Source organism: Hippopotamus amphibius, chromosome 12, assembly GCF_030028045.1.
Source record: "Hippopotamus amphibius kiboko isolate mHipAmp2 chromosome 12, mHipAmp2.hap2, whole genome shotgun sequence".
Lineage (NCBI taxonomy): Eukaryota > Metazoa > Chordata > Mammalia > Artiodactyla > Hippopotamidae > Hippopotamus > Hippopotamus amphibius.
The window spans coordinates 49,866,303-49,938,391 of record NC_080197.1 but is presented as its reverse complement, the minus strand read 5'-3'; the positions used below and the strand labels follow the sequence as shown (position 1 = coordinate 49,938,391).

At 42.6% G+C, this 72,089-nt stretch overlaps 2 protein-coding genes across 3 annotated transcripts; both read left to right on the top strand.

The window, feature by feature from the left end:
• The first annotated feature begins 27,064 nt into the window (after positions 1 to 27,064).
• PRNP (prion protein) lies at positions 27,065 to 39,031 on the top strand. Of its 2 annotated transcripts, none has more exons than XM_057702093.1 (3): positions 27,065 to 27,179; positions 29,767 to 29,865; positions 36,285 to 39,031. In XM_057702093.1, the coding sequence occupies exon 3, from the start codon at positions 36,295 to 36,297 to the stop codon at positions 37,063 to 37,065; it is 771 nt and encodes a 256-aa protein (XP_057558076.1). In that variant the 5' UTR covers positions 27,065 to 27,179; positions 29,767 to 29,865; positions 36,285 to 36,294; the 3' UTR covers positions 37,066 to 39,031. The 2 variants fall into 2 exon arrangements, with proteins under 2 accessions (XP_057558076.1, XP_057558077.1); XM_057702094.1 differs by having other exon boundaries at positions 27,122 to 27,175.
• Positions 39,032 to 51,179: 12,148 nt separating this feature from the next.
• On the top strand, positions 51,180 to 51,716 carry PRND (prion like protein doppel). The gene has a single exon (XM_057702423.1). It carries the CDS (start codon positions 51,180 to 51,182, stop codon positions 51,714 to 51,716), a length of 537 nt encoding a protein of 178 aa, XP_057558406.1.
• Positions 51,717 to 72,089: the final 20,373 nt, after the last annotated feature.

Here is a 72,089-nt window from a genome sequence, read left to right as displayed (position 1 = left end):
ACTAAATCTGAACCCACTATTATCTGTGGAGTTCAGGTATTCAGTGGATGACAATAAACTGAAGTGACTATAATCACTTGCATGAAAACATTCCCTAATTTCCCCCAAAACCACAATCTGCAGATGAAACTGACTCAAGTGGGGAGAGAAATAAGAAATAAAAGGAAATAGTTACAAGCCTTGGAAAGGTGTTCAAAAAGTTTTTGAGCTCATCCCACAACCATCTCTGTGTACTTTGTCTCCTTTCTGTAGTATTTAAACATAATTTTGAGGTCTGCCAGATGAAATTACCCACTTTACCAATTTATGCCCTCAAGTTTAAATGCTATATTTATCCTTAATAAGCATAACTATCAGCCTGTTTTTGCTTAATAGTTATAAAGTTTTGTACCTTTTAATAATCCTCCTATGGGTGTTGTTGCAGAAAACCAATCCCAAGCACCACACTCAGAGAGTTGGAGAACTCAGGTTTATTGAGCTGGCAGACCCAGATGAGCTACCACTCCAAAATTCTAGGCCCCCGCTTCAGGGGAGTCTTTTCCTTATATAGGTTAAAACATACAGCTATAATAAGTACAAACTGGTTACAAAATTACTACAGGTTACAGGCAGTTACAGAGCAAGGGAGTTGCTATGGGTTACATGCGGGGGGGGGGGGGGGGGGGATGGGGAGGGGCTTTCCAAACAGAAACTTGTAGGAGCAGGACATTCCATACTTATCAGGACTAAGGTCACAATTGGCATTCTCATATTGGTTGCAGGTTGAAGTTAATGATCACATAACAAGACTATGTGCAAAGGGTCTCAAACAAAGGTTTGGGGTGGGTGCCTAAGAACAAGGCATTCTTCCCTTATCTGATCACTCTAGTAACTCATTTTACTGTTTAACTAAGAGTGGCAAGCAGGCCTTTGCAAGATAGAGTAAGCAATTACAAGTATGGAAGTTTCAATTTCCTCATCAGTGAAACATCATTTTTTTCAGAGAGCTGACATTCTGCTCTGCATAAAATGTCAAACCAAAGCAGACATCTTGTTTTTGTTTGCCAGAACAACATGAGCTTGAAAATGTGGGGTTGGAAGAAAAATCACATGCAAAAAATATTCTCTCAAGAAAACTGGCAAATCAAGAAAATCCTACACAGATTTCGCAAGAACAAAGCTTGTCTCCTAGAACACTGCTTCTCTAGATTTAAGCTTGTATAAAATGGATCCTCTTTTAAAAAAAAAAAAAAGCTGTGTTGGTCTTCATTGCTGTGCACAGGCTTTCTTGAGTTGTGGTGAGTGGGGGCTACTCTTCATTGAGGTGTACAGGCTTCTCAGTGCTGTGGCTTCTCTTGTTGCAGAGCACAGGCTGTAGGCATGTGGGCATCAGCAGTTGCAGCATGTGGGATCTTCCTAGACCAGGGCTCAAACCCATGTCCCCTGCATTGGCAGGCAGGTTCCTAACCACTGATCCACAGGGAAGTTCCAAAAATGGACCGTCTTTTTATTCTGCATGCTTTATAATCTTTCCCAGCAATACTTAGGGTCATGTTTTGGAGTTGACACCCTTTTCTGTTTGGCTTGCAATGTTGCACATTTCATATCACATTCTTGTGTCTCTCCGCCCTGGGTTGTTGTTGCTATTGATTCCATTCATGTAGATGCCTTATTTTCAATTAGACTTTGGGTTCTGGAACTTCTTCCTGTGATTGGATATTCATATTGACTCCCTTACACCTGAGTGGAATTTGGTGTTTCACTTTTATTTTCTTTCATATTTATATGGGGTCAAGAAAAGAATCTGTATATAGTAAGGAGAGACCTTATACAACACACTTATTGTAAAGGAAGGAAAGGGACTATTGCAGTAGGGATTAACTTCGATCATAAACTCTGCAAGTGTCCCAGGGTTTAGGCAAAAAGGAGTTTTCTTTTACAGGGAGGAGTAAACAAGCTAGAAAGAACCATGGGGGGAATAAAGGGTGAAGGGGAGTGACAACACTGTAGATTAGAGAATATTTTACTCTTATGCCAGCCTATTCTCAGGAGAGGCTGTTGAGGATGGGCTGTATGCTAGCTCAAGCTGAGGGTGGACCAAAGTCCAAGGACCTAAGGAAAGGAGAGAATCTTAAACCAAAGTTTGGTAAACAAGACTTTTGTTCCAATTAATCAGTGGGAGCAAGCAGTTCAGCTAATTATGAGGCAAAGAATTGGAAAATTGAAGGGGTCTGTGTCTGGCCTTTAGGTAAACAGGGTGGAAGGGAGGTGTCTGTGAGTCCTGTCTAAATCTTACAGGGAAGGGTGCTTCTTTGCAGTAAGCACATTTTGTTTCCCAAACACAAATAGGTGGGAGGATTTCTTAACTATCATTGTTTTCCAGGAGCACAGAACTTGGTAAAATTCATCATTGTCAATGGCCACAATTAAGGTCAGAATTTAAGAGGCCTGAGCAAGCCATGTTATGCTTTGCTGATCCAGAAGCAGAAAGGAGCATCTGTGTTGTCAGAACAAGTGGGAAGAGTTGTCCCATCTGGGACGTCATCAGCTTTACTGTGCCCTCATCTGCCTCCTCCCCTGTTCCATCCCCTTTGGGAGCAGGTATGAGCTCCCTGTGAGCTGGAAAACACTGAAAACCTGGAGGATTCTTTCATTTCAGTGGCCTACTTTCTGTATCCTTATGAGTTCCAAACACAATGATCTCATTTTAGAATTTCAGCTATCTCCTGTTAGTCCCTCCTTTCAGAAAATAACACTTTTGCTGGCTGTTAAAATACTGTATGTTCATCATTGAAAATGTGGAGAATATGCCAATTAAAAAAGAATCACTCCACATTCTACAAACCAGGAGGTAACCATAGTTAATATTTAGTTGTATTTCCTTTCAGGACTTTAAAAAATGCATAAACCTCTGTATGTATGCTTTTTCCCTTGTATTTTCCTTACTGGTTATTGGAGGATATGGGAAGGTTTACGGTTGCTGAAGCTGTTACTGTTGTTATTGTTGTATATGTGTTTTTTTTTTAATAGTCACCTGCCAATGTCCACCAGCTAAAGACCTCCAGGAACACACATGTAGTTGAACAAATTGGGTTTATTGCTCATTAATACAAGGGAAAATGCACAGCAAAGGGAACCATGGGTATCTCAGTGGGAGGATGTTATGAAAGACTGAGAGGATTGGGGCTTATATGAGGTAATCTCAGGGAAGGCTTGGAAGATTTTTCTCTAGATTGGGTACTGTCAGGAAACAGGCAATACTGCAATTGGATATCTGAATTGTTCTTGTCTAGAAGGCAAGAGGCATGAAGTGAGGTAAGAAGCGGGGTCACGTCTCTTTGCCTAGATGGGGGCTGTTGGTCATTTTTGTGTTTTAGACAATGTTCATGCTTTTGTCTGGGTTCACACATGATTGTGGAGAGATTTAGGTTTGGCTTGATCCATCAGGGTTACAGAGTGACCTTGTCTGAATGAAATAATCTGTTTCTGTTCAACAGGAAAACACCATGGCCTGGCTGCAATGCCAGTACTTGGCTGTCAGGGGCCAGCTTACCTTTCTCATGCCTTACTGAATGTGCACATCAGGGGTTCCCAGAGAACCAGAATCAATAGAGTATATAGAGATATATAAAAGAGGAGATTTAATAATAGGAATTGGCTAACACAGTTATGGAGGCCAAGCATTCCCACAGTCTGCTGTGTATAAGCTAGAGAAAAAAGAAAGCCAATAGTATAATTCAGCTCTAGTTGCAAGTCTGGAGATCTAGTCTGATGTTAAGTCCCAGGGTTCAAAGACCCAAGAACCAGAAGCTCTGATGGCAAGAGAGGTTGGAATTCCCAGCTCAACAGAGAAAGAATTCACTCTTTCTTTGCCTTTCTGTCTTGCTGAGACCCTCAACAGATTAGAAAATGCCCCCCACATTGATGAGGGCAGATCTCTTTACTCAGTCTACTGAATCAAATGCTAGTCTCTTCCAGAAACACCCTCACAGACACACCCAGAATTAATGTTTTACCAGCAACCTGGGCATCCCTTAGGCCAGTCAAACTGACACACAAAATTAACTAACACCCTTGCCTCCATGTCTCATTACTTGAGTTAGAGGGTTCCATCTGGGTGTCATCCACTTACAAGGAGGGAGATCAGAGAGCTTACCCTTAATCTTGTCTTCAATGTTTTCCTATATATACTACACATAGTACACATTCCTTGAAATATCTATCCCCTTACTTCTGGGATTACTTTTCCCTACTTTTCATAGTCAATTAGTTAAAGAGCTGCCATGGATTGTAAGGTGATGAGGGGGGAGTCACATGGTGAAGGGAATTATATTGCAAGGGAATAAATGGAATAGATCTAAGACAAGATTTAACCCAACTTAAAATGTAATATTTGTTGGAGGAGGAAAGTCATTGGAAAACCACACAATTATTTTTAGTTTTTTCCCAATTTATCATTTCCCTATACCTGCCTTCTCCTCTTCATTGAAATATGAAGTGAGCCACCTCCAATCCCATCTCTAGCCTTTCTTAGGTTCTAGCTCTAAGTGTGGTTTCACCATAGATACCAGAGTTACCAACAATAGAAAATACAGTGTACATGACAAGAAAGCACAAGGCAGTGGCTGATTTTAACCATTTAGTTATAAGCTTGTTTTCCCTCTTTTCCTTAAAGTCTTACTGCTTTATACTGAGAGCAGGCACACTGCTACACAAATGGGAAAATATCTATGCTGTCTGCTGGAAATGGTGAGACAAGTATATTTTTGTGACAGATGCTGTGTGAACAGTTCAGAGGAGAGGGGAAAACTTCCTGCTAAAGAAATCAAAAAGGCTTCTTGGAGTCCTCATTTGAACTCAGGATGGCATGTGAGTTTTACTGGGGGAGGCCACACAGGTAGGCATTCCAGGGAGACTATCACCAGCATGCTGTGGTGTTACTGAGCACAAGTCCATGTGCCCAATGCACAGTGAGGCCAAACAATACCAAAATATCAGAGTTTGAAACAGAGAAAGGTTTATCACAAGACCACGCAAGAGATGGGTGGTTCATGCCTTAAAAATGCCAAACTCCCTGAAAGCTTTTAGGAAAGCCCTTTTATAGGAAAGGTGAGGGAAGGGCATGTTTAGTTGTTAGAAACTTCTTGGTGTCAAATCCCCTGTTCTTGATCTCAGGTAATGATCAGGTAAGGATGTTCCTGTAAATCTCCACCAAACAAATGTTATTCTCTGTTCTGACAAGAAAGGGCAAGGCCCCAAGATTCAACTTTCACCCTTTGAGGTCCAGGCCCTGACTAAGAGTGGGGAGCTCCCTGTGCTGACCAGTCATCCTGCCTGGGAGCATTCATCCAGCACCCAATCTGGTTCCTCCCACCATTGCCCAGGCCCAGTCAAAGAGGTAGATCTCAAGGCCAGGACTCCAGACCCTGCCCAGCCATCATCACTGAGGAAACAAGGTGCCCAGGAGACAACTGACCCTCAGGCTCCTCAGGCCACCCAAATGGTGGAGGCCAGGTCCCTCAGGCTATGTCCCATTCAGGTTGCCAATGCTATTAGGTCACAGAGGTGGGGATGGGGGAGAGGTTCACTGCACCTCAAGGCCTGGGCCCAGCCAGTGGGTAGCCTTGGTGAGGGCTCTGGAGCCCTGTAGGACACAGCCCCCAGCCTGTCCACTGGGCCCCCTCAGATCACCTGCCAGACCAAGGCCAGAGGGCCTAGAGGGCCCTGGGGAGAAGGCCAGGATCTGCCTCTTACCTCACTCTCTGCCAGACAACCACCACCCACCTTATGTTTGGCCAAATGGAACTTCTAACTTCAGGCTAAAGGTCTCGCTTTAACAGTCTCTGGGTAACGGTTGCCTGGTAACAGTAGTCATAATGGCTACCTGACAGAGGCTGCACACCTGCCCCATCCCCATTACAAAGGTGCAGAGGAAGAAGAAAGGGAAAGCAAGTTCAAGGAATAATGATGGACATGCACTAGATTTGTTCAGGGAAGTGGGGGAGATAAAACCAAAAAAAATGGCTTATCACATTGTGGAGACTTTTGAATGGTCAGCTGAAGAGTCTAAACTCATTTCCAAATCAATTCTCCTTCAGTTACATGTCTACTTCCCCTGGATGACACAAGTGTCTTTTTTTGTGCCACATCAACTAACACAGTGCTCTGTCTAGTGAAGGTCCCAAAATAGTTGCTCATTTCTATTGAAATTAATAAATAGAGAAGTCATTAATAGTTTCTGAGCAGAGAAATAACTACATAAGTGAAACCAGGACCTACAACAGGTTCTATTGCTTTTTCACCAACTCTCACACCTCTATTTACCAAGCATGGATTTTGTGATTCACCATTATACTCATTACCTTGCACACACCTTCAACTTTCTGCCCCTCTCTTACTTGGCAAAACCCCAACCCTGGTTTAATGCAACTCTCACCTTACATGAGAGAAGGAAGAAAATAGAATCCATGGCTGAACAAACTGGGCTCAGGGCTTGGATTTTAGCTCACACTCACTGGGGTTTCAGTCTGAGAAGCATACACACAAAATTCTCCAGCCTTATAGTTAGCAATTAGTTCCCATTCAAACAACTTTAAGGAAAAAACAAACACCAAGCTCCAAACTGTAAAGAGCCTAGAAGTCATCAAACCCATCTGTACAGGAAAAAGCTGGACAAAGGGAAGATAATTGACTCTTCTTGGAACCATCAGAGAACTGAGGTCACGTTGCAAGCCATTATCCTGAACTCTGGAGAGAGAGATTCATCCCAAGATTTGCTTTCCGGCAGTAGAAGCCAATAGAATCAATGAGCTGGTAGAAGAACTTAAATCATCAGTTTGATGAACTAGAGTAATCTGAGTACAGACTTGTGAGACAATCTGGTTGACACCTGCAGCCATGGGCAGGGGAAGGGTGGACCGTGATTATATGGGCTGTCACTCCAGGAACCCCACCAGGTTTCCACAGGGATAATCTGAGAAAGATCCTTTTCTAGACTGGATAGCATAAGAGAAGAACAGACATCTTCAAATCCATCCAGACTCTTACTATCCCTGACAATAGCATAGTCTCCAGGGGAAAGGAACACCTCACTATAGAACAAAGATTAGAGCAGACTTCTCATCAGAAACCATACAACAAAAAGAAATTAGACTGAAACCTTCAAAGTGTTGAAAGAAATTGCCAATATATAACTTTATATTCAGAGAAATTATCCTTCAAAAGTGAAGGAGAAATAAATATTTCCTCAGAGATACAAAAACTGAGGGAATTTGGGAAAGCAGCCAAGATGGTGGAGGTGAAATACCCTGAGTTCACCTCCTCTCACAAGTACACCAAAATCACAACTATTTGCAGAACAACCATTGATGAAAATGACTAGAACCTATCAGAAAAGATCTTCTGCAAATAAAGATATAAAGAAGGAATGAGACAAAGAGACATGTAGGAGGGGCAGAATTGTGATGAAATCTAATCACATATTCCCCCAGAGTGGGTGACCCACAAACTGGAGAATAATTATATTGCAGAGGTCCTCCCACAGGGTGAGAGTTTTTAGCCCCATGTCAGGCTCCCCAGCCTAGGGGTCCAGCAACATGAAGACAAGCCCCCAAAGCATTTGGCTTTGAAGGCCAGTGAGGTTAAACTGCAGGAGCCCCAAAGGACTGAGGAAAATAGAGACTTTATTCTTAAAGGCTCAAAACCCCATGCACAACAGTACCCAGGTCAAAAGGAGTAATCTGATAGCAGCCTGGGCCAGAACTATCTGCTGGTCTTGGAGAGTCTCCAGGTGAGCCAGGGGGCAACTGTGGCTTACCCTCGGGACATAGACACTGGTGTCAGACATATTAGAGAACATCCAAATCTCTGAACGCTGCTGCTGATGGCTGCCACCTTGTCTCATTAGCATGAAGACCTGGCCCTACCCAATGCCTGTAGGCACCCTGTTGGGGACATATCCCCACCCATCAAGCAGACAGGCTACCTAAAGACTTCCTGATCCCACAGCTACCTGAAGACACACTCTTAAACATGACACTGCCCACCAGAGGGCCAAGACCCTGCTCTACCTACCAGTGGCACACACCAGTGCTTCCTGCCAAGAAATCTAACACTAGCCTCTAGACCAGCCTCACCCACCAGGGACCAGAAAACTACAAAAGCAGAAAACTACAATCTCACAGCCTGTGGTCCAAGCCCACAAACAGCAAGCCAGACCCTACCCTGGGATCAGCTGGGTGCTGGCCCTGACAACCAGCAGGCCAACACGACTTTTAGGAGGACATCCTGGGATTCATACCCAACTGTGTCAGGAACTAGCCCTCCTGAAATGATCTGAAATGAGCTCTGAGATCCTAGGTCCTGCAGCCAGTCTTCAGGAATCAGCTCTGCTTGCCAGTAGGCTGGCACTAACCCCAAGACCTGGCTTCACCTGCCAGTGAGTGGGCACTGCCCACCAGTGAGCTAGCATTAGCCCTGGGATCCCCCTAGGGTTCTGCAACCTGTGGCATTGTGACCAGGCCTCACTAAATAACAGCCAGCAGTATCCATACAAGGCAGGGCCTGGCAACCAACTGGACTAGAGGCCAACCAAACCTACAAGACCACTCACATAGTCAGCCCAATGCAACAGAAGGACCCACACAGTCCTCTTGGGGAGACCCCTAGAACATATAGCTTGGGTGACAAGAGGGGAGTGCACTGCTGGGATGCATAGGACATCTACAAAAGGTCACTTCTAGAAAGTCAACAAATGTAACTAACCTATCACATACATAAAAATACAAATAGTAACTTAGACAAAATGAGGTGGTAGGGACACAGGAACAAGATAAAACCCCAGAAGAAGAACTAAGAGAAGTGGAAATAAACATTCTATCCAACAAAGAGTTCAGAGTAATGGTCCTAAAGATAATCAAAGAATTCAGGAGGAGAATGGATGCATAGAGCAAGAAGTTAGAAGTTTTTAACAAAGAGTTAGAAAATATAAAGAACAACCAAACAGAGATGAAGAATACAATAACTGAAATGAAAAATACACTAGAAGGAATCAATAGTAGGCTAAATGATACAGAAGAATAGATCAATAAGCTGAAAGGCAGAACAGTGGAAATCACTGCTGTTGAACAGAAAAAAAAAAAAAAATGAAAAGAAATGAGAACAGTTTAAGAGACCTCTGAGACAAAGGGTATCAGAAGGAGAAGAGAGAGAGAAAGGGTACAAGAAAATATTTGAAGAGATAATGGCTGAAAACTTCCCTAATATGGGAAAGGAAACAGTCACTCAAGTCCAGAAAGCACAGAGTCCCATACAGGATTAACCCGAAGAGGAACACACCAAGACACACGGTAACCAAAATGACAAAAATTAAATATAAAGAGAGATTAATAAAAGCAACATAGAAAAAGCAACAAATAACTTACAAGGGAATTCTCTTAAGATTATCAGGAGAAAGTCTGAAGGCCAGAAGGGAGTGGCATGATATATTTAAAGTGTTGAAAATGAAAAACTTACAGCCAAAAATACTCTATCCAGCAAGGCTCAGCTCTTATTCAGATTTGACAGAGAAATTAAAAGCTTTACAGACAAGCAAAAGCTAAAAGAATTCAGCACCACCAAACCAGCTTTACAACAAAAGCTAAAGGAACTTCTCTAGGTGGAAAAGAAAAGACCACAGCTAGAAACAAGAAAATTATGAATGGGAAAGCTCATCAGTAAAGAGACCCAGTTCTGATCTAGTGACACATAAAGACAGTGAGGGAATGAAAAAAAAAAAAAAAGTTATTCCATGCAAATGGAAATCAAAAGAGACCTGGAGTAGCAATACTCATGTGAGACAAAAATGGACTTTAAAATAAAGACTGTTAGACACCCTGGTGGCTCAGTGATTAAGAATCTGCCTGATAAATAAATAAATAAAATTTTAAAAAATAAAAAAAAAATTACAAGGGGCAATCCATCTGAGGATATTATATCAGTGTCTGACACATAGTAAATACTCAATAAACACTATATTTTGCTTGAAAAAAAAAAAAGAATCTGCCTGCCAATGCAGGAGATGTGGGTTAAGCCCTGGGCTGGGAAGATCCCATATGCTATGGTGCAACTAAGCCCATGCACAACAACTACTGAGCCTGTGCTCTAGAGCCCACAAGCCACAACTACTGAGCCTGTGTGCCACAACTACTGAAGCCTGTGCACCTAGAGCCAGTGCTCCACAATAAAAGAAGCCACCACCTAAGAAGCCCGTGCACTACAACAAAGAGTAGCCTCTGCTCTCTGCAACTAGAGAAAGCCCACATGCAGCAGTGAAGACCCAACACAGCCAATGAATAAATACAATTAATAAATTAATTTATAAAAAATAAAATAAAATAAAAAAATAAAGACTGTTACAAGAGACAAAGAAGGACACTACATAATGATCAAGGGATCAATCCAAGAAGAAGATATAACAATTGTAGATATATATATGCATCTGACATAGGAGCACCACAATATATAAGGCAAATGCTAACAGCCACAAAAGGAAAAATCAACAGTAACACAATAATAGTGGGGGACTTTAACACCCCACTTACATCAATGGACTGATCATCCAGACAGAAAATCAATAAGGAAACACAGGTCTTAAATGACACATTAGACCAGATGGACTTAATTGATATCTAGGATATTCCATCCAAAAGCAGCGGAATACACATTTTTTTCAAGTGCAAGGAACACTTTCCAGAATAGATCACATGCTAGGCCATAAAGCAAGCCTCAGAAAATTTAAGGAAATTGAAATCACATCACGTATGTTTTCTGACCATGATGCTATAAGATTAGTAATCAACTATAAGGGGAAAAAAACTGTTACAAACACAAATACATGAAGGCTAAACAACATGCTACTAAACAACCAATGGGTCACTGAAGAAATCAAAGAAGAAATCAAAAAATACCTAGAGACAAATGAAAGTAAAAACACTGCAATCAAAAATCTATGGGACAAGACTTCATAGGTGGTGCAGTGGTAAAGAATCCGCCTGCCAATGCAGGGGACATGGGTTCGAGCCCTGCTCCAGGAGGATACCACATGCCACAGAGCAACTAAGCCCATGTGCATGCTCTTGGAGAAAGAGACATCTCTCTTCCTTTTTATAAAGGCATTAATCACATCATGAAGGGTCCATCCTCATGACCTCATCTAAAACTAATTACCTTCCAAAAGCCCCACCTCTAAACACCATCACATTGGGGGTTATGGCTTCAACATATGGATTTGGGGGGACATAAACAGTCATTGCATAGCAGATACATTCTTAAAAGACTGAATTTATCATTTGATGAATTGATCCTTCATGAATTAATTGGCTTTCAACAAATTGGTTGCTTCCTGTTCATCTTAGGCTGTTGTGCTCAGGAAAAATCATGAAAAGTAACAAACAGATGATATTAGAAATCAAAAAAGAACACAATTATGGTAGTTAAAAAATATAAAAAAGAGAAAGAACTTCCAGAAAGATGGCAGAAAGAATATATATCTACTTCTCCTCCCAAGAAACCCAAGAAAATGTATGGAGAGAACAAAAAGTAAAGAAGGAAACTCCATTTAAAGGGAAACCAGACTAGGCATAACTGCACCCCAAGGGCCACACAGAATATGTGTGTACAATGATCAAAAGGCCTAGAGTCCAGGTTCCCTCTTCAGTTCTTCCCAGTATGTGAGCCTATTGGAAGGGGAGAGAAAAATCCTGAGGGTATATTCATCTGAAAGATGACTGCTAAATGTCCCTATGCTTTTCAGACACTCACTGACATAAGGAGATCATTTCAGAGAGAGTAGATGGTGGTAGAGCTGGCTTTCCCACTTTCTTTTTCTTTCTAACATGTGCCACAACTACTGAGCCTGCTCAACATAGTTTTGGAAATCCTAGCCACAGCAATCAGAGAAGCAAAAGAAATAAAAGGAATCCAAATTGGAAAGTAAGAAGTAAAACTGTCACTTTTTGCAGATAACATGATACTATACATAGAAAATCCTAAAGATGCTGCCAGAAAACTACTAGAGCTCATCAATGAATTTGGTAAGGTTATAGGATTCAAAATTAATACACAGAAATCTCTTGCATTTCTATGCACTAACAACAAAAGATCAGAAAGAAAAATTAAGGAAACAATCTCATTTACCACCACATCAAAAGGAAAAAAATACCTAGGAATAAATCTACTTAAGGAGGCAAAAGACCCATACTCCGAAAACTATAAGACACTGTTGAAAGAAACTGAAGATGACACAAAACAAATGCAAAGATATACCATGTTCTTGGATTGGAAAAATCAATATTGTTAAAATGACCATACTACTGAAGGTAATCTACAGATTCAATACAATCTTTATCAAATTACCAATGGCATTTTTTGCAGAACTAGAACAAATTGTTTTTTTTTAATTTGTATGGAAACACAAAAGACCCTGAATAGCCAAAGTAAACTTGAGAAAGAAGAATGGAGCTAGAGGGAATCAGGGTCCCTGACTTCAGACTACACTACAAAACCAGTCATCAAAACAGTATGGTATTGACACAAAAACAGACATACAGATGAATGGAACAGGATAGAAATTCTGGAAATAAACCCACTCACCTATGGTCAATTAATCTATGACAAAGGAGGCAAGAATATACAGTGGAAAAATAGACAGTCTCTTCAATGAGTGGTAGGAAAACTGTAGAGCTACATGGAAAAGAATGAAATTAGAACACTCTCTAGCACATATATACAATGGAATATTACTCAGCCATAAAAAGGAATGAAATTAAGCTATTTGTAGTGAGGTAGATAGACCTAGAGTCTGTCATAGAGAGTCTGTCATAGAGAGTGAAGTAAGTCAGAAAGAGAAAAACAAATACCATATGCTAATGCATATATATGGAATCTAGAAAAAATGGTACTGATGAACCTAGTGGCAGGGTAGGGATAGAGATGCAGACATAGAGAATGGACTTGAGGACACCAGAGGGTGAGGGGAGGCTGGGACATAGTGAGAGTAGCACTGACATATACGCACTGCCAAGTGTAGGATGGATGGCTAGTAGGAAGCTACTGCAGAGCGCAGGGAGATGAGTTTGATGCTTGGTGAAGACCTGGAGGGGAGGGATGGGGAGGTTAGGAGGGGGGCTCAAGAAAGAGAGGATATGGGGATATGTGTGTACATATAGCTGATTCACTTTGTTGTATAGCAGAGACTAACACAATACTATAGAGCAATTATACTCCGATAAGGTTAAAAAAATTAAATTTAATTTAATTAAATTTAAATTTAAATAAAAAAATTATCTAACACCATATATAAAATGGATTAAAGACCTAAATGTAAGACCAGATACTATAAAAAACTCTTATAGGAGGGATTTCCCTGGTGGTCCAGTGGTAAAGAATCTGCCTTCCAATGCAGGGGACATGGGTTCAATCCCTGATCAGGGAACTAAGATCCCACATGCCATGGGGCAACTAAGCCTGCACCATAACTACTGACCCCATGCACTTCAACTTGAGAGCCCATGTGCCACAAACTACAAAGCCCACACACTCTGGAGACCACGCACCACAACTAGAGAGAAAAAACCTGCACACCACAGCTAGAGAGAAGCCCACTTGCTGCAACAAAAGATCCTACATGCCATAATGAAGATCCTGCATACTGCAACTAAGATCCAACACAGCCAAAAGTTAATAAACAAACAAACAAACAAACAAAAAAACTCAGAAGAAAACATAGGCAGAACACTCTTGGACATAAATTGCAGCAATAACTTTTTGGCTCTGTCTCCTAGAGTAATGGAATTAAAAGCAAAAATTAAACAAATGGGACCCAATTTAACTTAAAAGCTTTTGCACAGCAAAGGAAACCATAAACAAAATGAAAAGACAATCTACAGAATGGGAGAAAATATTTTCAAATGATGCTACCACAAGAGATTAATTTCCAAAATATAAGCACAGCTCAATATCAAAAAAACAAACAACCCAATCAAAAAATGGGCAGAAAGCTAAATAGACATTTCCCCAAAGAAGACATATAGATGGCCAACAGGCATATGAAAAGAGGCTCAATATCACTAACTTTTAGAGAAATGAAAAATCAAAAATGCAATGAGGTATCAACTCACATTTGTCAGAATGGCCATCATCAAAAAGTCTACAAAAAATAAAGGCTGGAGAGGGTGTGAGGAAAAGGGAACTCTCCTACACTGTTGGTGGGAATGTAAACTGGTACAACTAAGAAACCATATGATCCAGTGGTCCCACTCCTGGGCATATATCCAGAGAAAATTATAATTCAGAAAGATATATGCACCCCAAAGTTCATTGCAGCACTTTTTATGATAGCCAAGACATGGAAGCAACCTAAATATCCATCCACAGATGAATGGATAAGGATATGGTACATATACACAAAGGAATATTATTCAGCCGTAAAAAAAAAATGAAATAATGCCATTTACAGCAACATGGATGCAACTAGAGATTATCATACTAAGTAATGTAAGTCAGACAAAGACAAATATCATCTACTACCACTTATATGTGGAATCTAAAATGACAATACAAATGAACTTATCTACAAAACAGAACTAGGCTCACAGACATAGAAAACAAACTTTTGGTTACCAAAAGGGGAAGGGGAGAGAGAGATAAATTAGGAGTTTGGTATTAAAATATACATACTACTATATATAAAATAGATAGCCAATAAGGACCTACTGTAAAGCACAGGAAACTATATACAATATCTTATGATAACCTATAATGGAAAAGAATCTAAAAATGAAAAGATATGTATATACGTATAACTGAATCACTGTGATATACAAGTGAAACAAACACAATATTGTAAATCAAACGTATTTCAATAATTTTCTTTTTTTAAAAAAGAGTAAACATATGAGAAGAGCCAAGGAAATTCCTGGAAGAAAGATGGGCAGAAGGGCAGTATAAGTGGGTAGACCTACCAGATATTAAAATATACTGCAAAGCTACAATAATTATTATTTAAAAGAAAATGGCATAGAGTTGGCAGACAGATAAATGGAATAAAAAGTACAGAAATAAATTCAAGTACCTATAAGAATTCAGTACATTATTTAAAGGTGGTATTTCAAAGCAATGAGGAAAATCTTTTATATGAGAAAACATGCAGGGATAATCTAACCATTTGGAGAAAACAAACTGGATTTTTAACTCTTTTAATTGAAACTTATTTTACATGAAGCAAAAATTTAGATATTTTTCATACAAGCAAAAGTACTGTTTTCATGGGTGCACTTTTCTTTTTACAAGCTAGGAACAGAGAAAGCGTTCCTAAATGTGAATGTGAAATCTAGAAGCCACTAAGGACATGATAAATAAATATAACTACATAACAATTTTACATTTCTAAGCAATAAATATGGGGCTTCCCTGGTGGCACAGTGGTTAAGAACCCACCTGCCCATGCAGGGCATACAGGTTCGATCCCTGGTCCGGGAAGACACCACATGCCACAGAGCAACTAAGCCCCTGTGCCACAACTACTGACCCTATGCTCTAGAGCCCATGAGCCACAACTACTGAGCCCACGCACTGCAATTACTGAAGCCCATGTGCCTAGAGCCTGTGCTCTGCAACAAGAGAAGCTATCGCAATGAGAAACCCCCCACACCACAAGGAAAAAGTAGCCCTTGCTTGCCACAACTAGAGAAAGCCCGTGCACAGCAACGAAGATGGAACACAGCCAAAAATTTAAATAAATAAATAAATAAATAATAAATCTTTAAAAAATAATAAAAAATAGACAATAAAGCTTTGCCTGTATACAAAATGCAAAGAAAATATCTGTGATACATATAAGAGATCAAAATTAACTTCCTAATATACAAAAAGTTGATACAAATCAATAGTGGAAAAACATCTCATTGAAAAAATTAGAAAAGTATATGAACAGATGAATTATAGAAAAAAAAGCACAAATGACCACTAAATATGAAAAGAAGTTCAATCTTCAACAATGTAAATTTAAATTACTACTGCATATAATTTTTGTGTGTTTCCAAGCACCAAAATGTAAAAGACTGATAATAAGTAATGTTGTCAAGAAGGTGAGAATAGGTATTCACAACACTGTTAGGAGGAGTAAAAATGGGTGTACTTTTTTTTTGGGAAATTCAGCAATATCTACTAAAAATTTAAATGTGCCCACTTCTAAGAATTTATCCAAGAGAAAGACTAGCACAAGTAGGCAAAGATACATGAAGGAGAAGAGCTAAAGTGTAAAAACTTGGTGTTGGAAAAGAAACTGAAGGGCACCTGGTCCAAACTTTGAGGTCCACCCCAATACAGGGGTGTCCAGCACCACATTCCTGACTCTTGGCTTGAATGTCCTTTATATCGCTATGGTCAGCTATCTAGTAACACATAGACCCTTCCATATCATGACTGGAATATCTTTAAGAACTTATGATAAATATCAAGCACCCACTCTCCTCTGAGCATGCAACAGCACTTCATTTGGAATACTTAAGACAGCATTTCTCAAACTTCAACATGTACACAAATCATCTGAGGATCTTGCTGAAATGCAAATGCTGATTTCATCTGAAATACACCTGACATTCTGTATTTCTAACCAGTTCCCAGATGATGCCAAGGCAGCTGGTCCCTGGACCACAGTTTGAGTAGCAAGGCCATAAGGCACACTCTACTTTTTACCTTTGGTCTTGTTTCTTATAGAAATGGCTTCTCCACTGAACCTGTAGGCATCACTCCCTTGATTCTCATTTCCTACAGAAAGGCCCCATGGCTTTGTCATGCATTTAGCATTGACTTCATATATCCTTGCATAGGATTTCACTGTTTTCACCATCTGCTCTCCCACAGTGCAGGCTAGTAGAATGTGACTACTGCTGCTATGTGAATGTGTTCCCCTCTAACGTCTCAGCCCAAACTGTAGAAACTTGGTGCTTTGGTGTCAGAGAGGATCTCAGGCTGCAGTTGAGGTTTGACAAACATCTTTTATCATATAGAGATCTGAAGTCTCTGACCCTGTCTAATTAGGCTATGTAAAATTATCTCTTAATTTCCAAGGAAATTTCTCTTCCATTATCCCTCTCCCACTTCCCTTTGAGCTCACCATCAACACCTTGGTCACTCACAATAAGCCTGTGGTTTAAAGTGTTCCTTCGGCAAAAGTGAAAATGATTCTAAAAGAAGTCAAACTAGGTAGCTTCTGTTGGGTTTGAATTTCAAGTATGTAAGCTTGGATTCTGAATTATTTCCTTTCTGGCAGATGGTTTTGCTACTTAGGAACCAAGAATAAAAGGTGGAAGTGAAAGATTGTATGAAAGGGCTAGAGAGGAGGAGGAGGAAGCCCATGAGGGCCCCTGAGATGATGTGCAAACCCCACATTCCCCTGGGATTCAAGGGTAGAAAGAGGGATCAGTGGGAGGGGCCCTCTTGGAACTCAGAAACAGCCAGGGTCCACAGAGACACACTTTGTGCAGTTTCTCTTCTCAACTGGGAATCATATAATGTGAAATAAACAACGGGCCAGAGGCTCTCCCCAGGTATTGTAATATCATCCAAAGTGGGGCCTGCATCCCCATGTCTCCAGCACTCTGGCAGCTCTTTTTTTTTTTTTTTTTTTTTCTTTCTTCTTTTCTTTTTTTTTTTTCTGTCAGGTCTTAATCAGAGATTGAGTCATGAGGAAGTGAAGGAAGAAGGCTCCAGCACTGAGTTTTTTTAAAACCTTCCTCTTGCACAATAATTTTATGAGAATTCACATATGGCGGTGGGGGGGGGGGGATGTTGCTTTTAAACCCCTCTTGTGACCCCCTCTGTGCCCACTTCAGTAGTGTCCACAAGTGGAGGCTCCCCTCTGCAGCAAGTCTGTGAACACAACCCTGCATTGTCCAGAGAGGAAATGGCATCCTCAGATAAAAAGAGTAGTTCTTTGAAGAAAGGTGAGACTGCCACTGCTACACCCCTTCACAGAGCCCCTGCACTTCATCATCACAGGCCCTAGTCCCTGTTGAAATTAATGCTTCAATACATCTAAGACACCATCATTGCTTCTCCAACTCCTATCACCAAAAAGGAAGTGTAACTTTTACAAAATATGTACTTCAAATCCACACCTAATTCTGTGACACAATTGCAGCTCTCTAACAATGGATTTTATAAATTTTCTGTCTCATCACAAAGGATGTCAAAGAAGTTCTGGCTTAGAAATGTGTGTGGTGTCAGTGTGTCAGATATATAGCAAATCTCTACAGCTGGGATATGTAGGAGGTTCACAGCTAATGCAATCCTATTATAACTATTGTTGCCAAAATCTTGGCTCCCTGTGCACCAATGCCAAACAGAAATATGGAGACAGAGTTATGAAGGAGAAAGAATGAGTGGCTTTATTTCTTTGCCAGGCAAAGAGGGAACACAGTAGGCTAGTGCCTCAAGAACTGTGTGCCCCTCACTGGGGAATAGGGAGAGGTTATATAATCAGAGGTAGTGGTCAGAGGTATGTGATAAGGATCAAGGCAGTAACAGTTCTGCATTCTTCTTTCTTCTACAAAGTTTCAAAAGTGTGGGATTTCTGACAAGATTATGGTGTGTGCAGGGTCCTAGGTGGTTGTCTTCTAATCTTGATGAGCTTCTCTGGTCCCTTTAATCTTGCCTCAGGAGGTTTCATGGATGCTCCTCCCTTGATTAGCAACTATTCTATCTGCCCTTTGGAACTCAGGGAAGGTCATGGAGACTGGAGTCTTGCCTACAAGAAATGGGGGACCAAAAGGTCTCCTTTCCCAGGAGCCCCACAGGCCCCTGCTCAGCATCGCTATTAACATAGGAACTTAAGCACAGTGTTTGCCACTTCATCCTCTCTCCACACAGCATCAGAGCAGTCACCTAGAAACATAGGCTAGACCATATGTCCTCCCTGCTTAAGGCCACTCCTGCTGCAGCCCAATACACAAAGCAATGCCACCTCCAGCAGTAGCATCTGATGCCCCTGTTGCTGGAACACAACTTTTCCCATGAGTCTTGCCTCTCATTTCCTTCCAGCATATATTCAAATGGGAAGAAGTCATGGCTAGAGATGTAAATTTAGGTGTCACAGCAAATAGATATTGCTTAAATCCATGAGTCTGAATGAGATAACTTGGAGAGAGTAAACAAAGGCCTTGGCATGTGTCCATGCACAGCAGAGAGGAGGAGGCAGCAAGAGAGGTAGAGGAACCAGAGAGAGATGAGGGGACCAGGTTCTCCAGAAGCCAACAGAAGAGCACAGCTGAAGGAGGAAGAAATGATCAGCATACCCAGGTGAAAACAGCAGCTTGAAAGCACAAATGGGCCATCAGAGGGAGGATGGGAGGGGAGACCACAGCAACAACATTTTGGAAACTAGAAAGAAGATGGGTGAGAAGCAAATGATGTCTCTGATCCAATGAAGTCAAATCCTGAGCTGGCAGTGGGGAAAACAGCTTTCTGTTGAATCCCCAAAAGGCTGGTGACACCTGGGCCCTCTGTAACTGGAGATGCAGGAAAAGAGGACTGGTTGAGATACTGTTTTAAGATGTGATGAGATCCTCAATCTCCACAACTCTGTTCAGCCAGGTCACTGACCTTCTGCTCTCCCCTGCAGAAGGCTAGACATTTATTTCCTGAAGAGGGTGTCAACTATAAATTGGCACTTGGCATGGGCACTTGCCTTCCACCTCTACTACAATGATTAAATCACAAGTGCTGCTGCAGCTGCTGACCTTCAACATCCCCTGAGGGCAACTCAGGGTGGAGACCAGGAATGAGGCCCTCTGTGCTTTGGAAAATGGGTGGAACAGGTCTTCAGATAGTTAGATGTTTTCAGGAGCTGATTTTATGAGCCCAATCCTTGCATCTCCTCATATCCAGAGAAGCACTAAATCCCTACATGGTGACATCTGCTCCTCGTAACTAGCAGAAACCCCTTACAAAAAATGTTTTTGATTGCATGTACTCCTCCTTTACCAAGAATACATAGATACTAATCTTCTCCCCTGCCTCTTTGGAATAGTTTCTCAGAGCTACCTGGGATGCTGTCTCCCAGGTTGCAGTCCTAATTTTGCCCCAAATAAAGTCAACTCGCAACTCGCATGTTGTGCATTATTTTTAAGTCGACACACCCAACACTAGATATTTGTTTTTCACTCACATCTGCAGGTCAGCTGGAATTGGGTTGAGACTGGGTTTAGCAGGTTTGGATCTTAACTGAAGGTTAGGTCCAGGAGTGTTCCATCTTCTTTGGACCAAGAGCTACATGAAGCAGGATATTCTCCTGATGGAGAGTGGAAGAGCAAGAGGAAAACACATTTCAAGGCACTGGACACATTGTGTCCACTCACAGCCATTGGCCAAAGTAATTTACATGGACATCAGTGGGTTGGAGGAAGCACATTCCTCCCTCATTGGAGTTTTGCTGAACATTATTCCTAAACAATAATCTAAACTCACAAGAATGTTTGGGCAATAACATTAATACATGTAACTTCTGGAGACTTTCTGTTTGCATTTCTCCCACAAACAAGAGTAAAATTTAATTAACCAGAATGAGCTACATGCAGCTATTAAGCACTTGAAGGTCAGGTCATCCAGCACCAGAAAGGGGCAGCTGAAGCATTGATCCACCAACTCACACCTCCCATTGGTGAGAATTGCCCCAAGAGCCCTGGTTCCCCACACTTTGGGGGTGCTCCTGTTGGGGACATAGCAAGCTGAGATGATGCCAGAGAAAGGACTTAGGCAGTGAAGACAGATGCAGGCCTTGAGGTGGGAAGGTGTCAGTGTTCTGGAAGCCTGTTACAGGTGAACTCAGGTGGGATGTAGGATGAGACATTAATAGCATCTGCTATGAGTCTATTGAGAGGTACAGAAAACAACCTGAGTAAGCAGATTTATATTATTTTCCTGGATGTGTGAACAATGTATTTTTACATAATGTATTAGCTCAGCCTGCTATGACAAAGTACCACAGACTGAGTGGCTTAAACAACAGAAATTTATTACTCACAATTCTGGAGGCTGGGAAGAATAAGATCAAGGCACTGGTCAACCCAGGTCCTGGTGAGGACTCTCTTCATGGTTTGCAGACAGCTGCCTTCTTGCTATGTCCTCATATGACTGAGAGAGCAATCATCTCCTATGTCTCTTCTCATAATGACACTAAACCCATTCATGAGAGCTCCACTCTCATGACCTAATCACCCCCAAAGGTCCCACCTCCAAATACCATCATTTTGGGGATTAGGGTTCAATGTGTAAGTTTGAGGGGACACAAATATGCGGTCCATAGTACATAAAGATGTCAATCCTGCACACACATTCATAAATACAATGTCATTCCAATAAAAAAATCCCAACTACGTGTTTTTTGGAATTCAACAAAATGATGTAATTAAGCTGGATGGAGAAAGCAAGACTATCAGAGAGATTCTAAAGGAAAGCAAGAATAGCGGGCGATATTAGTCCCACCAGGTGTTGAAGCATACGGTAAAGCTTTTACCCACCTCATGTATTAGTATTAATGGGGGTCTGATAAAGCACAAGACGACAAGCCTCTTCCCATGTATCACACCCTCCTTCAGTTGTATCAATTTGAATTACTCTGATAATTGCAGAATCTATGTAAAAAGAAGGTAGGTATATATACCAAGTACAGTGGCAGCTTACTATTCACCAATGTGATATTGTGATTTATAGGAATCATTTAGATGACCACAATACATTTCTCATATATATTTGGTTATCCATTGTTCTTGATTCACGGCTCCGTAAACCTGTGGAATTTCCTTAGCAATAAGAGCAATGGGAGCATATTTTGTCATAATACTTGGTCTCTTCCCTCAGTTCTTGAAATCACTTCAGAGCCATAAAAGTGTCTTATTATTAATGACTAGCCCCTTTCCACAACTACTGGGTTTATGTTAATGTAATGACTTTTGGAAAGCACCTAAGGATGGGGGCTGGTTGCCAGGGGAAACAACCATGAATTGAGGGGTGGAACTTTCAGTCCCAGCCCGTGACTTCTGGGAAGGAGAGAAGTAGTAGAGGTTGAATCAATTATTGCCAATAATTTAATCAACCAACTTTATGTAATGAATCCGCCGTAAAAACCCCAAAGGGTGGGTTTGGAGAACTTCCTGGTTGGTGAACATGTGGAGATATAGTGATTGCCATGCACTCAGAGAGGGCATGGCAGCTCCACACCCCTTCCCCATCCCTTGCCCTGTGCATCTCTTCCATCTGGCTGTTCCTGAGTTAATACCTTTTACAATAAAACAAATTATTGATCTAGTGAGCAAAATGTTTTTATGAGTTCTGTAAGCCACTCTAGCAAGTTAATCACATGCAAGGAGGGGGGTCACTGGAACCTCCAATCTATTGATCAGTCAGAAGCACAGATGACAACCTGGACTTACAACTGGCATCTGAGTCAGGAAGGGGGGCTGTCTTAGACTGAACCCCTAACCTGTGGGGTCTGATGCTATCTCTGGATAGATAGTGTCAGAACTGAGTTGAATTGTTGGACATCCAGTGATGTTGGAGAATTGCTTGGTGACAGGGAAAACACCACCACCCCTACACACACACACACACACACACACACACACACATACACACACACAATACACACACATATATACACACATACACACACACATACACACACACACAAACACACACACTGGAATTGGGTGTTAGAATCATTTTAACCAGTGATAAGAAAGATTACCAATAGCACGGGAACTGTCAGTGGAAACACAGAAAGTCTCCAGAGCCCAGAACGATAGAACAAGCCAAGCCTGGGTTGGGAGACAAAAAATGCCAACAAAAATCAGACAGGTTGTTCTGGAAAATCTGTGACCAGGAAGAAAGTAAGTGAAGGACTCAAGAAAGTAAGTGAAGGGGCAGAGGTTCTGGGTGACACGAAACATCCTTTTGGGGAGCTGGGATACTTCATGTCTGGCTAGACAGAAGGAGAAAAGGAAAAATCCTGTCGGAACCAAGGGGAAAATAAGAGCAAGAACAAAATGAGTGGATGGGATAGGTAACCACTCTCAGGACACTTTGATTTTTCTGGGAGCCTTCCATTTGCAAGGCCCCAAGGCTCTTCTTCCAAGCAATTTATAACCTCATTAAATACTGACAGAGTGGATCAAAATTGGGCTGGATGGTACAAGCCAGTTGCTGCTGGAGCAGGAGGAAGGTGGTTGAGTTTTGGTGGGAAAATATGGAAAGATTTCACAGAAGAGATGGGGTGAAGGAATTGTGGGCTGAGGAAACTGCTTGAGCAGAGTAGTTAAATTAGGGGCAACTGCCCCAGCAGGGCTGCAGCCCAGGGGGATGCAGGGAGAGAGGCTGTCCAGGCTCTTTCACACAACCCAAGGCCCAGACCTTGGAGTCTAGCCACTAAGGAATCATTTTATGTGTTTAAGGAGTAGTGCAACATGTCGCCCTGTAATGCATCTGTAGCATGATGGTTTCTCTTTAAATTCACAATCACTCATCCTTAGAGAAAATGTGATATCTGAATCAATACCTTAAATTGCTGCATTATCTGACTCCACCCTGGGGAGGCCAGAGGAGAGAAAAGGAAGGAATGAGGTCTTTGAGGACACAAATACCCTCAATGATCGAGCCCACCCTGAAAAGGACCCTCATTGCTAGAGAGAGTTCAAAATACCCTCCCTTACACCCATACTCTCCTCCAGCTACTGCCCACTTCTCTGCTCCCCTAAGGATAAACTTCTCAGAAGAGTTGTGTCTACTCCCTCACATGTCACCACCCTGCCTAAATCTTCAAGGGCTTCCTACCACATTTAATTAAAATCTGAGCAGCTTACCATCGGCTGTTAGGCCCTGCATGACCTGATCACTTTCTATGTGGCTTCCTGTATTCCGTTTGCTGTCTGAGGTCAGAGACTGTAACTCTCTAAAACACACTAGGTGCTCTATAAATTATTTGTTGAGTGAAATAATTCTCCATTTGAAAATAAGATAAATTTAGAGTTTGACTTCTTTAGCTTCTGCATGTTTGCTGAGGAGGATCTATGTGATGTCAACAAATAACTGAGACAGGACACAGGAGATGTGAAGGGAGACTTTCAAAGAATGTCTTCATGGTGCCATAACTCAGCACAGCAGGGGCCCCAGAGGACAAGCCCACAACTGCACTTCCCATCCAGTTCAGAAAATGGCCTTCCTTGTTTATAATGGGATATGGTACTTGTGGTGATGGTAGAGGCAACTGTGAATGAGGTTGGGATGAGGAATGATGTAGGGCCATTTGCAAAAGCTTCCTCCTGTGGGCTGCCCACCGTGGTGCTGTTCATGAGGTCAATAAAAGCCTGTAAGAATCTACAGCCCCATAATTGCAGTTTTCAAAAATGGCCACAAATTCTTTGATTCTCCTCCCATTGAGAGATGGGGGTCTATGTCCCTTGCCTTTGAATCTGGATGGTTACTTTGGGGGGGGGGGGAGTTGTTTTTTGTTTCTTTTAATTAATTAATTAATTTATTTGGCTGTCCCAGGTCTTACGTGTAGTTGCGGCACGCGGGATCTTTTTAGTTGCAGCATGTGGGATCTAGTTCCCTGACCAGGGATTGAACCTGGGCATCCTGCATTGGGAGCACAGAGTCTTAGTCACTGGACCACAAGGGAAGTCCCCATATGGCTAATCTGGTCAATAGCATACAGTGGAAGTGACGCTACGTGGGATGTGGCAAAGCAGCTTCCATGTTGTTTGCTGAAACTTTCACACCTGGAGTCCCCTTAGGACTTCTTAAGCCAGGTAAGAAGCCCATCAGACTTGAGACCACTATGCTAGGAGGAAGCCAGGGCACATGAAGAAGTCACATGAAGGCACTCCAATCAGTACACCTGATTTTCAAGTCCTCCCGGCCAGGTGCCAGCCATGCAAGTGATAGAGCCTTCAATTGATTCCAATCCCCAGCTATCAAGTCAGCCTCAGACATTGAGTCTTCCCAACTGCAGTCTCAGACATCATGGGACAGAGTCAAGTCCCCACTGTGCCCGTCCAACTCTCTGGCCTACACAATCCATGGGCATAATAAAATAGTGATTGCTATAAACCACTAAGTTTTGGAGTAGTTGCTACATAGCAACAATAGCCAGAATAGGACACAAGGCAATCCCATTCGGTTCCCTCAAACCCCCAAGAACTATTTTTCCTTTGGAGCATTTTCTTGGTTGGGGGAAGGGAGGAAAGCATTCAGCCAGTAGACTCAGGATTCTTTTGAGAAAAAAGCTGAGTTTTGGCATCTTCTAACCAAGCTTTACAGGGCCCCTCCTGGCAGGGGAAAGTCAGCCCCTTGCCCAGTGTGATCTGGGCACCCACTCCCAGTCCCACCCCATCTCAAGACTCAAAGAGATGCTTCACTGCCCCCAATTCAACTCACAATAAGCCATCTCTGATGAAAGAAAGTAAAGCTCTAAAAGTAGTATCAGCCTAATCATTATGTAAGACTGATTCGAAAGAAAACAGCCCTGGCATTCCTGCCCAATACTCATTTCTAACTGGCCACAATCCAGTTCTGTTACTGAATCACCTCCATCCCATGGCCATGTTTTACAGACCTCTCATTTCCCCCTCCCAGCAGACCTCTTAGGCCCCCACCCACTTTCATATAAACACCACCCTAGAGCTGTTTCACATCACTCCACTCTACACAATCCTCCTGGCTTCTCCCCTCCCTCACTCGTCCCCTCCCACTTGAGTGAGCCGCCCTGGGATACAGGTATTTAATCCAAATCCTGTTTCTGGTGGGTGTCTCAATGTTTTTAAACCTCTTTCCTTAGTGGAGCCTCTTGCCCATAACAAGGGGACTAGAGGTCTCATTTTCCCCAGGTTTATGCCCATTGGCCCAGCTTAATTAATACTGGTACTCTCAAAAGTGCCTGAATTTGGGCTATAATGTATATGACCCCCCCCCAACCCTAATACCTGTCTTCTATCACTTGCCATCCTTCACATGAGACAAACCCCGACCTAATTTCTTGGCAGGAATAATTGTAACAGGGAAGAGCCAAATCTGACTACATGTTGGATCTGTTTCTTTTACTTTAATTTTTGCTTCCCATTGCTTCTGTTCACTAAAAGAATACTGTCTACACATAACAGCCTGCCTTGGGGAACCCTGCCCTCTGCCTGAATGTTAAATCAAAGTGCCTTTGTTCAGAGAAACATCTTGACCCTGTACACCTGAATGGCTGCAAGGAAGTAGAAATTAACACCTCCCCTACCAGAGGCTGGCCATTCCAGGGGATATTTACAAAACTTATGGCCTTTCTACTTTACTTCCTCATCTCCTCCCCTTCTCTGTTCTATAAAAGAAACTGGCATCCAAACCCTGATAAGATGGTTTTTTTGGAGACACTAGTCTTCCATCTTCTCGATCTGCCCAGTTTCAGAATAAAGTCCTATTCCTTGCCTCAACACTCTGTCTCCCGATTTATTGGCCAGTCCTGTGGTGAGCAGACCAAGCCTGGACCAGGTAACATGATCAAGAACACACCATGTTTTATACAAGAAACCTGAGGTAATGTGCAGAGAGGACTTGTAAAATGGAGTGCATTTTCCTCATTTGTCCATATCATAACCTACATCATCTCTTTGCATATAATAAGCAATCACTGAGTAAACGAATGAAAAGGTGATGGCCTCAAATTTTAAGGGTATATGTGAAAATTCACAAACATTCGGCTTAATCCACGGTAGCAGAATTTTCCTTCTCTTTAGAAATTTCTGGTTACCAAAGTTCCAAAAATTGCTTTCTCATTCCCTAATCTTTCATTTTCTCGAGTTCTCCAGTACGTAACAGGCAGCTGGGGCTTTGGGCCGAACTTTCCTCTAAAGATGATTTTCATAGTCAATAAGCAACTTCAGGGAGTGATGAGCCGGGGAAGCGGTATCAATTGACACAAGCGTATAAGGGAAACAACTTGTTTTTTTCCAGGGACTCAGATTCCCGGCCCTAGTTGGCAGGGCTGCGCCTCTGCGCATAAAGCCGGGCGCGGGCCGCGGGTGTGCCTGAGCACGCGCGCCGCCGCCTCCCCGCACCGCGCCCGGCCTCGCCGCCAGTCGCCGGCAGCCGCCGAGCTGCGAGGACCTTCTCTCCTGCAGAGGCAGGTAAACAGCTGCGTGGCCTCCCAGAGGGAACCGCGGGCGCGGAGGCCGGCAGTCAGAACCCCGGCCTGGGGGCCGTGGCGCGAGGGCGTAGGGCCCGGTTGGGTCGCGAGGCCGACTTGACAGGAGGGCGGGGGGCTTCGGCGGGCGCGGGGCGCGTCGGGCCTGCCCGGCGTGCTTGCTGGTTATGTCCTGCTGGATAACCCAGCTCCCTGTACTCGGAATGGGGGCGGGGGCCGCGGCTGGTCGGGCCCCCTCTGGAGGGATGCGGGTGGTGTCGATGCGTCTAGCCCCCTCCCACGCGCGTCCACGCGGGAGTGGGATGGCGAGTAGCGCCGGCAGAGGGGCCGCAGGGCTGGGGAATGGGCGCGGGGAAACCAAGGAGGGCCGCAAGCGGGCTCCGCTGGGGCGCTCAGCGAGAACCGGGGAGAGGCGCCGGGGTCCGGGCCCTTCCGATGCAACAGAGGGGACGCGGGATGGCAGTCGGGGAAGCGGGCACCCAGCTGGGGCCAGGGCCTCGGCGGGGAGGAGTCCCGGGGCGTCTTGGGGCCCACAGCCGCCGCCGAGCTCCTCCCGAGAGGCGACCCAGCCTGCCAACGTGCAACCGGGCGGTGACTGGGCGCCGCAGCGGGCGAGTCTCCGGCACCCTCAGGGGCTGGAACCCGCGAGCGCGAGCTGGGCTTCCGGCCGCGGCGGGCGGAGTCTTGGGGCCGTCCCGCCCTCACTTCCGGCCCAGGCGTCCAGGCCGCGGGGGCGGGGCGTCTTCTGCGAGCTCAGGCGTGGTGGGCGCACAGGCTGTGCTCTTCGCTGTCTCCACTGCCCCGGGGAAAGAGGGAGCTCGGCCGTCAGGGGGCTGCGAGAGAGGGGATCAGGGCCGGACGGCGCCGCTCGCAGAACCGCACTACTCCGCCGGCGCTGGTAGCACCTTCGCGTTTGATTATTAACGGGGAGAAGTCCTTTTTTGCTGTCCGTTTTCGTCCTCTTCCATGTGTAGCCGCTGCAGCAAATAGGTTTTTTTGAAATCATAAGCCCACCACCTCCCTCGCCATCTTAAAATCACTCCTCTCTGCTTTTCAGTTTCCTCTCCTCGGGATTCGTACACAAAGCAAGCAGTTTCCACTCTCTGAGCGTGATCACCCTCAGCTCGTGGCCGAGTTACTGTCTTGTACTGGGAGCAGTCGCTCCCCGAATGCTCGGCATTTGAAGTGTTTCTCTTTTCCTTGCAGAAAACTCCAGGTAGAGTAGGTTTAACGATTTTCACAAATCAAATTATCAGAAAAAATAGGAACAGAAAATTGAATTAAAATGTCAGATCTCTGGAAAAATTAACAACTCTCTCACGTTTGAAGAAGGAAAAAAAAAAATCACCAATGAAAAGGAACAATTTTACCTATCCAAATGCTGAGGAGCAATTGCAATGAAAAAGAACTAACCAGAAAGGGAAAGACAGCAACACTAGAACGTGCTTTGTATATGATTTATATCTGACACAAATTTTTCATACTTGTGAAAGAAAAATATCAGGATTATAGGATAGAAGGTGAAATGATGAATCATTTGTAGAATAAAATGCAAATTGAAGCAAGTGTGGGTTATCGTTTTACAGCTATTAACAAAAACAGCAGTAACAGCAACCACTGCTGGAAGGTAACCTAGAAATTTGCCTATGCAGTGATCCTGGGAGGTGGCAGGGTTTTGGGGTTAGAAAGATGGCTCTGTGACTAATTTCACAGCTAGGGACCAGTTACCTTCATCCTCTTGTCCGTTCATAAAATGGAGGAAATTATACCTACTTCGGAGTTTGCCAAGAGTAACTGTCTGTGCAAAAACTGACCTTTAGTATGTAACCCTTTATTCCTTTCCTAGTCACACAGCTCTGGAGACATTGTGAATCTGTATGAAATTTGTGAGAAGCAGCCTGGTGATGCATTAAGCCATGACCCAGAAACCCCACTCCTGGGAATTTACCGGCAATGGAAGAAACAGGAAAGAAAAAAAAAGGCCATATGCAGGCACAGAATTCAGAATGATCTAAAATTAGGCCCGACAGAGAAACAACCTGAATGTATAACAGCAGGGCAGCAGCTAAGAAAATCATGGCACATTAACTGAGAGGAACGGTGTGTAACCATCAGAAGTCATGATTTTGGAACCTCTGTGATATATAGGAAAAAAACTGACAAGTCAAAGTACAGATTGCTAAACTGTATCTACTTACTCAGGCATGAATGTGTATGTGAAAAATCTGAATAAGAATGAAGTTTTAATAGAAATTACAGGTTATTTTAATTTTCTTTTTTTGTTGATATATTGCTTTTCTAAATAATTGTAAAATAGTTCATAGTTCTCAATTTTCTAAATGAAATGGACCCACAGTTTTCTGTGTGTGGGAAAGGGAGAGCTCAGCGTCACGTTTGCTTCTGCTTTATTTAGCCGACCTCATTTCTTTTTTTCAACTATTATCTCATTTTTTTTTTGAGTAGATTTATTAGTGGTTTAGTAATTTATACATTGGGTTTTTCTTTTAAAGAATCAGTTCTTAGGTTTATTTATCAATTCTAGTTTTTTCTTTTCTTTCTTTTTTTTTTAGGAACTCCTGAATGTATTTGAAAACTGAACAGTTTCAGCCAAGCCGAAGCATTTTGTCTTCCCAAGGACACAGACCCAACTTAGCTGAGCCACAGCAAATGTACGTACCCTTCGGAATCCCTTTGGTCTCGTAATGATTCAAAGTCCCCAACTGTCACAGAAGATAAGGGCCTGGAAGGGCTGTGATCACAAATCCTTGCTCTGGAGGCAACTTGGATCTATATGTGTAACCCACACCTATTATAATCACCCTTTCTTATAAAATCATCTTGATTTTGCAGGGAAAGAGCTTTATCTAGAGTCATTCTGAGTTATGTAAGGAAGTAACCATTTACAAAATAATATAATTAAAGCAGTAACATCACAAACATTTCTGCACCAAATTAACGCTGAAGGTGACTATCAACTGACAAAAGGTTTTACGAGGTGACAGTTTTTCTAAGCTGTAGTTCTAACTTACCTAGTTCATTCTCCCTTTTCAGATCTTATTTCCTCTTCCAAGGCAACCAGTTTATCAAGTGTGAACTTCTGTATGTGAAACATTCAGAACGTGCCTGTATCTAAAGCTGTGACGGCTGCAGCAAAATAATCCTTGAGTGAATAGCATGTGTAGCAGTTCTGACAGCTGGGAGAAGTTTTTGTTTGATCATCCTTTTTCTTCTAACCATATTCTACTTATTGCTGTTCTAGTATTGTGTGATCACATCAAGGGAGGTGTGCCTTTTTTTTTTTTTTAATTGGAGTATACTTGTTTTACAGTGTTGAGTGAGGTGTGCCCTTTCATGCAAAACGTTATAAGCGTTAAGTGTTTTGTTCCGGAGACCTAGCTCCAAAGCCTGGCTAGGAGTGCAATTCCCTGGAAGCTTTATTATAGATTCCTAAATCCCATCACTAGGATCTAGCAGTGTTGCTTTTTTCAAGCCCTTCACATAATTCTGAGGATGGACCAGGTTGGGGGCCCTTTGCCCTTTTCAGTCCAGGGCTAGGCCTCAGTGCCAGCGAAAAACCCCCACCCCAGAATGGTTTGTAAAGTTTTGTGTAGTTTGCATTAGACTCTTTAAGGGGCAGTTACCTCAAAAGATGCAAACATGACAAATCAATTCCACTTAGGTCAGGAAAGACAGGAAATTTCCCCGGGACAATGGGGCATACGGGGACTGTTTGGTGCCAGTTCCTATTTTAACCAATTAAGTCTCAAGGGTGTAACATGTTTTGAGTATCAGAAGTTTGGCCCCTGGCACGTGACTACTGGACAAGTTCCTACCGGCTCTGGTTCTCAGTCCCCATGTATGAATGGGAGTAGGATGAATGGGGTAATATGTGGATCTTTTTTGTTCCTTCTCTCTGATTCCATCACTCTGCCACTCTGCTTCTGCATTAATGCCACATGGTCTCTTTTGTTGTAGTTTTGCAGTGCATTCTGGTACCTGGCAGGCCAAGCGTACCCTAGATTTTCTTCCTATTCAATAATCTCTTTAGTCTTCTTAATTTTGAGTAGCATTTCATCATATTCTTTAAAATCCTCTTTGAATTAGGACTGAAATTGTTTTGACTTTGATTATTTGGAGGTGAATTAGTATCTTTCGTTGTTGATTTTCCCAGCCAAAAACATTATCCATCTTTCTCTTCTTTCCAGCCTCCCAGCTTTCCTCATGTACATTCTGTTTATTTTTAGATTAAAACTTAGATATTTTGAGTTTTTTATTGCCATTATGAATGGGATTTTTTTTTCCACACTAAATCTTTAAATAATTACAAGTGATTTGGGTATTCACTCTTTTCATTATATTGATTTCAAAAACTGCCACCTTAGTAAGCTTGCTTATTTATTCTAGGGCATTTTTGGATGATTTCCCCGGATTTTCCAGATAGAAAATCATATCTGGCTAGAACCTCCATAACAGTCTAAAATATCAGCAATTGCTTACATTCTTCTCTTGCTCATATGTTAATGAGAATGCCTTTCCTCTTTCAGTTAAGATAGGGTGTGGGCTGTGTACCTGTGATGGCTATTCTTGATGATGGAAAGGGACTATTTTCCAGTTCTATAGAAATTTTTTCACAGCTTAAACTTAAAAAATCAGGAATGCATGTTGGTTTTAATTGAACATTTTTCAACATCAGAGAATCTTTGTTTTTTTTCTCCTTAACCTACTAATAGGGTAATTGATGTCATGATTTTGAGCCATCCTTATATTTCTGAAATAATCCTATTGGTCACAGTGTATTCTTCTTTTACTAAACCATCAAAATCAGCTTGGTGGTATTTTCTTTTGGATTTTGGCACCCACATTGGTGGAGGCTGGGTAGCTAAGAGTGTAGACCCTTTCACTGAAAATATTGGCATCTGCATTTCATCCTTTATCCCCTTGGCTGTTAACACTGCTTCTCAGGTGAAGCTGCCCAAATGTTTATCTCTACTGAGTTCCAGATTTTTTTAACAGTTGCCTAAGCTGATACTCCCACTTGAATGGCTCATAGATGTAGCAAGGTTAATATATCCAAACTAAAGCTTTATTTTCTCTCACAAGCAGGGCCCTCCATGTCACCACCATCTGCCTGGTTACGAAAGCCGCAAACCTGACCAACTCTCACTCCGCCATCCACTCTATCTGCTTAATTGGTTCTGTCTGCAAAATACATCCCATTTTTCACAGCTCCTCAACTGCATTGTCACAGTCCCAGGCCACACCCCCATCTTCCTTCAGTGTTTTCTAAGTGGTCACACCATTTCCTTTGTTGCCCCCAAAACTTTATCCTTGCACAGCAGTCAGCGTGGACTTCATTAAAAAAAAAAAAAATTCCTGTGATGTTATTCTCCTAAGACCCTATAATGGCTTCCCACTGTCTTTCAGTCCTTGAACCCACAAACTAAATATCTTACATACCACTTAATAAACATTTGTTAAACTAATCAATAGTTATTGTACAGTTACTTTTTTTGTCCATTTCTTTTATTATTTATGGTTAAGTTTTCTACTTCTTTAAAAACTGATACATACTAGCTGTTCCATAAATATTGGTTTAATGTATTGATTTCTAACATTAGTCTTTATAATTTAATAGAAAGTTAGTCCATCCCACACATTTTTAATTCATAAAACCTTTTTCCTTTCACAGTTAGGTCTCTAATCCATTTAGAGTCTGCTTTTCCATGTGGTTTTAGGGTGCTAGTTTTATTTTCCTCCAGTTTCCCAGAAGCATATGTGAAACAAACCTTCCTTTCTCCATTGATTTGTGGTGTCCGATTTATCATTTATCATGTTCATACTAAAGTTTATATATGTGGGTTTGTCTTATTCTTCCTTTGATCTGTAGGTCGGTTTCTAGACTGTTACCATATTTATTGCATATTTATTACTATAGCTTTGTAATAGGATTTAATGTCTGATAACAGTAGGTTTTCTCCTCTTTTCTCTTCCTTTTTAAGGTTGAGTTTGCTATCCACGGACATTTCTTACCCCTTTTGTGGTTATTGAATTACTCAAAAAATCCAACTGGAATTTTGTCATTTTCTTGACATTATAAGTTCATTTGGGGGTAATTGACATCATTATAGTGCTGAATTGTTCCAACCAAGACCTTTCCATCTTTACAGATCATCTTCTCTTCTTTACTAGTGTTCAGTTTTCTTTTCCCCAGTCTTATTTTCGCTTGAGATAAGTCAATCCTAGATACTTTATAGTTTGGGTTGAAATTATTACTGTCTTATTTATTAATTTTCTTTCTAGTCAATTACTGCTGTTGTAGAGAAATGCTGTTGATTTTTTGTAGGCTGATCTTGTATCCCACAGCCTTGCTGAACTCTAGTTGAGTCTCGTGTTACCTCTGTCGAGTCTGTTGAATTTTCTATATATGTGATCACATTAATTCCAAATAATAACAGCTGGAGCTCTTTCCTTGCAGTTCTTGCACCGGTTACTTCTTTTTCTCTGCATATGGCATTGGAAAGGACTTCCAGTCCTGAAATGGTGGACACCCTTCTCTTGTTTCTGACCTTAAAGGGACTGCATTCAGAAGTTACCTATTAAGTATGTGTGCTGTTTTTGTTATATAATCTTTATTGAGTTAAGGAAGTTTCCTCATATTCCTAAGTCTCCTAAGAGTATTTTTCTTAGTGATAAATAGGTATTGACTGTTATCAAATACTTAATGTCTTGAAATGTGCCAGAGCTTTAGGCCACAACCTGACCGTTCTCTGAGAGCATCTGATGTGAAGTGTCACAGCACAGACAGGCATTCAGATACCTGGTCTCCGTTCCTAGCAGTTTCACTGATTAACACTGTAATCCCAGATATGTCGCTTCACTTTTCTGAATCTTGGTGGCCTAATTTGTAGCGTGAGAGATTTGGATTAAATCATATAAGATCTTCCTTTTTATCACAAACAGAAAGAGATTCTCTAAGGTCTCATTAAGTTTTGAGTCCTTCTTATCCTTAGAAATGATTCTCTGCTTCAAAACATAGTTGTTATTTTTAATGCTTTTCATAATGAAATGTTGCTTATGTTCTCAACTCATTTTAAAATGATCTTGTCTTAATATAGTTTATGATTATCCAACTTTAATATTCAGTTTTGAAGCACTGATCAGCAACATATGCCCATGGCCCTTATAGCTGGTATCTCCAGTCCGTGGTCATACCTCAGCTCCAGACTCACCAAGCTAACTGCCTACTGGTATTCTTGTGCCACATGAAGCTTGACAATGGCATCGCCAAAGTCATGCCCCTCGTTTGTCTCCCTCCAGACTTGCTCCACCTTCCGTGTTCTGTCCATTCAGTTGCCCAACCCACAAATCTGGGTGCCACCTTGATTCTTCCAGTCTTTCATCTTCCACACGAAACAGCAAGCCTTCCAGAGGTGCTAATTCTCTTGTTCAGTACCTGAGGTGTTTGAGCAGAGTTGTGAGCAGCATGGAAGCCGGGAGCTGAGCCCATGAGCAAATGGAGACTAGATCAGGGACACAGGCCTGCAGGAGACTGAGTGCCAGGAGACTCGGGTAGAAGATCAAGGCCCCTGTCTCTCTGACCCTTACACACAAGAGCCTCCAAAAATCCTAATTGGCATATTCTGAGCAGTTTAACTGGGCTTATAGCTTTCAAATATATTTTTATTTACACCAAGACATTTCAATAATGATAGTAGAAACATAAATGGGATGTTAATTCATTTGTTTTAATCATTCTTCCTCTGAATATTACCCAGTTTAGTCTTTAGTTTTGAAGGTTATGAAAAATAACTTTATAATATTCGATGCCATTTTTATTTGAAGATGCCCCAGTGCTGCGTTACAACATGTACCACTTTGGCTCTATGGCAGAGGTATTTGGAGCATGTGGTATGATGTGGGTAGAGTAGGAACTGTTCAGTGGTCCCTCTACTATGCGCCTTTCATCTCTGCCCTTGGAACCAAGCACCAGGGTAAACAGGATTTTCAGTCTGAAAGGAGGTTTTTAATCTGATGAATGTGCATTCTGCAAAGGTTCATGAGGTATCATGCAGGATACTTTGTTTATTCCTAAACTTTGCTAGCCCTTTTGTATAAGATATGTGTCTTTTGTACCAAAACTTAGGAGAAAATAAGCCACTCATGAACCGTTAAATGCTGAACTAAGATTCATTTCAGTGAGTGAGTGACTGCAAATCTTGTGAACACAGCCTTTCTTACCCTATTTTGAGCAGCCCCATTTGTCTGTCTGTAGAGAGAAAAATGAATTTATAAGTGGGTTTGCAAAATCTCAGGTTTCCTGTTTCCAAAAATTTATTGTATTGAGAATTCTGCAGAGGAAATTCTTGCTGGCATTTATATGTTCAGAGGATGTGAATTCTTTCAGTTAACAGGTATCTGTTGTGTACCTGCTCTGTGCCGGGCTCTGCCTTAGCCGCTGAGGGGATAGCAGCAAACAAGAGAGGTTCAGTCCCTGCTTCCGTTCCTGCTCCAGGAAAGAGGACATGAGCCACCTACTTAGAAAGTTATTTAATGATCTCAGCACCTCCCTGGGGGTCTTCCTAACTGGACATTAGAATCACTTCCATAGGGGCCGTGCCAGGGTCTCAGACGTTTCCAGGAGCTCGTATCCCTCATAACAGCCCAATAGACAGAGCTGCCAGGGTCCCCACAAGCACATGCCTGGTTGCAAGAATCACTACTTTAAAGAAGCTCAAAGCTATAAACTCACCAGGTGTTTATAGTTTCTTCCAGTTTAGATACAGTGTATCAACCAGAGATTATTTTTATCATAAGCAATGTTGCTGGCATTCCACCTTTATCAAGTTTCTAGGAAACAAAGCCAAAAATTCTCTTAAGGTCAAAATTGCCCTTGGAGAAAGAGCTGTGTTAACCCTTTAGCTATAATTCCTTTTGCTGTAAGTGTTGCAAAAGAGACATACGGAGTGTGAACGTTCATGACCAAGAACATTTATAGCTGATGCTACTGCTATGCAGCCATTCATTATGCTGCAGACATTGAGTGGTTTAGATAGAAACATACAACACTGACATCCTCTTTATTTTGCAGATAAGTCATCATGGTGAAAAGCCACACAGGCAGCTGGATCCTGGTTCTCTTTGTGGCCATGTGGAGTGACGTGGGCCTCTGCAAGAAGCGACCAAAGCCTGGAGGAGGCTGGAACACTGGGGGGAGCCGATACCCGGGACAGGGCAGTCCTGGAGGCAATCGCTATCCACCGCAGGGAGGGGGTGGCTGGGGTCAGCCCCACGGAGGTGGCTGGGGTCAGCCCCACGGAGGTGGTTGGGGTCAACCCCACGGTGGTGGCTGGGGACAGCCCCATGGTGGCGGAGGCTGGGGTCAAGGTGGTGGCACCCACGGTCAGTGGAAGCCCAGTAAGCCGAAAACCAACATGAAGCATATGGCAGGAGCTGCTGCTGCTGGGGCTGTGGTGGGGGGCCTAGGCGGCTACATGCTGGGGAGTGCCATGAGCAGGCCCCTTATACATTTTGGCAGCGACTATGAGGACCGTTACTATCGTGAAAACATGCACCGTTACCCCAACCAGGTGTACTACAGGCCAGTGGATCAGTATCACAACCAGAACAACTTTGTGCACGACTGCGTCAACATCACAGTCAAGCAGCACACGGTCACCACCACCACCAAAGGGGAGAATTTCACTGAGACCGACATCAAGATGATAGAGCGCGTGGTGGAGCAAATGTGCATCACCCAGTACCAGAAGGAATACCAGGCTTATTACGAAAGAGGGGCAAGCGTGGTGGTCTTCTCCTCCCCTCTTGTGGTCCTCCTCCTCTCCTTCCTCATTTTCCTCATAGTGGGGTGAGGATGGCCTTCCTGTGTTCATCATCATCTTAATCTTTACCAGGTTGGGGGAGGGGGTATCCACCTGCAGCCCTTTAGTGGTGGTGTCTCATTCTTGCTTCTTCGTCACCCGTAGGTTAATACTCTTGTGCTTATAGCACTGGGAAATGGAGAGTAGACCTGAGATTCTATTTATGCAAGACCCATTTGATTGAATCCTTCGTTGGTCAGTGCTAGTGCTAAGCTGGTAAAAGTGTAACCAAATATTGTTTGGTTTATCTAGGCTTATTTTTTGTCAGGTGCAATAGATTGAGGCTAAAACAGTTCTCAGAGCTGTCTTCAAATACCTTTGCATAAATACCTCCAGCTCCTTCTCCACTTTGAGCTCAGTACACTAATGCCCCATCTTAGCAGTGATTTTATAAGTTTTCTCATTTGTTTTAAGAAAACCTGACTGCATTTCCCTGTTTAAATAGCATTTCTGCCAAATCTGGAAGGAAGCCACATAATACTCATTCCAAAAGCAAAACAAGAAATCCTTAGCTTGTGGGCCCAGGCTCAGCCCCCTGGAGGGCATGTCCTGTGCCTGCAGGAAACTGTAAGGATGTTTTGCACTTTGCAATACAGGTTACACAGCAGCTATTGCATCAAGAATGGGTATTTGTGCAAACTAGCCTTCTGGGCAGAGGACATTTTCACAGGGAAGGAACATAATATGAAAGCCTCCCAAGAGTAAAAAATTCCAGCATGTGGGAGAGGTGCACTCAAAGACAGCCTCACATTTTGGATGTTTAAAGCACCTTCATGTGGTATTCCTTTCTTTAGTAATATAAACTACAGATAATTAAGGTACCTTAATTAAACTACCTTCTGGACACTAAGAGCAGATGTCTTGTTTGTTTACCTGGAAACCACAATGATTTTGACATTGTTTGGGTGAATTTTAGCATACAGGAAACTGCAGCTATAAAAACACTGTATTCATTTGATTGACTCATTCCTGGGCCCGTGCTAGTGTTGGACTGGTGAGGGTATAACAGCAAGTATAGAGAATTATGTAATAAAGAAAATAGAGTACAAAGAAAAGAAATACTTGCATTTCTTTATTGCTGCCTCATAACTGTCAAAAAACAGAATTAGGTCCTTAGTTTCTATAATTGGCTTTTTTTTAATTTATTTATTTATTGGCTGTGATGGGTCTTCGTTGCTGTGTGTGGGCTTTCTCTAGTTGCTGCGACTGGGGGCTACTCTTCATTGTGGTGCACAAGCTTCTCATTGCAGTGGCTTCTCGTTGAGGGCTCTAGAGCTTCAGGAGTTGTGAAACGCGGGCTTACTAGTTGTGGCGCACAGGCTTAGTTGCTCCGCGGTATGTGGGATCTTTCTGGACCAGGGATTGAACTCGTGTCCCCTGCATTGGAAGTTAAATTCTTAACCACTGTGCCACCAGGGAAGTCCCTATAATTGGCTTTTGAATCAAAGAATAGGGAGGCGTTCCAAAAAAAAATCTTAGGTTAGAGATAGTAGAAATATGATCCATTCAGGGTGGAAAAAGAAATTCTGTTACCATTATTTAAGGAAGGCATAAATCATTCCCTGGATTGTTCAATATTGTTACATAGCAGATATACATTACTATTCTGCACTGGTATTACTGGCTTGCACTTTGCGGGTATCCTACGTAAAAAATATATATACATATATATTGCATATGATAAACTTAGCAATTTCAGTTAGAGCAGTTAACATCTGAACTATCTAATGCATTACATGCTTTTTGTAAGGTACTTAATACTTAAAGGAAACCCTTTCGTGTGGTCCTTAGGCTTACAGTGTGCACTGAATAATTTTCTATAAGAATCCAGAGTGACATTTGAAGTACGCATGTGCTTTATATTTTCTATATTTGTAACTCTGCATGTACTTGTTTTGTTGTATTAAAAGTTTATAAATGTTTACTATCTGACTAAAATTAAACAAGCTAAAAGGAGCATCTTCCGTGAAGTTTGCAGTTGTGTTCACCATTGTGCACCGCATGTCGGCAGCTTCATTTTGGGGGTTACTTCATTTTGGGGGTTAATCTGAGGAAAATGGCGCATTCAGTCCTCACACCACCTATGGTGGCCAATGTTTCATGCACCAGCTCTTCATCCTGCCTCAACCTTACTCCCAGTCACACACCAGCTGTTCTCTGTTGCCTTTTCATTTTTTTCCACAAGTACCTGGCAAAGTCACTACTGCAGCAGTGGAAAACAGTCCTTGAATTCTGGAAGGTTTTTACTGTCCTGGATTTTGAAATAGAGGATTTTCTTGATTAACATGAGACTTAACAAACTAAAGTATCTACTTTGTGCCTGTCCCTGCCCTCAACACCAACTCAGGTTATAAACTGTGAGGCCTGGTAACAATCACTCTTTGGATTGAAATTCAACACCTTACAGTCCATAGGCCACCTTTCTTTGTCACAGGCTTTCAACTCATTCTTCATATACTTCCTCCTCCTTCAAAGGAAGAAGCTGTGAGGTACCAACTCTCAGTTTTCCTTCACAGAGGTTTTCTTCTGCAACTGTAATTTACCAACAGCAGGAAATAATCATAAAAAAATGACTGGTTGAAATTATATTTATTAAATACCTTAGCAAATGCCAGTACCCTTCAGTATCTAAGCAGAGGATCAACTCCGCACTAAAAATGAAAAGATAAAAGGCAACATTTTGAAACCCCATCATTCACAAAACTATTAAAACAAATGACATATACAAAGTCTCAAAACATTACTCACTGTTGATCCTTAACACTGAAATTTCTAGCACTATTTTCCTGCTGCCCTTTTGGCCATATTTCTAATTATTTAAAAATGAACTTCATTATCTGCCAATCATAATTTCTCAAAAATAGCCCACTGAGAAGGCTTCAATCATTCAAAACATAGGTATTTGGAGGGCCAAAGTGGATAATACACATCTGTATCTTTCTCAGGCCACCGTGTTTTCTTCCTGTTACTTCCAACTCCTGTGAGTTGTGCTAAAGGAATTTTTGCTAAAAAAAAAACATTTTAAATCAGTTTTACGTAACTGAGTCTAACCTTCACAGAGGGTTCTTCCAGAGAAGTGCCAGGTGTCAACCCTTGTTGGCCTTCTTTTCTCTGAGATTAAAACCAAATAAGTGTCCTCTGCCTTTGGAAGAGAATTTGGGTCTGTACTGCTTCCCACCCTAGTGGGAGCCTTAATCTGGACAGGACCTGACCTTCCACAAGCTTAGGCCCTCACCTTGCATTGGTCTAAGCATGACTGACCTACACAGTTACCTGAGAAAGGTCAGTCCCTCTCTAGCTCTTCAAAACTCCTCCTGGAGGATTCCACTCCTCCTTCATTAAGCTTATATTTCCATCCTTTGCTCCACTTCTGAGGCCTGGCCTTGTTCTCCAGGAAGCCACACCTTTCACTGCACACACCCAGTCTACAAGCTTCACCTCTGCCTTAGTGCAGCTGTTCTTTCCTCGAGAGCCGGTGCTCCTCAAACTTCAGTGTGCTCACGAGTCTGCAGGTCCTGACGGGGGCCTGAGGTTCTGCATTCCTCACAAGCTCCTAGCTGGTGCCACGCTGGTCCTGTGAAACCTCACTGGAACAAGACCCTAAGGGTTGCACACTAGATCCTGTGTTGGCCCCTCCTGGAGGCTTGTTCAACACGTTGCTGGGCCCCACCCCAGAGTTCCTAGTTCTGGAGTGCAGGGTGGGACTTGAGGATGCACATTTCTAACAGACTCCCTGGCCATGCTGCTGTTGACGTAGAGATTGCACATGGAGCTCTATAGCTCTGCAGGAAGATGTAAAGAAAACAAAAGGCGGCCTGGCCCTGAGATACAAAGCTATTAGGGAGACTAAAAACCTGACTGGAACTCTCCCTGGGGAGGGGAGAGCTGGGAGGTCTAGGCATGAAAGGCAATGGGGGTGTAAGGAGGTCGTTAACACCTGCTACCTGAAAAGCTGGAAGCACAGGTGAGTCCTGAGGCCCACCACTAGTGAGAGACTCAGCTAAACCTGGAATGGTACCCAGCCTACAAATGCAGCACTTCTCAAACTCAGATGTGTACACAAATCACCTGAGCTCCTTGTCAAAATGCAGTTCTGAGGCCACGGGTCTGACGTGGGCTTGGAGGTTTGGCATTTCTACAAACTCCCAGGTGATATGATGCTACTGGTCCCAGGACCACACAGAGAAACAAGGACCTAGAGGCCCAAGTCATCTCTTCTAACCCTGGCCAAGACTTTGGAGAAGGTTCAGGAGCCGGGGGGGAGGAAGGGAGTGGCCAGTAGGGAGTCTTGACCTTCTCTTGATTTAGCCCTAAGTGCTGCCTCTCCTGCTTTCACAGCACAATCCTCCTGCCTGGCCTGAGTTAAAAGAATCAACCTTCAGCAGACTGCAGTGAAGTCAGCTTGTATCTTATCTCAGAACCAAGCAGAGTTAGTTAGCTGCCCCTGCAGGAAATCTCAGATCCAGAGACATTCTGTCACTTGTCCGAGGCCACACAAGTTGTATGTTCACCAAAGTACCTTGTGGAAACTCTTTGCCTTTGGTTTGTGATGATATTTAAGGGTTTGGCTCAAATGTCCCAGTCCTCGGGCACTGAACACAACCCACAGCCTCTGCTAAGGGTGCCCCGCGGATTCTGCAGGGCTCCAGCTTGAGGCGACTCAGTTGACTCCAAGGGGAACCTGGAGGAAGAGTCAGAAATCCTAAAAGCAAGCTCAGCCTAAAATGCCTCCTACCCTAGACAGACCCTCTATCACTCGCTGTCCAATACATGCCTCCCTTGTATTATTTCAGAGGTGACCCGCAGCCAGGGCCCATAGGTTGGTGGCCCTCTCTAATCAAACCATGGTCCCTTAAGCCCTAGAGCACAAGTCACTTCCTGCCGGAGCCCCCAGGCTGGAGGCCGCCAGGGTGTTTGGCGCCAGGGGCTTTTTTCTCCTTAACTGTCCTGGCAAATCCTCCCCTTTCCTCCCTCCTTCTCTAAAAATAAACAATAAACAAACAAAAACAAGGTCATTATCTTAATCTTTATATTAGGTGAAGATATTCGTTTTCAGTAACCCCATCCTTTAGCATCCTTACTCAATAAAACCATTTCTTTACAGTGTTGGGTCCCTCATTCCCATCTGCTGGTGAAGCTCGTCCCTAAAGGGGTTAATATCAAGAATTGACCTCTCCCTGCATCATCCAGTTTGATGGGCTCTGCAGCTTGACCACTGATTCCCCCCTCCCCATCCCCCTAGAATGTGAACTGTCTTGGTGCTTGATTCTCTCCTGGCTGAAGGCCACCACAGACCCAGCCTCTGGCACAAAGCCTCTTCAGCCTTTGTGAGTTGCCTTCATAGCAGTAAATCCTTCATTAGTATCTGGCAGGCCAATAATTAACATAACACATGCCCGTGCACCCAAAGCAGTTTTTAGACCTTAGCTTACTTCCCTTTATAATATTTCAGGCAAAAGATTTGTATTGAATTCTGTGATTCCAGCAGTGCCAAGCAATGTCTGATAGGCCCTAGTTGTGGGGAGGGGGTGCAGAGTGATACCTCCTGCACAGACGTGGAAACTGATTCTCAGTGTGATCTTCCACCTGCCCAGTAAATATGCCATTTGTTTTCTGAGACAAAGAAGGCTAAGCTCTCCTCTTGTCAGATGATAACTGAAGTCACTAGAGGCAGAGAACGGCAGGTGAGAATGAGAACCTGGGTCTCGAGTTCACACTCTGCTCTTTGTAGCATCCCCAGGGCCTCCCCTGAGAATGCAGGGCACTGTGGATAATGAAGGTGTCATTGCCCTGACACAATACATGGCCCCTCTTACCTGTTCCAGGTAACCTCACTCTGGGGAAGGCCTTTCTCCTTTTGCACATTTTCCTGCATATTAGGGAGAGAAGACAAACCACAGATCAAATTATGCTTTAATTATCATGCTTTACAAAAATATAAAAGACATAAGAAAAGTGGTGGGAGGCTAAATGAGGAACTTCAACAAGGTGGCCTAATCTGGCATTCTCTGCCCTTCTTAGAATCTTCGGGTGAAAGTTTCGGCCCTCTCCCAGTCCAGTCCTTTTAGAGCAACTTAAAACACAGACTTCAGGGACCTCCCTGGTGGCACAGTGCTTAAGAATCCACCTTCCAATGCTGGGGGCACGAGTTCAATCCCTGGTCTGGGAAGATCCCACATGCCGTGGAGCAACTAAGCCCATGAGCCACAACTGCAGAGCCTGCGCTCTACAGCCCATGGCCACAACTATTGAGCCCACGTGCCACAACTACTGAACTCCGTGCACCTAGAGCCCTTGCTCCGCAACAAGAGAAGCCACTGCAATGAGAAGCCTGTGCACCACAATGAAGAGTAGCCCCTCTTGCTGCAGCTAGAGAAAGCCCATGGGCAGCAACAAAGACCCAACACAGCCAATAAATAAATAAATAAATAAAATTTATTTAAAAGAAAAAAACCCATGGCCCTCATGCTGTTACCCCTGCTCCAAATCTTCAGTGCTGCTCTATCTTCTCACTTATGAGCATCCTACTCCACAAACGTTTGGTGATGCCCAAGATGAGTGACTGCCTTCAGCGATCCCTGATGTGCCAGCAGGGAATTCCTCACCTCTCAACCCTTACTCCCTCCCATCTCCCTGCCCTAAATCAGTCCCCCACAGCCCAGCTCCAGACACCAGCTGTGGCCTGAGCAGGGAAGGGCAGCACCGCAGAGGAAATGATCTTTGACTAGGGCAGCCTATGCTCTGCAAGTGTTTGCTCCCCTAGTGGCTCACCCTGCTTTTGCAGACAACTCTCTGCCACGGAGTTTCAAAACTACCCCATGACAATTCTTCACCACAGTACCCTTGATTTTCTTTTTTCAAATTATAAAACAGTTGCATTTATCCTTGTTAAATTTCCTCTTGCTGCCTGTATATATCCTGGCATGCTGCAGTTTGGAGTGTTGAGCCTGCCCTCTGGCGCTCAGCCCACCTTGGCAGCTTTGATCTATGCGCAGCTCTGGCGACAGCGTCCTCAACCAGGCCACGGATAATGAAGGGATAAAGGCAATCTAGATGCATCTAGATTTTAGGCACTGTGCTACATGTGGGGTAAAGGAATATAGATGAAACACAGCCCTTCATCTTCTGTGTGCTCAGTTGAACATATGGACAGCAGTGGCATGCTCCAGATGACTGCTTGGCTATGTGCCAAGTGCTATGAGAACCCACATGAAGACCCCTAACTGTGCTTGGGAGGAGTGAGCAAGCTAGAGAAGGAGGTGATATTTAAGATTTGCATGAAGCAATAGTCAAAATTCTAAGAATATGAAAAATTATCATAGGTATATTCTATAACCCAACAAGTCTACCCATCAGAGTACACATCCAACAGAGACGTGACCACAGGTCCGCCAAAAGGCACATGCCAGAATGTTCATGTTTGGCTCTTCATGCCAAAAACACCCAAATGCCCACCAACAGGGGAATGGAGAAATCTCACAGTGAAATGAACAAGCAATAACTACACACAATGTGAGTGAATCTCACAGGTGTAATTTGAGCAAGACAGATGCAAAAGATTGTGTTTTAAATAATCCTCCTTATGTGAAGTGCAAAAGCAGGCAAAACTAATCTGTGGTATAAGGAGTCAGGACAGTGGTCACTATGGGGGAGGGGCAGTGACCTGATGGGGATTTGGGAGACTTTGGGCTTTGTCACGTTCATCTTCTTAATCTCGGTGCACATTGCATGGGTGTATTCAGTTTGTAAAAACGCATAATGCTGTGTACTTAGGATGTGTTCAGCTTTCTGTGTGTATAGCAGATGTCAATAAAAAGAAAAAATTGAGTATCGCTGTTTAGACAGCTACACAGCTATCTAAAAAGTATTTTTTTCCAACACATTTCAGTGCTTTCTCTACCACTAGGCCATGAGCTACTTTAGCTGTCTTATTCACCTGTATGCAGTCCCACATAACAGACACTTGATAAATCTTCAAGAAGCCAAGATAAGGTGGGTGATCTTCCCACACACTAACCTTTCTGGATACAGTTATTTTGCCCTGGCATCTTCTATCTTCACGATCACTTTATTTATTTCTAAATGCTTTCAGAAGGGTCCAAGATCTACTCAAACAAGGAATTGATATAATCATGATCCACACGTGCATTCTAGAACTCAGTCTTTCCCTGCTGCTTTTTTTTCTTTCTTGTGGCATAGAGAGTAACGTGGGGAGGGGAACCACTCTGGGTAGGAAACTTAAGAAAGGCTTGAGGAGAAAATAATTAAGAGAAGACCTGAAGGAAGAGAGTGGACAGCCACGCTAAAACCTGATGTGCTCCAGAGTGGGGCCAGTGAGTTGAAAAGTCCTGAGACAGGCAAACTCATGGCTTCCTGGAGGAAAAAAGGAAGCTGAGAATGAGAGTGTAGGTAGAGTAAAGGCAAAGAATGGAGAAGAACCATTGAAGTGGTTTAAGCTTAGGAGTGATATTATTTGATTTCTTTTTTTTTTTTAAGAATTTTATTGAGGGACTTCCTAGGTGGCGCAGTGGGTAAGAATCCGCCTGCCAGTGCAAGGGACACGGGTTCGATCCCTGCCCCAGGAAGATACCACATGCAGAGGAGCAGCTAATCCCATGCACCACAACTATTGAGCCTGCGCTCTAGACCCCGTGAGCCATAACTATTGAGCCCATGTGCCACAACTACTGAAGCTCACGAGCCTAGAGCCCATGCTCTGCAACAAGACAGGCTGCCGCAATGAGAAGCTCAAGCACCGCAACGAAGAGGAGCCCCCGCTTGTCACAACTAGAGAAAGCCCATGGGCAGCAACGAAGACCCAACACAGCCAATAAAGTGAAAGAAAGAAAGAAAGCAAGAAAGAAAGCAAGAAAGAAAGCAAGAAAGAAAACAAGAAAGAAAGCAAGAAAGAAAGCAAGCAAGCAAGCAAGCAAGCAAGCAAGAAAGAAAGAAAGAAAGAAAGAAAGAAAAGAAAGAAAGAAAGAATTTTATTGAGATATAATTGACACACAATAAACTGCATATATTTAAAGTGTACAGTTTATTTTTTTCTTATTAGTAAGGTATATATGGCAATCCCAATCTTCCTGTTGCTTTTTTTTAATCCACATAATTTTCTGCTATTCATGTGGAAGAGAAATATGTCACAGTCCTCTGCATCATGGAGCACCCAACCCCTTGGAATCAGCCTCATTCTCCCGGTTTTCTCAAAGATGATCTACATCCAATTATTTTCCTAATACAATATCGATGCTGGAAGACATGGTGCACGCAGCCCTGGCCTCTCAGCTCATTTGGAGAAACTAATGTTCTCTCACTAATTCTTGGGCTGTTTGTTCGCTTCACAGGCGGAGCCAGGCCCCAGGCAGGGTGGGAGAAGCTCTGTACTCTCTGCATCTGGTTTACAGCTCCCAGAGCTCCTCCCGTCTTCCCACAGCCTCTACCCTCCTCTGTGCCTCCGAGAACAGTCTTTTGTTCACTGACACGAGGAATCTGCGGCCTCATCAGCTCTAAACCAACCTCCCACCACCCTCTGGGCAAAGTCCTCCTCTGAAAGGGAATAGAAAGAAGGGGAATGGAGTGGGCCTGGAGCGGAGGGGGCCTGGAGGTGATTGCACCAGATGGGGACAGGCAGGGTGGACAGTACACAGAGTTCAGAACAGGGCCATGGGCCTGCAGGGGCAACACAGCCTCCTGGCTGGGTGACCTCGGGCCTATCTGGGACCTATGACCTTATAGTGCGAAGGAGCTGGACTAGAGGACTCTGAGTCCTTTCCAGCCCTAAACATCCCAAACCTAACTATTACCCTACAGACACGTGTCTCTGGGTAGCAAAATATTCTTTTTCTTCCTCTCTTCTGTATTTTGCAAATAGTTTATACTAAGTTTCCACTACTAATAGTGTGTGTATGTATATGTTCAAGAAACCAAAATGTCTATGATTCTAGGAAGAAAATGAAAAAGTTGTTTTTTCTTTGTTTGTTTGTTTTAAGAGAGGAAAATTGAATAAATTTTAAAAGTAGAGGGAGGGGAGAAAGAAAGGCCCATGTGGAGGTCAAAAATCCACCTAGAGTAGGGGAAGCCCTGCAGGGACAGCTTCTGATTTGGAGTTTGCCGCCTTCCGGGGGAAAGTCTTTGTAAACTCTTCTGGCATCATCTGCTGGCCATCCCGGAAGCAGCCACTTAATGTGGTTTCAAAGAGGGCTCTGAAGTGTGGCGACCATTGATTGGGTCATATTCAGGGTAAAGGTCATATTCGATTTACAGGTAAATCTGAATCCAGTCTCACATCCAGAATTCACCTTTTTTTTTAATTGGCTGTGTTGGGTCTTCATTGCTGCACACAGGTTTTCTCTAGTTGCTATGAGCAGGGGCTACTCTTCATTGTGGTACACAGGTTCCTCATTGTGGTGACTCCTCTTGTTGAGGAGCACGGGCTCTAGGCACGCAGGCTTCAGTAGTTGTGGCACACAGGCTCGATAGTTGTGGCTCACGGGCTCTAGAGCACAGGCTCAACAGTTGTGGTGCATGGGGTTATTTGCTCTGCAGCATGTGGGATCTACCCAGAGCAGGGATTGAATGTGTCCCCTGCATTGGCAGGCAGATTTTCAACCACTGCACCACCAGGGAAATCCCAGAATTCACTTTTGCTTTGGCATTGCAGTAAAGGTTGTAACAGGGATACCTGAGTGAGTTCCTTCACTCACTCACCTATGCACAACTCGGCACAGCCCTTGTGCCAAGAGAGGCAGACCCTTCAGCCCCTCCCCTCTAGGCTTCGGCACCACTAGAGAGGGAGGCACTCCCAGGAATCCCACTCTCAGCCCCCACCATCTTTGAATGGTGTGCGTTTCATCTTCCCCTGTCTCTGTCCCCTGGGTTTCCATAAAGCTTCAACTTGCTGGCCTGTGGAAGAATTCATTGGTTCAAGCATTCCCTCATGGTCCCAGCAACTCAACATCCTGGCAAGTCCTCTCACTTGCCTTCACCCAACGTTAGCCCTGCTTTTCCATGGAAGCTACGCCGAGGAAGCTGCCCCTCACTCCCTGTGGGTCCAGGCTATGGGTCATGTGGTCCAGCTGGTTTCTCGCCCTCTTGCTGACCTGATCCTTCCCACAGAGGCTGCCCAGCAAAGGTCCCTTGGCTTCTGAAACTGGTCTTTAGCTTCAAGACAGTATGCATATCCAGCAAGACTTGATTAAAGCACCCTCTTGTAGATACTGAAGGAAAGGCATTTTCCTTCTACCACTTCTCATTTTGACTTAAAAGGCACGTCTCCAAATATCAGTCTTAAAAATAGCCCTAACCAGGGAAGTCCCTGGTTATGGCTATTGGTTAAGAGTCTGCCTGCCAATGCAGGGGACACAGGTTTGATCACTGGTCCAGGAAGATCCCACATGACCCAGAGGAAATAAGTCTATGTGCCACAACTACTGAAGCCTGTGCACCTAGAGCCTGTGCCCCGCAACAAGAGAAGCCGCAGAGCTGAGAAGCCCATGCACCGCAATGAAGAATAGCCCCCACTCTCTGCAACTAGAGAAAGCCCACACGCAGCAACGAAGACCCAACACAGCCAATAAAAATTAATTAATTAATTTTAAAAAATAGCCTTAACCAGACTCCTTGGACAGATGCAGCCAGGCATCTATACAGCTGTGACGTTGTGATATAATGAGAAATACATATTTGATCTTCATCCCCAGTTCTGGGCACAGAGCTTCTAAAACCTTGTAACTTCTTGAGTGATAGGGGTGAGAGAAGCATCTTTTGTTATAATATTTGGTTTATCCCGTTTCTGGCATAGGGTTCGAAGAGCTTCCAGGTTGGTGAATTCACTGACATTTGGGGAGAGTGGTGCACCCCAAACTCCATGGGAACTCCTGTACTTGGAATCCTTCCAGACCTGTCCTATGTACCTCATCATCTGGCTGTTCATTTATATCCTTTATAATCAACCAGAAATAGTAAGTTTAAAATATTTTTAGTAAATAAATAAGATAAATAAAAGGTACCTCTCAAGTCTTTCTGGACTTCATCAAGTCCTTCACGTGGCATTTATTAGTAAAGAGTAATGAAAGTGTTCATCTGTCTCAAGGCAAAGAAGAACTCAGGAACCCCTGATTGGTCCTGTCAGGGAGGGAAGGGCTCCCATATTTGGAAAGCAGCAGGAATGCACCTCCCCCTGCAGTTCCTACATAGCTGGGCAGGCTCAGGAGTGTTTGCAGGAGGTGTGCAAGAGGACAGGCGCCTGCACTCCCAGAGAGATCCCAAGGTACGTGGGGGGCAGCGTTTGCATGTGCATTCCACTTCTGTGGCCAGGGTTGTTCATTTTTAATCAGACTGCAAACCATGCAGAGATTTCTTTACTCTCACCTCCTGGGATGGGTCCCAAGTCTGGGGACACTTGTGAGAACATTCAAACATCACTGGTGTTCCTGCCTATGTTTTGGTGCTGCAGTAAAATGCTAGTTTAAGGTTGGCCAGTTGGGATTTTCTTTAGCTTTTAAGCCCTTTCCTCTGTAGGCTTACTTCTTTCTCAAGATCTCTATGCTTTTCTTTCTTTAATTTGATGATCCATAATTTATATGATTATTCTTATTTAAGATTTCTCCTACCAAAGGGTATGGGCTGATGACATGGGTGTGACCCCTTCAGGAGATTAATGAATGTTTGCTTTGTGCTTGGATCTCTTTGGAGAAAGTTCATCTGAGCTCACAGTGATCGCGGGCAGTGAGGGGTGGACGCTGGAAGCCCGGCACACTCGTGCTCACCCTGGAGCAGCGACTAGGTGATGCCTGCAAGTAAAGAGAGGCCAGCAGAGGCCTCTTTGCAGGAGACCAGAGGAGCGTGGATGTGCACTTGGGTTGCCTTTGCCTCTTTCTCTGCACAAGAACCAGTGTCACACCAGAGCTGAACATTTTAACAGAGAAGTGCTAGTCATTTTTAGGAGTACTCAGGGAGGGTGTGTTAGGGCCTAAGCAAGCTAACTCTTCAGCCTCCTCCAGCTCTGGCACTCATGGGCTCAGTAAATCTTCTTCTAGAAGATAGCCTAAGAGCTTACATGCTCTGCTATAGTAACTCCTTCTGTATTCCTGATCCACACGGACAAAGTCCAGGTGCTGGAACGCCCTGAACAGCTGACTTTCAGAGGTGGATTTCCACAATAGCTATTGTAGTTTCAGGAACCAGATGTGACCAACGACCAGACCGGGGGGCTTAAGGGGGAGGGATATTTCCTGAGGTCATCAGTAGCCTTTCAGATGAGCTGTGGCCACCTTGACTCACAGAGCTTTCCCAAGCCCTCTTGTCTTCCCTGTCATCTCATTTCTTCTGAAATTCCTCACAGGCCCTGCTAGTCACTTAGCTTAGGGGCCATTGGAGCTGCCCTTCATGCCCAGCGAATCAAAAGCACAAAATTCAAGTGCCATCCCCTCCAGCAGCCTAGAAGGGCAGTGGGGCCTGGCAAGTGGGCACAAGGGAACAGTATCAGACAGAGCTGGACTCATCCACCATGTGGTGTGGCACTGGGGAAATTACTTAACTTCTCTGAATCCCGGTAAAACTTTTATAAAGTGTAGGTCAGGCCTAGAGACCAGAAAAACATAAAACAGAAGCAATATCGTAGCAAATTCAATAAAGACTTTAAAAAAAAATGGTCCACATCAAAAAAAAAATCTTATAATATGGGGATAATAATGTACCTACCCCATGTGAGACAAGTTAGGTAATGTCAGTGGCTGGCACGTAGTACGTGCAATAAGAAGCTAGATGAGAGGGGAGGGTGGGCTCACACTGTCCCCAGGGGTGAGACTGGAAAGGATATCCCTGAATAATCAAGTTGCCCATTGCAGCTTCTGATGTCTGAGAAAACCAAGATCACCATCCTGAACGGATATAATCCCAGGCAAAAGCAAGAAACTTGGTATTAACTTAACTCTCTGCAGCCCGAGCCTGGGAAAACAATTATGCTTCAGGAAAAATGTAAAAGGTGCAAGAATGCCATTCCTCTCACAGAATCTCCTGCCTGCGGGAGGGGGCCGGGGAGGCTGGGAACCCCACCGGGGGAGTTAACTGCTCTGGCCTTTTCTGTTGCAGGTTCTGACACAATGAGGACACATCTGGGTGGTTGCTGGCTGGCCATTGTCTGTGTCCTGCTCTTCAGCCAGGTGTCCTCAGTCAAGGCAAGAGGCATAAAGCACAGAATCAAGTGGAGCCGGAAGGCCTTGCCAAGTACCTCGCAGGTCACAGAGGCCCGCACTGCGGAGATCCGCCCAGGCGCCTTCATCAAGCAAGGCCAGAAGCTGGACATCGACTTCGGAGCCGAAGGCAATAGGTACTATGAGGCCAACTACAGGCAGTTCCCCGACGGGATCCATTACGACGGCTGCTCTGAGGCCAACATCACCAAGGAGAAGCTTGTCACCAGCTGCATCAATGCCACCCAGGCAGCAAACCCGGAGCAGCTGTCCGGCGAGAAGCAAGACAACAAGCTTTACGAGCGGGTCCTGTGGCGGCTGATCAGGGAGCTCTGCTCCCTCAAGCGCTGCGACTTTTGGTTGGAAAGGGGAGCAGGGCTTCGGGTCACTCTGGACCAGCCCATGATGCTCTGCCTGATGGTTCTCATTTGGTTTATTGTGAAATAAGCTTGCAGCCAGGCTGGCAGCCACAGAGATGAGTGGGCGAGCAAACCCTGAGCAAGTTATCCCAGTTCTTCTCCCCCAGCCCCAAACCCCCATGTGTTCTGAAGGTACCAAAAAGCAGCGATTGATACTTCAGCGCTTCAAATAGCACTCACTTCAATGGAGCCCAAATATTCACACAGGTGCTTGTTTGTATTTGATAAATGTGTGGGCATCAGTCCTCTCCAGGCTCTGCCTGAGGGTGGCTTCTTCATCGCTGCACTCTCAGCTTCGGTGGAGCCTCCGGCGCACGGTGTCATGCAATAAATGTTTGGTAAGCAGATGAAAGAATGCACCAGGGATTGTGCCAACACCTCAAAATCCTTCCCAACAACTCTTAGAGGTAGGTGTTATTCCCATTGTATAGATAAGGAGACTGAGGCACCTAGAAGTAAAGTGGTAAAGTAGCTAGAAAGTGTTACAGCCAAAATTCAACCCTGGCTTATCTAACCCCAGATTTCCTGCTCTGTATGGTCCCACTTTTGGAAACATGAAAAGACTGAGGCTGATAGCCATGTATTTGATACCTTGTTACACGGAAGTTGATTAATTAGTTTAATTAAAGTAAGATATAATAAAGGAATTAAACTAAATCAGAAATAAAAGCTAGATGAAAGCCCATATTTCCTTGTAAGGTAGTATTGCCAAGCTGATTCCCAGAGTAGATTAGATCTTCAGAGGGTGTGTCCACGGCACAAAGATGTTTTTTCACAAGAAGGATAAGCATTTGCTATTTCCATCTCTGAAATAGTCCGTGTATTTAAGAAACTATTTCTAAATGGCATGTTTGCTTTCTAATGTTCCCCCAACCCTGTGTGCATGTTTTTAGGCACATGCATGTGAGCATCTTTAAATATACTCCCTTTATACAGGTACTCCATACAGTCTCTAGCTGTTCTTTTACTGCCACTTTAGCAAGGGACCATCATTTCTATGAACCACTTACAGCTTCAAAAAAAACAATTCCTTGACAGAAAGCTTAAAAAGAAACTATGTCTTTAGGAAGAACACATAAAGAATTCATGCATGCCACAATCAAAACCAGATACACCTCTACTTATCATTAAACTGTATATGTGTATATTACCAAATATGAATACAGTTTAAATAAAAGTAATGAATCTGATGTTCTAAAGATGCCCCCACAGGCCCTCTGGGGGTATGCTCAGAGACTGACCCCCCACCCCAGGCATTGTTGAACCATATCTGGAGATAAAAGTTGCTAAATATTATCATCTGTAAGGGTGAAAAAATGTGCATTGTCAGACAATTTATCCTAAGTATTTTAAAACATGAGTGTTGATAATGGCACCTCTTGTTCTGAGCTTCCACAGCTAATCAGTGTTCTTCTCAAAGATACATTTGGAAGTTTTTAACATGGAAAGTGGGTGGAGGACTTGGGGGCTAGGCAGCCCAGTGGAGTACCTTCCCTGGGTGTGCGGGGGACTTGCCGCCCTGCCCTGACAGCACATGAGGAAGGCCCACTTCTGTGGCTCTTGCGCTGCTAGCTCTGTGCTCATCTTCCACAGTCCTGGTGAGTTCCGGATCCTCCGATCTAGACTAAAGTCCAGAACACATACAGGTTATTTCCTACATGTCAATTTTTTAATAACAACAATAGCAATAAAAACAGAAAGAACAAGTACTTATAGGCTGATGTTGAAATTTCAAGTCCAGCTCTCCTGAGTTTAATTACAAGGGCACACACAGCCTCATAAGCAAAATGACTGCATCTTATGTGAAAACACTCAGGCCATGATGTGGTACATTTTCTATAATTTCTGTCTTTTCTCATTTCATTAATAGTTCCAGAAGCCAGATTTAAGTGGGCGTGTAGTGAATTGGTATATAGTGATTCAAATGCAAAATTTATTTATGGTACTTTTAATTGACTGTATGTGTTTGAACATCTTTGCACATGTTTGTGAGTTATGAGATCAAGTCAAGGCTTTGTTACTCTACTTTTTCACTTTAGCAAAGGGTGGTCAAGTGCCTAGTCCGTGTAAGACATTGTGAAGGTTTTCTGAATTATTCCTGACAGAGTCATTTTAAATGTGAATAACTTCACCAACCATTAATTTGCCTCTTCTGGGCATTGACTTTTTTTAATGTAAATTTATTGTAAAAATGACACTAAAATTACAACAGAAATCCAAAACAAAACACTGCCCACGGTCCCAGCATCTGATTGTCAGTGTTCTCATTTTGCCCTATAACCTCCTAGTCCTTACCATTTGCATTTACAAATATACATATTTACAATAATAATGTAAATAAGCTTTTATATTCTAAATTTTTGTTCAACTAGTTCTATGCTTTTTTCATTCTCTATGCTTTGGGAGTTCTTGCCTCCCCCTCTGCCTTTCCCAGCCCACCCTTCTTCCTGCCTGAGATGTAGCCTCCATGCTTTCATTGTGCTCAGATATATAAGACAGAGTTTTTTGTTTGATTTCTCCTTTTAAAAATACTATAATCAGGGACTTCCCTGGTGGTGCAGTGGTTAAGAATCCGCCTGCCAATGCAGGGCACACAGGTTCAATCCCTGCTCTAGGAAGATCCCACATGCCACGGAGGAACTAAGCCTGTGCACCACAACTACTGAGCCTGCACTCTAGAGCCCATGAGCCACAACTATTGAGCCCATGTGCTGCAACTACTGAAGGCCATGCACCTAGAGCCCGTGCTCCACAACAAGAGAAGCCACTTGAATGAGAAGCCTGTGCACCACAATGAAGAGTAGCCCCAACTCGCCGCAACTAGAGAAAGCCTGTGTGCAGCAACAAAGACTCAATGCAACCAATAAATAAATAAATAAATAAATAAATTTTAAAAATACTGTAATCTTACATCTCACATTTATTCCTCTGCAGTTTGCCTCTAATGCTGCGTCATGACCCTAGCCCCAGTGCAACAGCTACCCAGTTAGTTAACTTGTCCTTTTAGAATGCTGCATAATATTCCATATCATGAAATAAACCCTGACTGATTTAATCATTTCCTTGTTGACAGACCTTCAGGTTATTTCCAGTTTTTCACCACTGCAAACAATAAACATCCTTGTACAGACAGCTTTGCAATCTGTTACTTTTATTTCTGTGGAGCAGATTTACACACGCAAAATTTCGGCACAAAGCTACATGTAATTTAAGTTTTTCTAGATGTGACTAGATTATGTGCCTGCATAGCTGGAGCAATTCACATCCCCCCTGTAGTGTATGGCGCTAACTCATGAGAGTTTCTGTGCCACTTAAGTAAGAGCAACTGTCTTTTCCACAAATGGTGCTTGAGCATCTCCTCCACTTTGCACACAACACACCTAAAGCTTCCCAACTAATTTCTGACCATAAAGACCATTTAAAAGTCCTAAAACTGTTAGCAATTTCCATCCGACACCTGGTCCTCAGCCCAAAACATCTGGAAAGCAGGCAGAGCGTGTGTGGGTTTCCGGCTCCAAGGGTGGTGTGTTTGCACAACTCCACCCTCCCCAACAGTCAGGGGAGGCATAGTGTGATGTTTGGTCTTGGGCTTTTTATTAATTTTCAGTAAAATAAGAAATACAAGTATCTGCATTCCAGCAAGAATGCTCTCTAGGTCATAAAAATCAAAAGAAGAGGGGATCGAGCACATGATGTAAGTAGCCCGCACTTCTCCTTTCCTCTCAGCATCTCCCTGGAGCCCCTCACACCCCACCTGGCTTAGGATGTGACGGGCAATATTCAAAACCCCACCCTCTTGTCCTAAAGAGGTGTGTCCCAGGTAGTGGCCTTGGTCTTGAGCTGCCCACACTCTCTACCTCAAGCTTTCTGATAACAGGTGAGTAGCTTTGGGCTGTGGTCCCAAGTGGACCCCTGGCCTTACTTTGCACCTTCAGTTTGGTCACATCTTTCATCTCTAGCTTTTCTTTGTGTGCTGTATATGGCTGGACAGGGATGCCCTAAGATGCCCACATGTTGCTGTGTGGCACGTTTTGGAGTCTGCCAGGGTCTCAGCTGAGATGCTGAAAGTGGGGCCCAGGTGCCCACATGCAGGCAGCAATAACACGTGGGCAGACCACACATGCAAGACGGGTAAGCAAGAAGACTTACACAGATGTGGCATCAGGACAAGTTTCAGTTTCCCCAACTGAAAGCTCAGGTGCTGCTCAGTTGAAGAGCAGACCTCCGACAAGCCCAGCTCAAGCCAGTTGCTTTTGTGTTCACTTTTTCTGCCCCAAGGCCATGCAGTCAGACACAGCACAGGGCTCATTCTTCTCTTATCCTCACTGTTGGTAGAAGACCCCATTTCAGTTGGGCACCCAGCTTCCCTGGTGGAAGAGGAGGGAGCCAAATTCCCATGCTACTGGGAACAACAGACACTTGCAAAATGGAAATAAGATGCTATGTTTTTCAGACATCTCTAAGCCCATCCCATCAAAAGCCCGCTCCAGAAAAACAGACTCAACTGTTTCCCTTGACAAATGGGAGCCTTCACCTGGGCCCATGAGAGGTCCCAGACTGACCACCCACTTCCAAAAGGACCTTCCTGGCAGCTGCTCCCAGGCCAGAGCTGACCCCCCCAAAAAAGCTTATCTTCCAATACGTAGGCGTCACTGCCTCCCCAAAATGCTTCCCTCCATCTGGTCTGAATTTCTTATCTCCATTCATCCACCTTCCCCCAGTCTTCCCTTGGAATTCCCAAATCTTTTTGTGGGAAAGCACTGCCTTCTTAAACAATACAAATTGTTTTAACTCCAGTAGGTTTGGCCATACATTGTAGAAAGAAGTCGGCAGGAGGCCAGAAAGGAACTCAAGGAAGCTGGAAACAGGTCAGGGCCAGAGGACCTAGCACAGCTAATCTCCCTGGATAGACAGGGGAATGGGGGTGCTGCTAGGAGAAGACCATTGCCAACTAAAAATTTCACTTGCCATCTGCCTCTACAAGGATTAGGTCACTAGCCTCTGCAGTCGCTGACCTTCAACACCCCCTGAAAGGAGTTCAGGGCAGAGCTCAGGAATAAGGCACCTTGTGCTCTGGGTGAATCTGGCAGAACAGACCTTCAGACAGTCAGATATTTTCAGGAGAAGATTTATGAGCCCAGACTCTTCCATCTCATATCTAGAAAAGCACTAAAATCACTAACGGTGACATCTGCTCCTCATGACTAGCAGCAAATTTCTGCCAAAATGTGTGCTGACTGCACAAATTCCCCTTCACCAAAATCACATATATACTGACCACCCCCAATACTTCTCTGGAGCAGTTCCTCAGAGCCATCTGAGATGCTGTCTCCTGACCTATAGTCCTCATTTTGCCCCCAAATAAAACTTCAGTCACGACTCTCACGCTGTACTTTTCTTTTTTTTTCAGTCGACACCACCCATGGGAAGAATTACTCACTCAGGCTCATCGGAGGTGACATCAGTATCCAACAGGGCTCTGGGCTCAAGAAACAAGGTTCAACACCAAAGAGAGTGATGTTCAAGGCCTAAGCAGAGGGACAGGTCCAGGACAGGGTCCTGGTTAGGAGGGACCCACATCAGTTGTGTCCTCCGTGAACATCTGAATTTCTCCTTGAATTTCCAAATCCATAATTCAGGCTTCCAATTTTTTTTAACTGGCTGTTTTGACTCGTTTACTTAGCAATCAAGTAAAAAATGAAGATTATACCATCTGCAATATTGTGATTTATAAGAAACATTGTTAAAAGATAAACTAAGGTATGTTAAAATTTTTGAGTTTATTTGAGCAAAAATCAGTTTGAATCAGGCAGCATCCAATCTAGCAGGTAGAGAGGAGCTCCAAAGATCTGTACAAAATGGAAGATTTTATTTACAGAAGGGAGTGGGAAAAGGAAGTTACCAGCAAAGAGCAGGTTGTTTGTGACAAGGTCAACTTCCTTTAGGGGACCACGGGGGTCTAACAGGCAGATTACCTTACTAGTGCTGACCAGGTAATTCCAGATGGACTGGTTTAAGAGTCCACTCCTAGGAGAGGTTGAAATTGTAATTAACTTAGGTATTCTCAGTTTGGTGGCATGGGCTTAGTACAGGTGACTCCACTTGGGGCCTGTTGCCTCTTTTCTGTCGATATATTTGGTCATATTCTGGTCATTCAGATGACCAAATACATTTCTCATATGTGTTTGGTCTTCATCCATGTTTCCTGGTTCACAGCTCCTCCAAACCATTGGAATTTCCTAAGCGATTAGAATAACAGAATTAGAATAATTTTGTCATAATATTTGGTCTTTTCCCTCAGTTCTTGAAGTCACTTCAAAGCCATAAAGGTGAAATGGGTGTTTTGTTATTAATGACAAACGCTTTTCCACAACTACTGGATTTATGTTAATGGAGTGACTTTTGGAAAGCACCTAAGGATGGGGGCTGGTTGCCAGGGAAAACCAACTTTGAACTGAGGTTTGGAAATTTCAGTCCCAGCCCCTGGTTTCTGGGGAAGGGAGGGGCCTGGAGGTTGAATCAATTACCAAAAGCCAATGATTTAATCAACCTTCCGTATGTAATGAAGCCTCCATAAAAACCCCAAAGGATGGGTTTGGTGCTTCCTGGTTGGTGAGTATATGGAGATTTAAGGAACGTGATGCACTCAGAGAGGGCATGCAAGCTCCACACCTTTCCCCAGCCCTTCTCTTGCCCTCTCTTCCATCTGGCTGTTCTTGAGTCATATTGTTTTGTAATAAACTGGTAATCTAGTAAGTAAAATGTTTCTATGAGTTCTGTGAGCCACTTAGGTAAATTAGTCAAGCCCAAGGAGAGGTCATTGGAACCTCAGATCTATTGCCCATTGTTTAGAAACATAGATGACACCCTGGACTAGGGATTGGTATCTGAAATGGGAGTGCGGAGCAGGCAGTCTTGTAGGACTGAACCCTTAGCTTGTGGGATCTGATGCTATCTCCAGGCAGATTCTGTTAGAATGGAGTTGAATGATGTATACTACACCCAGCCAGTGTCGAAGAATTGCTTGGATGTGTGGGGAAATCCAGCCCTGCCCACACAAACACACGTGGAATTGGTTCCAGAACCCTTTTAGCATCTCATAAAAGTCATTTATCCCTCCTCACACTTAAGCCAAACAACATCATCACCTCTGCTCCCCTCGCGAAAAAAATAAAGGCGAGCAAGAGGCAAAGGGCTGGTGGGTTTCCCTCAGATTCTGGCCCACACAGCATAGCCAGCGTGGGAAGGGCCCCCACCCACCCAAAGTTAAAGGGCTTTTCTGGGCTTATTTTCACAAGGGCAGATTCTAAAAAGTTCCTTCTGGAATTTCAAACTTAGTGTGGTCTGCGAACCTGCTCCCTCTCAGCTAGGAGGAGACTGACCTGTGCAGATGGAAGTTTCCATAAGTCCAGCTGCTAAACGTCCTCTCAGGGCAGGACCTGAGCCTGTCTGCGGGGTCCCCACATCTATATTTCAAGGCCACTGGCCCTCTGCCTAAGCAGATGGCTTTTACTTAGATAATTTTCTTCTGGGCACCAGCTCAGCTCCTAAATTTTATTCAACATTTTGGCTAATGTCCTCCTTTGCCTCATCTTGGACATTTTGTGGTTCCATCCATGCCTTCATTCAACAAACATCTGTCGAGTCCCTACTATGTGTCATTCTACTCTGTGCTGGAGCTATAATGGTGGGCAAGTAAGGCAATATCGCTGCTTTTGGGGTCTTTACTTTCTGGTGGCGCAAGCACATACACATGTAACTGCTATACCAGCTGTCTGGGAGTTGGGGGAGCCTTGGCTTGTACCATTTACCAATAGTGACCTCGTGTTCTGTGCCCAGGTCTTAATTTATAAAGGGTCTGAGTGACAACACTGAGAGGTCAATGTCATGGATCACAGTTTCCCTAGAAATGAGAGCCAAGTCTGTCACCGCTGCAGGGCCACAGAACGGATGCCAGATTTTGGTCAGGAAGCAGAAGCAGGAAGGAACGGAGAACCCAGGTCAGAAGATATTTGGGGGTTTTCCCAGGAAGGGCAAGGCAGGGTAAAGAGTTTAGGACTGGCTAGCTTGAATAACTTCAGCAGACTTTGGGCTATAGTGGAGCTCTCTAGTGTTTTGGCATCCAGTCCTTTAAAGCACAGGCTTGAGAGAGATCAGGTTCCACTACTCTCAGCTGAGCCCTTTGCTGTCTCTAATAATCAGCTGGCCCTGGGAGGGCAGTCTCTCCCCATCCAGAAAAGTATTTTTAGGATGTCAAAACATCACAATATACAGAAATTTTTTAAAACATGATTAACACACCTGGCTAGTCTCAAGTTACCAGCTGACTGCTGAGATGGAAGAGAGTGCACTGGTTCCAGCACAACTAATTTAAGTGTTTACTTTGTAACCTTTACACATATTAATTCACTCCACAGACAATTTTATAGCCCTCTCAAAGCAGAGCTGAAGTCATTTCAAGTTGAGGGCTATAGATGATCAAAGATTGCCCTCTAGATCTCTCTCCCCACGTGTGGATGGACACCAAGCAGTGTGTGGGCTTGGGAAGAGCCAGGCCAGAGCAGAGGAGAGATGGCACCTGGGCCTCCGCTGGCATTTAGGATCAGTTGGCAATAAACTTTACTGCCTCTCTATCATGTGCCTGACCATCCGCTGGGCTCTGCAGATACCACAATGAATGAATCACCACTGCTGCCTTTCAGGTCTGTCTGATGGGGAAGTGGATAATGACTGAGCAGTGTGGAAAAGTGGTGTGCTAAACATGGGCACTAGCAAGAAATGTTTCCAGAAAGGGCAAGTCTGAAAGATGAATGGGGTACCCAGGTGAAGAAGATAGGAAAGAGGCAGTATTATTGCAGAAACCAAAATGAAAAACACCATGGTATAGTCAAGGAGCTGCAAGCAGTTCAGTCCAGCAGGGATGTGGGGGCATATGGTTGAGAGTGATGCCATGAGGCTAGAAAATGAGAAGGGGAGACCAACAAAGTTCCTTCACTCTGTTTCAGCAGATTTGGGGTGGGTGAGCTCAAGATTCCACAGATCTAGCAGCTCTCAGTGATGCAACACCACTGATCCATGGACCACACTGTGAGTAGAGTGTAGGTAAGGGGGAGCACTGAAGGGTGCTAGGAATACTGTATCAGCCTTCAATACTGTATCTGACTTGAATATTGTATCAGGCTTGCATTTAGAAAGATGGCTCTACTTGCCGGGCAGGGATGAGCTGCAGGCAGCCAGAGCTGCAAAAGAAGGTTAAGTCTGGCACTCGGTGAGTCTGATGTGTTCAGTTTGGGTCCTGCCTGTCCTCCCTTGTCTGACTCCCTTGTCCTCACCATCTGCCTCACATGTTCCTCCTCCCAAGGGGGATGCTGGAGCCCCCAGAAATACTCTCAATCCAGGACATCTTCTCATGTCTCTGGGATGCCAGTGTGAACAGATCACTCAGCATTACAGATTCAGGCAAATTTGTGCTTAATGTCATTCTGTCCTATTATACAACAGAGTCATTTCATTTAGGGGCAGAATTTATTTCATTAGCTTTATAAATGGCTCTCCCCAGAGTATATATTCAGTACCTAAAGTGTGATCATTTATGCTTTCTAATTAAATTTTACTGAATTTTATGGGGGAAATCTATAATGACATCCCCAAAAATCTTAGGATATATTGCTTCGGCATGTTCACAGTCGCAGTGATGGGGAGACATCATAGGCTCAAAGGGGCCAGGGAGACTGTTATGGGGCTGAAATTTGTTGTTTCTCTGAACGTGAGTAATAGAAAAAAATTCATATTTATGGCCAGGGTCAGAACAGGCATTATTAATTGGCCAGGTGAAGAGATCCAATCTAGTGATATCAACAGTGGTCTGGGGCTTCCTAGGTGGTGCAGCAGTTAAGAATCCACCTGCCAATGCAAGGGACACGGGTTCGAACCCTGCTCCAGGAAGATCCCACATGCCACAGAGCAGCTAAGCCCGTGTGCCACAACTACTGAGTCTGCACTTTAGAGCCCGTGAGCCACAACTGTTGAGCCCATGTGCCACAATTACTGAAGCCCACATGCCTAGAGCAAGTGCTCCACAACAAGAGAAGCCATGGCAGTGAGGAGCCCGAGAACTGCAAAGAAGAGTAGCCCCCACTCACCGCAACTAGAGAAAGTCCATGTGCAGCAACAAAGACCCAACACGGCCAATAAATAAATAATTAATTAATTTAAAAAAAAAAGTGGCCTGAACATGACCATAATCTTTTTTATTTTTTTAAAAGTATTTATTTCTCTGAAATGTATTTTTATTTATTTATTTATTTATTGGCTGTGTAGGGTCTTCATTGCTGCATGGGCTTTCTCTAATTGTGGCAAGCGAGGGCTACTCTTCATTGAGGTGCGCAGGCTTCTCAGTGTGGTGGCTTCTCTTGTTGCAGAGCATGGGCTCTAGGTGCGCAGGCTTCAGTAGTTGTGGCTCAAGGGCTTAATAGCTGTGGCTCGTGGGCTTAGTTGCTCCGCAGCATATGGGATCTTCCCAGACCAGGGATCGAACCGTGTCCCTTGCATTAGCAGGCAGATTCTTAACCACTGCACCACCAGGGAAGCCCTAATCTTCTTTTAAATTTCCTAAGAGCCAAGCAATGAGAGCCTTAGAGTGGAAAAATCCAAAGTAACCCAGAAGTACTAGACACAGGTAATTGCTCACAAACCCAACAATTGGATTGATTTTTAAAACTAGCATAGGATCTGGACTTCCTAGGTGGCGCAGTGGTAAAGACTCTGCCTGCCAATGCAGGGGACACAGGTTCGAGCCCTGCCCTGGGAAGATTCCACATGCCACGGAGCAACTAACCCCGTGCGCCACAAAAAAAAATAAAATAAAATAAATAAATAAATAAAAAAACTAGCATAGGATCATGCCCATGATAGAAAAACATTTGATTTAGATGAAGGGTCCAAGAAGTCAAGAAAACATTACAAATGATCATACAAGTCAGGTCCAGCATCTTGGGTAAGCTGTCTATTTCTGGTGTTGTCTTCTTCTCATCCTGGTATAAGTATAGTTTCTTTTTTGTTTGAGCATTGTTTAAGGTGAGTTTGAGGTCAACAGTCCTCTCTGATAAGGGTCCCTCCATACAGGTTGGAGATAGTCCTTTAAATTATGTCTTTTCTAGCATGTATAATCCCCTGATTGTAGGTCCTGGGGCATCTTATCTTCATCCAAAAACAGATTACTGAGATAAGCTTCAGAAACAAATTTAGAGTGTACTTCAATTAAACATTACATTAATATAACATAAGGAACTATAGGGGAGGTGAATCTTAGTAAATACAGATCTCCATTAACAAAACTGGGATTTAACATTTATTGAAACATAATCTTTTTCTTTCTTCTAAAATTACCCTCATTTTTACCAAACATAACCGAATTAAGACAAATTTGTTTGCAAAAATAAGTCTGGTCTCAAAAACTTGGCCTGATAATTTATATAACCATAATTGATCATAGAGACTTTTTGCCTTGCTGAAACTGAGTCTCACACTGAACTTTAAAAGACCTCTCAGGGCTAGGAAAATTTCACCAAGGGCTTATCATAGATTTCTGCCTAACAGATGTAGGTGAATTACTCCCTTTTTTGAGGTTCCCAAAATACCTTGAGATTCCTGTAACAGTTAGTGAGGTAGCCTTCCTAATTTATCTGATAAAGCTGCTGGAAACCCAAGTGTTCCCAATCTCTGGAGGGAGCAGATAGAGAGAAAAGATAAATGTTTCAATTCCACTTATACAAAAGCATAACTTACCAAATGTCTCTAAGTCATAATGGGTTTCAGGGGAAGATTTCCTTATATCTGGAAAACACAAATTTAAACCAGTAATTTTTCACATAAAAGCCATAAAAATAATCATATTCACCAGTTCACTCAGTTTTATGTAACTAATCCTTTTTCTTAACAGCTTTATGAAGCTATCAGGTTTTTCATTAGAATTCTTCAGTTTCTTACCCAGTTCAGCATTATGGTCTGAAAGTCAGAAACTTGTAAATATCCCAAAGTCTGTTCTATAAATCTTCTTGAAGAGGAAGCATTTTCAAAGGCATTAGAATGAAACAGTAAGTGTCTATAATGACAAAAGACTTAAGAAGGCACGTTTAAAATCTGATTACAATGCAATTGACAAAGTAACTTGGCTATTGTTGTGACATACGATAATTTAAGATAATAACAAGACTGATAACATTTTACCAGGACATATCAGATCTTTATGAAGTCCATATAATCTCTAGAATATCTATATTAGTAACATTTACCATACAATATAACCTAAGAAGATTTATCACTCATTTGGCAATACTTCTCATGTAATTTAACATACCAAATGAACCTAATTAGTTTAGTGTCTCTCTTTGGGATGTTTCAGAATCTTTTGAAGCATCCCAAAGTTAGCTAAAGTTTGAAGAAACTTCATTACAATATGATTTGGGAAGTTTTGTCATAAAAGTATCAGTCAGATAGGATCACAGATCACTGTGAAACAATAGTTATTCACCTAGCCAAAGTAACAATAAAAGATTTCAAAGGCAAATACAGAACTGATCACTTAAAAGGTAAAGAAACTTAAAATCTGTTATCAAAGGCAGTTCAACATTTTAAGAAAACTTTTCTTAACAGAGAAAAAAGTCAAATTCAAGTTTTCACCCACTTACTTTTAAAAATTCATTTACTCAATTAAATTTATTTTAACCTTAATCAATCCTGACCATGCACAAAACTTCTTTTCTTGTGGTCTGCTTTCCACAAAACTTTCCTTATCCATCACTATATTTTCCATTCAAAAACAGCCAGCCCTAAGTTAGACCTACTTCCTTTCCCCTCAATAAAATGCAATTCTGTTCCTCAAAGCTTCTTTATTGAAAACATTCATCCTACTTTCCTATTGTTTACTGAAATGTTTTATTATTTCTATTAGTTTTAATTACATGCTTAAATTAGAATTCTCATCTCTTAAAACCTTAATTTCTTGTGAAAACTAAGAAGTAAGCAATTATGACCTTTCTTTTACATTAGCATTCGGTAGATTAGTGAACATAAATACCAGCGATAATTTTTTTTTAAATTGCTTTCCGATAGAGGACATCTCAGGATGGCACTAAACATATTCATTAATAGTACCAAATACTTTTAGTTTCTCTGCAAGAGTAAGCCAATGTTCAGTAATTAATGTTCCAGTATATTATTTTATTTGGGAATGACCTAGCTATTCAATAAACTTCCATCATTTAATTCAGCACAGCTTTAGAATTTCAAGTTATCAGAATCTGGAGAGACTATTTTAGATAGACATTTCTAAAGCATAATCATTCTTAATAGAGTTTATCTGTAAGCTCTTTTCATTTACATTTTCTTTCCTTAAAAAGTTCCTTCACCTTGAATTGGGCCCCCACCCACTTTTAATGTTTGATGGTCAGCTTCTTAATTGTCATGGCACTGGTGGGTGTGTCACTTAGCTTGCTGGTGTGTTACAATAAGTGTATACCTGCTGAGGCTAAAGACTAGTGGAACTAGACTAGTTCCACTAGAACTAGTCCACCATCTTGGACCTATTTGATTCTAATCATCTATATCATGTCCTCAGGCTATGTCATTCCTTTAGTTTGTGCCCTGCCTCCTTCCCTCCTGTTTCATTCCCCACTCAGAGATTTTACTCCCATATTCTTATGTGAAGCAGGGAGATGATGATCTGTCTTCTGTAATTGCTTCAAGGCTGAGTAGGGGCATGGACTCTGCCTGTCAGGGAGTAAAAATCTCTGGATGTCTGATCTGGGGGCCCCAGGGGCAGGACAGCTCCATGCTTTAAGTCAGTATGAGCTGGAATCCTTGCATAGCCATATCTTGATGTGAAACTGTTATAATTGCTTCCATAGCCTTTCTGTGAATCTCCTTGACGATGCAGCGCTTTTCATAATAGCATCAGAGTTCTAAGGTATTTATAAATGACAAAAGACTTAAAAGGCATGGTTAAACATCTGATTACAGTGTAATCAATAAACAAACTTAATTACAGTAACCAGAATTGTGATCATGTTTAATTGGCATACCAAATAATCCTAGTTAAATATTTCTCTTTAAGATACCTAAGGGCCCCTCTAAAGGTATCCCAAAGTTAGCGGGAAATCAAAAGAGCTTTAATTAAAGTTGATATGTGGGATGTTTGTGGAAAAGTTTTAAAACACTTGGTTAAATAAGATTATTAGTCACTGTGAGACAATACTTATTCCTTAAAGAAAGTAACAAGAGATCTCAAAAGCAAATACAAATCACTTAAAGGCAAAGAAATTTGCACTATCTGTTATCAAAAGCAGCATTTCAAGAATACTTTGGAGGTAGAAACCAAATCAAGTCTTGTTCTAGCCCATTCCTAACAAAATCCATTTGCCCAACTAAATTCAATCCAATCTTAGAAAATCCTGATCACGCATAACTTTTTTTAGTATTCTTTTTTCATTCTTCTCAACTTCTTTTACTGAGAACACATATCTTACTTTTCTTACAAGTTTTTTTCACATTGAGTTATTTTCTTGTTGACAAATTTGTAGCAGATAGAATAAGGTCTTATTTGACCTCTAGTAAACCTAGGTACAACAGAAGTACTATACTTAACATTGATTATTATAATAATATGTCTATACTAATCAAACTGTTGCAGGAAAGGGGACCCCTTCCAGTGCCCGAGGGTAGGCTCTTGTCTAACACTCGGAAATGAATTTCCCAAGGAGACACGCATGCAGACAAAGCAAGAGACTTTATTGGGAAGGGGAGCCCAGGTGGAGAGAGGAGGGTAAGGGAAACCAGGAGGACTGTTCTGCCAGCTGGCTTACAGTCTTGGGTGTTATGGTGATGGGATCAGTTTCCAGCTTGTCTCTGGCCAATCATTCTGACTTAGGGTTCTTTCCAGTGGTGTGTGCGCATCTCTCAGCCAAGATGGACTCCAGTGAGGAGGATTCTGGGAGGTGGGTAGGACATGTGGACTGGCATCTCCTCTCTCCTTTTGACCTTTCCCATATTCTTCTGGTTGGTGGTGGCTTGTTAGTTCCATGTTCCTTACCAGGATCGCCTGTCGTAAAATAACTGATGCAAATTGTCTTTGCCTGGCCAGGGTGGGCGGTTTCAGTCTGTGTTTCCCCTAACAAAACCAATAAGCTTAAGCCACCTTCAATACCAGATATCAGTTTAGTACTGAATATTTTCCAGATGACATGAACCTGAAATTCATTCTGTCCAAATTATTTTCTATTTCTGAGTATTTATATAAGTGCTTAGTTTTTTTAAAAGGCAATCAAGTAGTGCTCTTTTACAAATTAATTTTTGGCAATGCCATACAACTACAACACACATATAGATACATATGAACACATGAACAAACATTGAGGCCTCATAGTTCCCATTCCAAAATTTCAGTCCCGAGTCAGGACATAATAACCATCATTTACAAGGGGTTGGATTCAAATTAGGCTTCTAGTGGATGGAACAAATCAAGGTCACCTGTCTAGATGGCTAAACCCTTTTTACTAGTGTTTACAGAAAAGACACTTAGGATTTCCATTTATCCTGGACAAGCCAAGTTCTAAATTACTTTATCCTCTTTAAAAAAAAAAAAAATTGTATTAAAAGATGGCAGAGATAAGTGTTCCTGAGACAACCAGATAGGACATTTTCATCTCAAGGGTACAAGCAAGTTTCTCCTAGGATGACTTTGTTTCTCAATTAATACTTATAAGCTCTTAAGATAAATAGGGAAGGTTTCAGGTGTGGTAAAAGGATTGGTGGCTTTGGATTCTTTTTAGAGACACATGTCTATATTCATTAGATCCACAAACATAATAGGTATTAATTTGATACCGAATATTTCCCAGTTCACCTGAAACTGAAATTCATTTAGCTTAATTTCTCTTGTACTTAGAATTTGTAACCACCTACTTTTGTAGAGCTCATTTACAAATTAACCTCAGCAACAATATCCAAAAACAAAGACACATACAGAGACATACATATATCCAGACAGACACCAAAAGAGATCTCATAGCTTCATTTTCCAAATGTAGTCATGAATTAGATATCACAATATAAAACTCACTAGTTTATAAACAGTTGGAATAAGAAGAATTTTAAAAAGGCTTCTTCCTTTTTTTTTTTTTTTTTTTTTTCTATCTAAGTCTCAGGAAGTAGAGATGGTCTGGATAAGTGCTCCTGAGAGCCATGGTCTCAAGGTACAGGGAGAGAAAAGCAAGCTCTCTTGGTAGGGCTTGTTCCTCCAGGGTCAGAATTCTGGGGGAAAAAAAAGTATTTTAACAAGCTAGCTTTCTCAAATTGTACATGCAAAAAGAACCGATTTTGCAATTTCAAAAAAAAGTTTTATCTTAACCTATTTTCTCCAGAGTCTAATGAATATTTTGGCCAAACTGTCAAAAAATCACCTTTCTTCTTCTGTGGTCACAGTTTCACAGCTAAAATTTAGACCAGATAGTGCTCAAAACATTGTCCCAGCAGGGATTGTCCCCTCTGGGGAGGTGGGGTCTCAGTTTGATCAGAAGAATCTGAAGGAGTAAGGGAACTTGCAGAAGTGGGGGAAGCTTGGTTTTCCCCCAAGACAGGAGAGTTTTTCTGATTTCCCAGGCTTTTGATTGTAGCAGAAAGTCCTGAACGGAGGGGAACCTCCTGTGGCAATAAATATCTACTTGTAAAAGACACATTTTTAGGCGATTTTTCTTTGTCATTGGATCATAGCTATAGGCCAACCAGTCATTTAAAATTTTTCCCAAGGGGCTGCCAGGTGGGGGTGGAACTTTAGAGGAAGTGATTCCCATTTTAGCTTGAGCAGTTAGTACCAGATGTCTGCGCAATCAAACCAAAGTAACCAAACCAAACCAACACCTCACCAGCTGGAAGTCACACTCAGAACAAAGGGCAAAGAGATGCCCAGAAATCAAAAGCCAAATGGCAAACATGCCCCAAACGTGACTTCCCAGTCCCACTAGACCTTGACCTTTGTCCAAAGCAGCGCCTTACAAATGGAATTTCCTTTCACATGGAGAACTCCCCAAATTTGGACCAAAGTTCCCCAGAAGGACAAAGTCAAAAAGGCCACAATGTGAAGAAGTGAAGAAAGCGGTGCATTCCTGGCTCACAGCTCAGCCTAAAACATTTTTTAATGAGGAAATACGAAAGCTTGTTGACAGATGGACAAAGTGTACTGAAAAGCAAGGAGATTATGCCAAAAAATGATGTATTTTTCTTTTCTAAAAATTAATTAAAATAAATTCTACAGCCAGAGTGCGGATAACTTTTGACTCACCCTCGTATGATACAATGTTATCAACTATAGGCGCCATGTTTTATATTAAATCCTTAGACCTTATTCATAATATAGCTGAAAATGTGTGCACTTTTACCAACCTCTCCCTAGTTCTCCCGTTCCTCATTCCCAGAAACGGATGGGTTTCTAATCCTCTCTGATGCTTTGAGTTCTAGAAAGTAGTTCTTCATATTCTATTAGAATGTTTGGACTTGTCTTTTAAATATGTTTTTAATGTACTGTAGATTTCTTTCTCTGATGAACTTAAAAAGAATTATCTAACGTTGGGAAAGGATCAAATTCTCCACATTTAACCATTTGCACTACAGTGCAGTTTTCTTAAGAAATCCTGTTATACATAGATGGATCTAGAGATTTTCATACTAAGTGAAGTAAGTCAGGCAGAGAAAGACAAATATCATGATATCACTTACATGTGGAATCTAAAAACATGATGCAAATGAACTTATTTACAAAACAGAAACAAACTCACAGACTTAGAAAACAAACTCATGTTACCAATGGGGAAAGGTAGTAGGGGGGAGAAGAATAAATTAGGAGTTTGGGAATAACATATATACACTAATATATATAAAATAATATATATAAAATACAACAAGGACCTACTGTACAACACAGGGAACTCTGCTCAACACTCCATAACAACCTATAGGGGAAAAGAATCTGAAAAAGAATAGATATATGTATATGCATAACTTAATAGCTTTGCTGTACACCTGAAACTAACACAACATTGTAAATCAATATAAAATAAAAATTACAAAAATAAAAAGAAAGAAAGAAAAAGAAATCCTGTTATCAAATCCACAGAATTAAAAATCCTATTATTTTGGCCCTAAAGTCATAACTTCAAGCTATTTTGACTACTGAGTGTGTTGCTGAGCTCATGTAAGCAAGCCACTTCAAACATATACATGTTCTTTATTACACTGTCAGTACCATAAGGAAATGTTTCTATGTCATCCTTCATTTCAAAACATACATGTGCGCTTTCTTCCTGATGCATGTGTAATACCTTGGTCTTGGGGACCAAGGCACAAGCCTGCTGAGAGGACTTTTATACCTACTGGTCTCATAGCTAAAATCAGGCTGGTTGAACATGTAAACCAAATGCAAACCATCAATCTCTACATTTCAAAAGAATAATGTGGACATGCTGGTACAAGATGCCCCCAGGGGAGTTTTGGACTTTAAAAAGTGTTTTACAGATCACCAACAAGAATAAATCCATATCTTGGCCAAGGATGTTTACCAGACTTCCAGATAACCCTGCAGTTGAGCACAGAACCTCCACGGACAAATCCAAGTTAAGCCCACCCTTACTTAGTTACCAAGGCCTTCTCCACAATGTGTGTGTGTGCTTAGTTGACAGAGCTGTTTCCTACACGGTATGGGTAGCAGTCCTGATACACGGACACCAGAACTGAACACTTCAGTAAATGCTTGGTGCCTGGTGCTATCATGGGTGCCAGACCCCTCACTGCTGAGAAGGAATCACAGAGAAACAAGGGAAGGGGCTGGAATGAGCCACTTGGTAAGGGAGCAGAGTTGGAGATATCAGTATGAACTCACAGAAGGTTACAGATAGAAACATTTATAAGTATGCTAGTATACACATATATATTTCCTTGTTCTGTCAGCTAAGAAGGCCTGAAAAAACAAACAAAAACTCTAGTACCAACACACATACCTAGTGCCCAGATCTTGGTTTCTAATACTATTTTCCAATAAAAGGAACCAGGGCTCCTTGGAGAAATGACTGATTGAGGACTGGGGCAGAAATAGACAAGGAAGGCCTGGAGCATCTTATTGTGCCAGATAAGAAACAAACTTAAGACAGATATACCTGTGTGGATGGGGCTACATAAAGGGACACAGGAGCACTGAAAGACCTCCCGATGGCCAATGTTGGGACAGCTTGAGCAACAAAACACAAAGTAGTGCTGGGTTATAACACAATAAAATAAAATAAAATAAAATAAAATAAAATAAAATAAAATAAAATAAAATAAAATAAAATAAAATAAAATAAAATAAAATAATAAAATAAGATAAAAATAAAAGCCCATGAGTCTATACTAATATAAATAAATATAAATATAAATGATTGAATAAATAATATATAGGGGAGAAGAGACAGATCTCCCTGGTAGAAGAATTCCAAATAATTTATGCAGATACTCTATATAAATATTAGATACTCTACCCTCCAGATAATTTATGCAGATACTCTGCCCTCAGGGGACTGGAGCATAATCCTCATTCCTTAAGTGTGGGCTGCATTAGCGATATCCTTCCAAAGATGGCAGTATGGAAAAGGAGGAAAATGTAATTTCACAGGGAAAACCTAACAAACATCACCTCCTCCAGGTAATCACAGTCAACATCAACAGTGATAAATCACATTGATAGTATGTACTACTGATATGATGTGAAGAAAACGGCACTTTACCTCTGTAGTCTTCCTCCCCCAAATTAGTAACTCCAGTCTAATGGTGAGAAAAACATCAAGACAAACTCAACAGAGGGACATTCTACAAAATATCTGACCAGTATTTTGATCTCTTCAAAACTGTCAAGGTTATCAAAAAAAACCCAAGAAAAGTCTGAAAAACTGTCACAGCCAAGAGAAGCCTGAGAAAAAACAAGACAACTAAATAATGCCTCAATATTGGTTCATTAATTGTAATAACAGCACGGCACTAATGTAAGATGCTAATAATAGAGGACACTGGGTATGGGGTACTATCTGCACTCTCTGTACTACCTTCTCAATTTTTTTGTAAATCTAAATCTGTTCTAAACAATCAAGTCTTGAAAAAATGCAAGCAACAAAAAAAGACAGTATTTGCAATATATAACAGATAACAGATTTCTATATGGAATGTAGAAATAACTTCCATAATCAATGAGGAGAAGATAAACAATCCAATAGAAAAATTGACAAAGGATATGAAAAGACACACAGAAAAAATACAAGTGGCCAATAAACATAAGAAAAAATGCTTAATCTCACTAACAATCACATAAATGGACATTACATTA

What these genes read in the sequence shown, in the direction of transcription:
- PRNP (XM_057702093.1), top strand. Translation starts at nt 36,295, where the DNA reads ATGGTGAAAAGCCACACAGGCAGCTGGATCCTGGTTCTCTTTGTGGCC.
- PRND (XM_057702423.1), top strand. Translation starts at nt 51,180, where the DNA reads ATGAGGACACATCTGGGTGGTTGCTGGCTGGCCATTGTCTGTGTCCTG.